General features: G+C 31.1%; 6 protein-coding genes across 9 annotated transcripts; 4 read left to right on the top strand and 2 right to left on the bottom strand.

Annotated features, from left to right (window-relative positions):
- Positions 1-862: 862 nt before the first annotated feature.
- On the top strand, positions 863-21,101 carry LOC135137865 (adiponectin receptor protein). 2 transcript variants are annotated; one of them, XM_064067622.1, is made up of 4 exons: positions 863-997; positions 1,243-1,510; positions 12,109-12,366; positions 19,820-21,101. In XM_064067622.1, the coding sequence occupies exons 2-4, from the start codon at positions 1,267-1,269 to the stop codon at positions 20,494-20,496; spliced, it is 1,179 nt and encodes a 392-aa protein (XP_063923692.1). In that variant the 5' UTR covers positions 863-997; positions 1,243-1,266; the 3' UTR covers positions 20,497-21,101. The 2 variants fall into 2 exon arrangements, with proteins under 2 accessions (XP_063923692.1, XP_063923693.1); XM_064067623.1 differs by having other exon boundaries at positions 864-997; positions 1,243-1,504.
- A 7,286-nt stretch (positions 21,102-28,387) lies between these two features.
- Positions 28,388-29,275, bottom strand: LOC135138463 (zinc finger protein 711-like). Its single transcript, XM_064068436.1, has one exon. It carries the CDS (start codon positions 29,273-29,275, stop codon positions 28,388-28,390), a length of 888 nt encoding a protein of 295 aa, XP_063924506.1.
- A 6,932-nt stretch (positions 29,276-36,207) lies between these two features.
- Positions 36,208-37,800, top strand: LOC135138294 (zinc finger protein 142-like). The gene is made up of 2 exons (XM_064068239.1): positions 36,208-36,445; positions 36,503-37,800. Exon 2 carries the CDS (start codon positions 36,513-36,515, stop codon positions 37,731-37,733), a length of 1,221 nt encoding a protein of 406 aa, XP_063924309.1. The 5' UTR covers positions 36,208-36,445; positions 36,503-36,512; the 3' UTR covers positions 37,734-37,800.
- Positions 37,801-37,853: 53 nt separating this feature from the next.
- Positions 37,854-39,284, bottom strand: LOC135138293 (zinc finger Y-chromosomal protein-like). Of its 3 annotated transcripts, none has more exons than XM_064068237.1 (2): positions 39,203-39,284; positions 37,854-39,141 (listed from the first exon to the last, which is right to left on the bottom strand). In XM_064068237.1, the coding sequence occupies exon 2, from the start codon at positions 39,129-39,131 to the stop codon at positions 37,854-37,856; it is 1,278 nt and encodes a 425-aa protein (XP_063924307.1). In that variant the 5' UTR covers positions 39,132-39,141; positions 39,203-39,284. The 3 variants fall into 3 exon arrangements, with proteins under 3 accessions (XP_063924307.1, XP_063924306.1, XP_063924308.1); XM_064068236.1 differs by having other exon boundaries at positions 39,197-39,277; XM_064068238.1 differs by having other exon boundaries at positions 39,188-39,249.
- Positions 39,285-39,542: 258 nt separating this feature from the next.
- Positions 39,543-40,412, top strand: LOC135138462 (zinc finger X-chromosomal protein-like). The gene has a single exon (XM_064068435.1). It carries the CDS (start codon positions 39,543-39,545, stop codon positions 40,410-40,412), a length of 870 nt encoding a protein of 289 aa, XP_063924505.1.
- Positions 40,413-57,404: 16,992 nt separating this feature from the next.
- LOC135138707 (lipoamide acyltransferase component of branched-chain alpha-keto acid dehydrogenase complex, mitochondrial) lies at positions 57,405-59,322 on the top strand. Its single transcript, XM_064068690.1, has 6 exons — positions 57,405-57,778; positions 57,843-58,250; positions 58,305-58,484; positions 58,536-58,931; positions 58,989-59,060; positions 59,118-59,322. Exons 1-6 carry the CDS (start codon positions 57,731-57,733, stop codon positions 59,283-59,285), a joined length of 1,272 nt encoding a protein of 423 aa, XP_063924760.1. The 5' UTR covers positions 57,405-57,730; the 3' UTR covers positions 59,286-59,322.
- The last annotated feature ends 1,894 nt before the right edge of the window (positions 59,323-61,216 follow it).

Here is a 61,216-nt window from a genome sequence, read left to right as displayed (position 1 = left end):
AGCATAAGAATTAGAGACATAAATAAACACTTGAGGTTCAGATTTATATTACCTAGTGCTGAATGACATTTTATCTCGTTAGTTAAGTGCTTTAAATATGTTTTACATTGTCCGGACGGCGCCGGGGTTGAGGGGGCGTTATTTATGCCGCTGATTTTGACTTTACAGAGGTTAGCATTAAACTAAAATCGTAAAATCAAATTTTATACTTTTTTTAAAGAGCTAGCAGAGTGCGCTAAAGGGTACCCATCGGCTTAGACTAGGACCGCTGCCTACAGAAGCTGGATCAGCTCGAATGCTGGAGTTAAATGGCAAACGTTTAATTCGGAGCAAAATGACAAAGCTTATTACATTAGTTAAAGTATTAAATAAAAATTTAATTAGATGTTTGAGCTTTACTACCTATGCTTAGTTGATTGATATTTTTAACTTCAAAATTGTATTTTAAATGTGCGTATAGGCAACCAACAATACCCGCGTGTGTTAGGATTAAACGCTTCACACAATTATTTCCAGACACTGGCACATGCCAATAATAAACCAGGAAGTGGATGAACGCGTTTTTACATTTTTGTCATTTGGAACAGATTATTTTGGATTTAAATTGCTGGGTCATAATTGGGGCGCCTATAATTATATTATTATAATAAGAACAACTGATGTTTCCGTTTTTTCAGTAGTGAAACACTGCAAAACTTCAAGAGTAAGAATTTTTCGCAAATCTACGCAGACTACAACTTCTTCTTTACTAAACAATAAACTTATTAAACTAATTTTCGTTAACAAATTACGTCAAAGTTAAAACATCTAACAACAAATTTAAAACTCCCTCTCATCGTTTTTCTCCCCAGGCAAAAATCCCTAACAGCGCAATGAACCAAAGAAAGCCACAGCTGATTTCCGCGAGCTGTCAAATGCAAAATTAATAAAATTCCAGTGGGTATTTTCAAAAAAAACACAAGATAAAGTGTTCGGCGAGGTAACAGACTCCAATCGGGTAAGCCCTGCGTCGCTCCCGAGCACCCCCGCCCAGATTCCCCGAAATCGTTAAATACCGTTAGTCGCACACAAAAACCCATCAACACCAACAGAACGTCTCCGGTGCTTACGCAACTGCCCGTTGCGCGCTTTCGACCCGTTAGCGCAAAGTTTGGCGAACCATCCGATGCTCACGTTGACCTTTGGACCAGCTTCTCAGACACGTGTGGCGAGTTATCAATCTAACGTTCAGTTGTGTTCCAGCTGTGATTGAGTCAAGATTGGAAAATGTCGCACTACAGTGACGCGGAGGACTCAATGGACATAGGCGATCTGGGGGTGAGGAAGCGGAAGGCGTGGGATCCGGAAACCGAGTCCATCACTTCAGAGATAAAGGAGTTGCTGGACGAGGATGTCAACTCGCTGGTGGAGGAGGACTGTGTGGGGTGCCCCCTGCCCTCGACACCCGAGGACGAGAATATGCTGGATTCGGAGATGAGTGATGTGCTGAAAGCGGCTGTTCTAGGTACAGGTAGAGTAGTGTAGATTTTTTTTTATTATTATTATTTTTCGGTTTTGTTAAGTTGAACTGGAGTCAATTCACTGGTGAATTTTTATCACCAACAGACTGCGTTTTTAAATATGTGTTTTTTTTTTTTGTTTGCTGATTATGTAGAAAAGTGAAACTATTTTATTTGATAGTGATGGAGTTATGCATCAGTGCTTTCACGTTAATTCATAAGTAATTTTTATGTTTTGTCACCGGGGGGTTTCAACTATACATGAAAACACAAAATTTCGCCATTGATTTATTTTCAAGTTCCGACATACGTCGCAATCCATGTTTCCTCAAAAAACAAAGTGTTATCTGTTTATACTGATTTGCAGAGATAATGAGAAGACCAAATAACACTAATAATAAAATTTGCTTTATGTTTATCGTTGAATATTTTTTTGTAAGTAATTTTGTTAATGTGACAACGTTGCACGTGCTGTATAAAAAAAGGAAACATGACAAGGACAAACAATGCTATAATATGCATGATAACATTGGCAAAAAAGGTTATACCTTGTATTTATGCGTCTGTTTCAGTATTTTAAATTTTAAAATGTGTGCACATTTCATAGAATTATTTATGGTGACAATACTCACGGTTTCACGCAATTACTAAAATGAAAATTTTAACCTAAGGGGAAATAGATTTATTGCTCCACAAAGATTTAGAGGATAAACGGGAGGAGCTTTGTTATGAATTTTTAAAAAAGGCGTGAACCGCAGAAAAAATAGTATGCATAAACATGAGTAAAGTGTCTTTATTGCACCCGGGGGGAAATTCTTACTCGGGCGAAATGTGTTTTTACAGCCCTGATTACGTAATGTTCCGTTTTTATAGTGTTTAAAACCTTGCAATAAAAAACACCAATTATTGGTTATATTGGAAATTTTAAAAATTTGATAATTTGACAGTTATGTGACCGTAACTGTCAAACTAAACCAGGAACGCGTTGGTGTTGCCAACATCATTATTTTAAAAAAAATTGCACGGCCTACTAGACGAGTTTTTTTCAATCATGTGGCATTTTAGTCCAATTTAGGCATGTTAACGATTTAGCAAAAATCCGACATTAAATTAGCAAAAGGAAAGTTAATTAATATCGACCGCTACAACTGCACTATTTTTTGCGTGTGGCAAAAAAAAATATTTGCATTTTTAACGTTACCTCGGCATCCTACTTTCAGTTATATAAGAACGGACGTCAATTCCTGAAACCTAAAAATCTGAGCCAAACCTTTAAAAACAGCGACATCTTTTCTAACGTTACGATCAAGAATCGACGTGAAAATATGTGAACGACCCTATAAAAGTTATAAAAATGCACAAAAAATGTTTATTTGATAAAAAAACACATAAAGTTTTACGAATTAAAAATAATTATACTTTTCAAGTATTTTGAAAGCTGTTATCAGGACAAACGTTTAATTACAGGACGTATGACAGACATAAATTCCGCTTTTATGATTTTTGCCAACATAAACGTGCAATTTGCAAAATTGGAGCTCGTTCGAGACATGACCGTGTTATTTCTTGTATAATTTTCGTTTAATTACATGACGTGTATTATTTCGCTTTTAGTACACAGTAAGGGATTTCTCGTGTCGTGGGAATAAAATCGTTAATGGATAATGTCGTATAAATCTCTTCTCGGCTAATCGGGGTAATGGCAAAGTAAATATGTACAGTATTAGAGGGCGGATTAATCGCTGAAATTACCTTAAAGTAGGAATGGGATATAATCTGAGCTATGTAGGGTGAACAGGGGAGAATTAATTTTTTAATTATTGGTTTTTTTGTTCGCTTGAACGCGACTGGATAATTAAATTAGTGCTTGTTTGATTAAGGCAAGAAATGGGTCGTCGTCGCTTGAAGACGTTAACGTACTTTATTATCAGCTTACGGTATATAAAGAAGGTGCTTATTTTAAAATTAACGTTGTTGTGGGCTTTATCCACGATAAATACGCGCATGTGCACTACTCTTGTGTACTAATGAAATTAAAATTTTAATGCAGCGGAATTTTTAAAATATCGGGGAATTTTGTTGTGGTTGGTACAACAAACGTCAGATTACAACATTTAACGGATAATTTTTCATAATAATAAATTATTATTAACAATGTGTGAAGCGAAATACGCGAAATTAATGAATAAATCTTGTTTTTCGTACGAAATACAGAGTGATCAACAAGTACTGTTTCAGTTGGTAGCAATGAATGTTTCTGGAAATTGGTAGACCTGGCACTCTACCCAACTGCCTGTTGTCGAACTGACGTGATTGACAGTGACATTTAATATACGTCAAAATTTATCATTGATTATATTAAAATGTCATAACCAAACTTTCTTGAGCGCTTAAAAGTGACATTGCAGCAAGCATTGAATCAGGTTTGGCAATAGCAGCGCAAGAAAATTCTCTCAGAACTAGTTAATTCTATTATTGTCAACTCAAACAGTTCTTGTTGATCACGCTGTAGTTTATTAAAAAAGAAGCTTCATAAGACATTATTTTAGAGCACGAATGGTCAAGTTAGAAAACGAGTTTTCTAAAGGCTGAATACCCTAAAATTCCTGATGACGCGTTTATTTGATAGTATTTTTTTCTAGTTCTGGCCTTTTTTTATATTTAAATAAAATTTGTAATTTTTAAAATACCAGGGAATTTTGTTGTGGTTGGTACCTCAAATGTCAGATTACAACATTTGAGCTTGAATTTTTCACAATAATAAATTATTATTAACAATGTGTGAAGCTGAAGACAATCTTTCAACCCCCGAAATACGGGAAATCGGTGAATAAATCTTGTTCTTGGTACGAAATACAGCATGATCATCAAGTGCTGTTTCAGTTGGTAGCAATGAATTTTTCTAGAAATTGGTAGACCTGTCACTACCCAACTTCCTGTTGTCGAACTGACATGGTTGACAGTGACTTTTAATATACGTCAAAATTTATCATTGATTATATTAAAATGTCATAACCAAACTTTATTGAGCGCTTAAAAGTGACATTGCAGCAAGCGTTGAATCACGTTTGACAACAGCAGCGCAAGAAAATTCTCTCAGAACTGGTTAATTCTATTATTGTCAATTCAGACAGTACTTGTTGATCACGCTGTAGTTTATTAAAAAAGAAGGTTCATAAGACATTATTTTAGAGCACGCATGGTCAAGTTAGAAAACGAGTTTTCTAAAGGCTGAATGCCCTAAAATACCTTATGACGCATTTATTTGATACTATTTTTTCTAGTTCTGGTCTTTTTTTTTAGTTTAAATAAAAATTGTAATTTTTAAAATATCAGGGAATTTTGTTTTGGTTGGTACCACAAATGTCAGATTACAGCATTTGAGGTTTAATTTTTCACAATAATAAATTATTATTAACAATGTGTGAAGCTGAAGACAATCTTTCAACCCCCGAAATACGGGAAATCGGTGAATAAATCTTGTTCTTGGTACGAAATACAGCGTGATCATCAAGTGCTGTTTCAGTTGGTAGCAATGAATTTTTCTAGAAATTGGTAGACCTGTCACTCTACCCAACTACCTGTTGTCGAACTGACATGGTTGACAGTGACATTTAATATACGTCAAAATTTATCATTGATTATATTAAAATGTCATAACCAAACTTTCTTGAGCGCTTAAAAGTGACATTGCAGCAAGCGTTGAATCAGGTTTGACAATAGCAGCGCAAGAAAATTCTCTCAGAACTGGTTAATTCTATTATTGACAATTCAACCAGTACTTGTTGATCACGCTGTAGTTTATTAAAAAAGAAGGTCCATAAGACATTATTTTAGAGCACGAATGGTCAAGTTAGAAAACGAGTTTTCTAAAGGCTAAATGCCTTAAAATGCCTTATGACGCTTTGATTTGATACTATTTTTTCTAGTTCTGGCCTTTTTTGTTATATTTAAATAAAAACTGGAATTTCTAAAATATCAGGGAATTTTGTTGTGGTTGGTACCACAAATGTCAGATTACAACATTTGAGATTTAATTTTTCACAATAATAAATTATTATTAACAATGTGTGAAGCTGAAGACAATCTTTCATCCTCCGAAATACGGGAAATCGGTGAATAAATCTTGTTCTTCGTACGAAATACAGCGTGATCAACAAGTACTATCTCAGTTGGTGGCAATGAATGTTTCTGGAAATTGGTAGACCTGTCACTCTACCCAACTTCCTGTTGTCGAACTGACGTGGTTGACAGTGACATTTACTATACGTCAAAATTGTTCATTGATTATATTAAAATGTCATAACCAAACTTTCTTGAGCGCTTAAAAGTGACATTGCACCAAGCGTTGAATCAGGTTTGGCAATAGCAGCGCAATAAAATTCTCTCGGAACTGGTTAATTCTATTATTGTCAATTCAAACAGTACTTGTGTATCACGCTGTAGTTCATTAAAAAAGAAGGTTCATAAGACATTATTTTAGAGTACGAATGCTCAAGTTAGAAAACGAGTTTTCTAAAGGATGAATGCCCTTAAATGCCTTATGACACTTTGATTTGACACTATTTTTTCTAGTTCTGGCATTTTTTTATGCTTAAATAAAATTTGTAATTTTTAAAATACAAGGGAATTTTGTTGTGGTTGGTACCTCAAATGTCAGATTACAACATTTGAGCTTGAATTTTTCACAATAATAAATTATTATTAACAATGTGTGAAGCTGAAGACAATCTTTCAACCCCCGAAATACGGGAAATCGGTGAATAAATCTTGTTCTTGGTACGAAATACAGCATGATCATCAAGTGCTGTTTCAGTTGGTAGCAATGAATGTTTCTGGAAATTGGTAGACCTGTCACTCTACCCAACTTCCTGTTGTCGAACTGACGTGGTTGACAGTGACATATAATATACGTCAAAATTTATCATTGATTATATTAAAATGTCATAACCTAACTTTCTTGAGCGCTTAAAAGTAACATTGCAGCAAGCATTGAATCAGGTTTGACAATAGCAACGCAAGAAAATTCTCTCAGAACTGGTTAATTCTATTATTGTCAATTCAAACAGTACTTGTTGATCACGCTATAGTATATTAAAAAATAGGGTTCATTAGACATTATTTTAGAGCACGAATGCTTAAGTTAGAAAACGAGTTTTCTAAACGATGAATGCCCTAAAATACCTTATGACGCTTTGATTTGATACTATTTTTTCTAGTTCTGGCCTTGTTTTATATTTAAATAAAGTTTGTAATTTTTAAAATACCAGGGAATTTTGTTGTGGTTGGTACCTCAAATCTCAGATTACAACATTTGAGGTTTAATTTTTCACAAAAATAAATTATTATTAACAATGTGTGAAGCTGAAGACAATCTTTCGATCACAGAAATACGGGAAATCGGTGAATAAATCTTGTTCTTGGTCCGAAATACAGTTTGATCAACAAGTACTGTTTCATTTGGTAGCAATGAATTTTTCTGGAAATTGGTAGAACTGTCACTCTACCCAACTGCCTGTTGTCGAACTGACATGGTTGACAGTGACTTTTAATATACGTCAAAATTTATCATTGATTATATTAAAATGTCATAACCAAACTTTCTTGAGCGCTTAAAAGTGACATTGCAGCAAACGTTGAATCAGGTTTGACAATAGCAGCGCAAGAAAATTCTCTCAGAACTGGTTAATTCTATTATTGTCAATTCAAACAGTACTTGTTGATCACGCTGTGGTTTATTAAAAAAGAAGGTTCATAAGACATTATTTAAGAGCACGAATGCTAAAGTTAGAAAACGAGTTTTCTAAAGAATGAATGTCCTAAAATTTCATATGACGCGTTTATTTGATACTATTTTTTATAGTTCTGGCCTTTTTTTATATTTAAATAAAAACTGGAATTTTTAAAATATTGGGGAATTTTGTTGTGGTTGGTACCACAAATGTCAGATTACAACATTTGAGCTTTAATTTTTCACGATAATAAATTGTTATTAACAATGTGTGAAGCTGAAGACAATCTTTCAACCCCCGAAATACGGGAAATCGGTGAATAAATCTTGTTCTTGGTACGAAATACAGCGTGATCATCAAGTGCTGTTTCAGTTGGTAGCAATGAATTTTTCTAGAAATTGGTAGACCTGTCACTCTACCCAACTTCCTGTTGTCGAACTGACATGGTTGACAGTGACATTTAATATACGTCAAAATTTATCCTTGATTATATTAAAATGTCATAACCAAACTTTCTTGAGCGCTTAAAAGTGACATTGCAGCAAGCGTTGAATCAGGTTTGACAATAGCAGCGCAAGAAAATTCTCTCAGAACTGGTTAATTCTATTATTGTCAATTCAAACAGTACTTGTTGATCACGCTATAGTATATTAAAAAATAGGGTTCATTAGACATTATTTTAGAGCACGAATGCTTAAGTTAGAAAACGAGTTTTCTAAACGATGAATGCCCTAAAATACCTTATGACGCTTTGATTTGATACTATTTTTTCTAGTTCTGGCCTTGTTTTATATTTAAATAAAATTTGTAATTTTTAAAATACCAGGGAATTTTGTTGTGGTTGGTACCTCAAATCTCAGATTACAACATTTGAGGTTTAATTTTTCACAAAAATAAATTATTATTAATAATGTGTGAAGCTGAAGACAATCTTTCAACCCCCGAAATACGGGAAATCGGTGAATAAATCTTGTTCTTGGTACGAAATACAGCGTGATCATCAAGTGCTGTTTCAGTTGGTAGCAATGAATTTTTCTAGAAATTGGTAGACCTGTCACTCTACCCAACTTCCTGTTGTCGAACTGACATGGTTGACAGTGACTTTTAATATACGTCAAAATTTATCATTGATTATATTAAAATGTCATAACCAAACTTTCTTGAGCGCTTAAAAGTGACATTGCAGCAAGCGTTGAATCACGTTTGACAACAGCAGCGCAAGAAAATTCTCTCAGAACTGGTTAATTCTATTATTGTCAATTCAGACAGTACTTGTTGATCACGCTGTAGTTTATTAAAAAAGAAGGTTCATAAGACATTATTTTAGAGCACGCATGGTCAAGTTAGAAAACGAGTTTTCTAAAGGCTGAATGCCCTAAAATACCTTATGACGCATTTATTTGATACTATTTTTTCTAGTTCTGGTCTTTTTTTTTAGTTTAAATAAAAATTGTAATTTTTAAAATATCAGGGAATTTTGTTTTGGTTGGTACCACAAATGTCAGATTACAGCATTTGAGGTTTAATTTTTCACAATAATAAATTATTATTAACAATGTGTGAAGCTGAAGACAATCTTTCAACCCCCGAAATACGGGAAATCGGTGAATAAATCTTGTTCTTGGTACGAAATACAGCGTGATCATCAAGTGCTGTTTCAGTTGGTAGCAATGAATTTTTCTAGAAATTGGTAGACCTGTCACTCTACCCAACTTCCTGTTGTCGAACTGACATGGTTGACAGTGACTTTTAATATACGTCAAAATTTATCATTGATTATATTAAAATGTCATAACCAAACTTTCTTGAGCGCTTAAAAGTGACATTGCAGCAAGCGTTGAATCAGGTTTGACAATAGCAGCGCAAGAAAATTCTCTCAGAACTGGTTAATTCTATTATTGTCAACTCAAACAGAACTTGTTGATCACGCTGTAGTTTATTAAAAAAGAAGGTTCATAAGACATTATTTTAGAGCACGAATGCTGAAGTTTGAAAACGAGTTTTCTAAAGGATGAATGCCCTAAAATTCCCTATGACGCGTTTATTTGATGGTATTTTTTCTAGTTCTGGCCTTTTTTTATGTTTAAATAAAATTTGTAATTTTTAAAATACCAGGAAATTTTGTTGTGGTTGGTACCTCAAATGTCAGATTACAACATTTGAGTTTTAATTTTTCACAATAATAAATTATTATTAACAATGTGTGAACCTGAAGACAATCTTTCAACCCCCGAAATACGGGAAATTGGTGAATAAATCTTGTTCTTCGTACGAAATACAGCGTGATCAACAAGTACTGTTTCAGTTGGTAGCAATGATTTTTTCTGGAAATTGGTAGACCTGCCACTATACCCAACTGCCTGTTGTCGAACTGACGTGGTTGACAGTGACATTTAATATACGTCAAAATTTATCATTGATTATATTAAAATGTCATAACCAAACTTTCTTGAGCGCTTAAAAGTGACATAGCACCAAGCGTTGAATCAGGTTTGGCAATAGAAGCGCAACAAAATTATCTCAGAACTGAATTCATTGTGACACGTGTATTTGATATTATTTTTTCAACTTTTGGCATTTTTTTCTGTTTAAATAAAAAATGTATTTTTAATAATTTTGTTTTTTTTTTTTTTGTTGTGGTTGGTACCACAAATGTCAGATTATAACGTTTGAAGTTTAAATGTTCGCAATAATAAATGATTTTATTACCGATGTGTGAAGCAAGACAATCTTACGCCCGCGGAATTACAGGAAATTGTCGAAAATAGCATCCATAATTTATTGCCGAATAAATCTCGTTCTGTGTAGGAAATTAGTATATTAAAAAAAAACAAGTTTCATAAGACATTATTTTAAAGTACAAATCCTAAAATTAGTAAACGAATTGTCAGACGAGTTTTCTTAGGGATGGGTGCGCTAAAATGTCTTATGTTGCGTATATTTCACACTAATTTTTCTACTGTGAACCTTTTTTTCTTGTGTTATTAAAACTGAAATTTTAAAAATTTTGGGGAATTTTGTCGTAGTTGGTACTACAAATGTCAGACTACAACTTTTGATTAAATTATTATTAACAATGTGTGAACCAGAAGACAATCTTACACCTTCCGTAATAGGGGAAATTGCCTAATAAATCTTGTTCTGTCTACGATCTTAATATGTTAAAAAACAAGGTTCATAAGACATTGTTTTAGATCACGCATCTCAGAATTAGAACGAGTTGTCAAACTAATTTTCTAAGGGATGAATGTGCTAAAATGTCTTATGACGCGTGTAATTGACACTATTTTTTCTACTTCGTACCTTGTTTAACATTTTTAAATAAAAATTGGATTTTTAAAATTTTGGGGAATTTTGTCGTGGTTCATACCACACGTCAAACTGCAACATTTGATTAAATTGTTATTAACAATGTATGAATCTGAAGACAATCTTACAGCTTTCGAAATAGGAGAAATTCCCTAATAAATCTAAACTAAATACATTAATATATTATAAAACAAGATTCACAAGACGTTATTTGAGGGCACGAATCTCAAAATTAGAAAACGAATTGTGAAACGAGTTTTCTGTGGGATAAATGCGCAAAAATGTCTTATGGCGCGTGTATTTGATACTATTTTTTCTACTTCGGACCTTTTTTTTAACATTTTTAGAAAAAATTGAGATTTTTACAATTTTGAAAAATTTTGTGGTTGGTACCACAAATGTCAGATTACAATATTTGAAGTTTAAAATACGGGAAATTCGTGAATAAATCTTGTTCTTCGTACGAAATACAGCGTCATCAACAAGTGATGTTTCAGTTGGCCACAATGATTTTTTCTGGAAATTGGTAGACTTGTCACTACCCAACTTGCTGTTGTCAAACTGACGTCGTTGACAGTGACGTTTAATTTGCGTCAAAATTGATCATTGATTATATTAAAATGTCATAACCAAACTTTCTTGAGCGCTTAGAAGTGACATAGCATCAAGCATTTGAATCAGGTTTGGCCATAGAAGCTCAAGAAAATTCTATCAGAACTGAATTCCTTATGACGCTTGTATTTGATACTATTTTTCCTACTTCTGGCCTTTTTTTGTATGTTTAAATAAAAATAGGATTTTTAGAAATTTTGGGATATTTTTTTGTTGTGGTTGGTACCACAAATGTCAGATTATAACATTTGAAGTTTAAATGTTCGCAATAATAAATGATTTTATTAACGATGTGTGAAGCAAGACAATCTTACGCCCGCGGAATTACAGGAAATTGTCGAAAATAGCATCTATAATTTATTGCCGAATAAATCTCGTTCTGTGTACGAAATTAGTATATTTGAAAAAACAAGTTTCATAAGACATTATTTTAAAGTACATATCCCAAAATTAGTAAACGAATTGTCAGACGAGTTTCCTATGACGCGTGTATTTGACACTATTTTTTGTACTTCGTACTTTGTTTTCCATTTTTAAATAAAAATTGGAATTTTTTAAATTTTGGGGAATTTTGTGGCGGTTGGTACGATAAATGTCATTTGAGGTTTAAAATTTCACAATAATAAATTATTATTAACAATGTGTGAAACTGAAGACAATCTTAACTCCCTCGAATTACGAGGAATTACTAAAAGAATAATCCAGAATAGTAAATCTCGTTCAACACGGAAAATATTATATTATCGAAAAAGTTTTGTGTTCAACCGGAACATAACCTAACCAAACTAAGTGCACAAATGCACTCAATTCAATCAAAACTCAATAAATCCTTTATTTATTTGTATAGATGTGACCCCTTTTCTCTAAACCAACTGCGACTCCAGTCAACTCCCCCAATTTTTCCCCCAACTTCCCTAATTAAGAAAACTAGAGACTGTTTTCCTTGCACCTTGCAGGTGACGAGCTGGACATCACAGCTTTGGCCCACAATGCGGCCTCGCAGGCCGAGCACGTCGTCCGAAAAATGATCCAAGCCGGTTGGTCGGTCTGCCATTTCCGTAACTTGCCGGCATGGCTGCAGGACAACGATTTCCTCATATTCGGGCACCGGCCGCCACTGCCCAGCTTTCGGGCCTGTTTCAAGAGTATTTTCAGAATACACACCGAAACGGCGAACATATGGACGCATTTACTCGGATGCGTGGCTTTCATAGGTAGGTGTAGATGTTAAATGTGTGTCACTTGTGCACAGCACGAGCGATAAGTCGATAAGTAGCGTGTTTGTTGGACCTCAGTTGTGGACTTGTCACTTTGTAATTGGCGATAAGGGAGCGCTATTGCAGGAATTAGCCTTATCGAAATTTTTGTCGCCGCTGATAATTTAGTTTACAAGGGACCAGTTTGAGTGATAAAGTCAACATAACACGGATTTGCGAAAACGGGAGATTAGAGATGAGGGTTCGGACTTTGGACTTTTGAGATTAAAAATTTAATGGGATATCCCGGGCTGTCGGGTGACCCTCGGGTTCAGGGATCGGTTGAAAATAACTCCAAATACTAGCGTGGTGTTTTAAAATCTAATGCTAAGGTAGAGGAAATTTCAATGAATTTAAAAAATTATTTGCTTTGTATCCAAGTTGTGAAAACGTGACAGATGTGGGTCAGAATCGTTTTCTTTATCAGTAAAGTATATCAAAAAAATGCAAATGATAGTATCTGTGATAACTGTGGTTGTGGGTATGTATTATGTTGCTGCTCACAATCGTACAGACAATAGAAACCTTTGGTGCTATAAATAGATGATTAAGTAAACCATGAAACAATGCGAATATTGAATAGATTCAATTGGTGATTCTGTTGACGAATAGAAAATTAAATATTTGAGATAGCTTGACTTTAATTAACTTAAATTGTTTACGGGTTTCTAAAGCGGAAGTGGTTCGATAAAGAAAATGCAAAGTTAATACATACACGCTACAATATTAGTCGGAGTTGCTTTTCATGTACTTGTTATCGCCGAATGAACGATCCATGAGTCCAATTAGTACCGCAGTCCACGTCTACAGCTGTCATATTATCTAGTCCAATGAAATCTGTATTTCCCACATTGAAATAATAAAATCGTATTTTTTTTTTAATTTGAATTTAATTGACCTTTTGTTGCTTTTTAAGTTCTAAAAGTAGCACAAAAATAAGCGCCAATAGATCTTTGTATCTGGTCCAAATTAACAACTTATTTGCGGTTCTGCCACTCCGTTCACATAATAATCAAGATACTTTTGTGTATCCGGGAAGATTCGGCAAAAATAGAGATAAATCTATGTGTTTTGTATCTATTTATTTTAGGTACGGAACAGACCTTTTAAAAAAATTGTGGACTATTATGATCATGAGTTATTTTTTCGTAAACTTAAAGTGCATGGCTATAAAGTTCGTGCTTCGAATCTTATCTTGATATATAATAATTCCTGATATTGAAACAAAAGAATCACTTGATTACATTTTTATTCAAGAGATAAATTTACGCCTTACCGAAAAACGATAATTGAAAACCGTATTCTTCAAACTAAAGATCAATAATCCAACCTCAGAAACAAAGGTTAATTATAACTGATTTTCCGGTGAAATATCTCCTCCAAAAAAAAAACAAATTTTAACACGCATGACAGATATTTATAGAAGAAAACAATTCGTTGATTAAAAATCGATTTAAAAAATTTCAATTTATTGCTATAACAAAACAGTTGATGTCTATATACTTAAATCAGACATTTTCCAATATTTCGCAATATTTCTCGGTATGTTGTAGAATCCAATTTTGCTCCGGTGAATGACGAATTTCATGTTTTTTAGATGTTTCATAACCTCCAGAGTATGTGGGTGGTTTTATTAGATGATCAAGTTGGCCTTTTTTGGAAACATTGTGAAGTATGTCCACAATTAAGCTAAAATTTAATCGATGACGGCTGACAACGCGGAAATTTCAGTTATATAAAACAGTATGGATTAATAAAACACATGCGTTTTCGTCTATCTAAAAAGTAACGTCAACTTGATGACTTTTTAATTGAACATCTGTTATTTTCAGAATTTTAAGCTCTTTGATGACGGCATCTCAAAATATTGCAATCTTGTATTTAATCGCAAATTTTGTGGCCCTTTTTTCTCATTTTTAATAGTATTTTTACCCTTTTCTTCGGTTTTTCCGCATTTTTTACTTCTTTAACTTCGTTTTTTTGCGCCTTTTTTTATGCATTTTTTATCGCTGCTCTTATTATTATATAACAATTAATTTAACTTTGAAATCGCCAAAAACGTTTGTTTATTGGCTCCAAAAATTTGATGACGTCATTACATGCTTTTGCCGGATGTCCTTTTTCCACCTTTTTTTGTCTCTCTCTCTTTTTAAAGTGGCATTTTTGTCTTTCTTCGATTTTGCGTCTTTTTTAGCTTTTTTGTCACATTTTATCCACTGTTTTAATGACCTTTTTCGTTTTTTTCCGGTCACCTTTTCCTTTTTTGTCTCTTTGTTTTTTGTCTTTATTTATCGCCTTTTTTTGTCCCTTCTTTGTCGTCTTTATGTCTTTTTTCTTTTTTGTACTTCTATACCTGTGGTTTATTAATGATGTAATATTATTAAACATCCAGATTTTTGAAAAAAAAATTAAAATCGTAACATTTTACAATGTAACTTTGAAACTCCAAAACCGATTGCTCTGAAATCTTACAAACATTTTAAAATTATCGAGAGCATGGTAAATCGTTAATCAGAATTTATTTATTTATCCCCACCAAAAACTCGATAACGTTATCGCAAAATTTTGCTTCGTAAATCGACACTTGACATATTTTTTACTTCCAAAGCGTAAGTTAAATAAATATTGCAATCGAGTTCATTGAACGACTGGCTACTTTTATATTTTCTCGACGTTTCATGCCCTCTAGAGTACGAAAAAATAGGTCTCCCGTTTCAGTCCGTCGTCTATCGGATTTTTATTAAACAGTTAATCTCCGATCATCCACATCAACAATAGGATGACGTCATATCCAAAATTTACATTAGTACATATTTAAATTTTATAAAATAGATTATTGCACATGTGGTTTATGAATCCGTGTTGAATTTCATACAAATTTCTTCAAATATAGAAAAAACTGATGACGTCATATTACAATTTTTTAAAATTTTATAGAATGACATCTGCACGTGTGATTTATGAATTCGTGTCAAATTTTTACCCTACAGATCCAAATTTTTGGAAAAAAATTCAAAATTGTATTTTACAATTTAACTTTGACATTGAAAAATCGAACGTTTTAAGGTTTTAGCAAAAATGATAAAAAAAAGTGAGCGTTCTTGAAATTGTATAAAATAAAATGCTCCTGCATGTGATTTATGAATCTGTGTTGAGTTTTTAAACTTGACGTCCATATTTTTGGGAAAAAAATCAAAATTGTATAACATTTTTCAATTTAAGTTTGAAACATATTTTAAGTTTCTTATTGTCGAAATAAGTCTACACCTAGAAATAAAAAAACAAAATGTAACCCCGCCCACCCGCCCCATCTCACTTGTGATGATTTTTTTTTATTTGTCGTGAGCCAAAGGGGCGGAGCTTAACTGCAAAATCTTTATTTCTCTACAAGAAATTAAAAACAAGCTTTTGAGTATTGTGTTGTTCAAAGAATACTATGTATATTAAGGAAAAAATAAAACCAAAGATTAGACCCCACCCATACCCGCCCCAATCTCAATTCTCAATTGTGATGAATTTTTAATTCGTTGTCCGATCGGGACGCGGAGCTTAATTGCAAGATCCATATTTGTCTACAAAAATTTACCATTTTAAACATGTTTTAAGTTGTTTTGAATAGACGACTACGCATGTTAAGAGAAAAACACAAAATATAAGCCCCGCCCACCCAACCCGCCCTATCTCAATTGTGATGATCTTTTTTTTCTAATCGTCGAGAGCCATAGGAGCGACATTTAATTGCAAAATCCGTATTATTTTTCTAGAAGAAACTACCAAGTAATACATGTTTTTGAGTATCGTATTATTTAAAGCACACCGTGTACATATATTAAGAAAAAATTAAAGCCAAACATTAAGCCCCACCCATAACCTGCCCTGTTCTAAATAGTAATGAAGTTTTCATTCGTTAGCAGACATAGGGGCGGAGCCTATTTGCAAAATCCATGTTTCCTTAAAAAAATTTACCATTTTAAACATGTTTTAAGTTTCTAAGAATACAAAAATCACAAATGAGATGGGGTGGGTGGGCGGAGTTTATATTTTGCCTTTTTTTCTTAATATACATGGTATATTAAGAAAAAAACAACACGAAACTCAAAATCATGTTTTTAATTTCGTGTAAAGAAATAAGTATTTGCAGTTAAGCGTCGCCCTCTTAGTTCTCGGTGAATAAAAAAAATCATCACAATTGAGACAGGGCGGGTGGGCGGGCAGACATTTTGCCTTTTTGTTTTAATATGTGTACACTCCTTTTCACAACAAGAAACTTAAAACATGTTCAAAGTGGAAAATTTATGTAAGGAAATATCGATTTTGCAACTAGGCTCCGCCCCATTTTCTTGCAAAAATGTACTATTTTAACCATCTTTTAAGTTTCTTGTTGTGAAAAGATGGCTATGTATATTAAGAAAAATGGCAAAATATAAGCCCCACACACCCACCCTATCGCAATTCTGATGATTTTTTTATTCGCCGTGAACCGAGAGGCGGAGCGTAATTGCAAAATCGATATTTTCCTATGCAAATTTACCATTTTAAACATGTTTTAAGTTTCTTGTTGTGGAAAAATGACTATACATATTAAGAAAAAAAAGGCAAAATATAAGCCCCGCCCACCCGCCCTCTCTCAATTGTGATGATTTTTTTTATTCGTCGTGAGCGAATGGGGCGGAGCTTAACTGCAAAACCCTTATTTCTTTACGAGAAATTAAAAACATGTTTTTGAGTATCGTGGTGTTCAAAGAATACTATGTATATGTAGATATTAAGAAAAAACTAGAGCCAAAGATTAAGCCCCACCCATAACCTGCCCTGTTCTAAATAGTAATGAAGTTTTCATTCGTTAACAGACCTAGGGGCGGAGCCTAATTGCAAAATCCATGTTTCCTTACAAATTTTAAACATGTTTTAAGTTTCTAAGAATACAAAAAAATCACAAATCAGATGGGGTGGGTGGGCGAGTTTTATATTTTGCCTTTTTTTCGTAATACACATAGTATTCTTTGAACAACATGTTACTTGAAAACATGTTTTTAATTTCTTGTAAAGAAATAAGAATTTGCAGTCAAGCTCCGCCCTCTTGGTTCTCGGCGAATAAAAAAAGTCGTCACAATTGAGACAGGGCGGGTGGGCGGGCAGACATTTTGCCTTTTTGTTTTAATATGTGTAGACTGCTTTTCGCAACAAGAAACTTAAAACATGTTTAAAATGGAAAATTTGTATAAGGAAATATCGATTTTGCAATTAGGCTCCGCCCCATTTCCTTGCAAAAATGTACTATTTTAACCAGCTTTTAAGTTACTTGTTGTGAAAAATGGCTATGTATATTAAGAAAAAACAAGCAAAATATGAGCTCCGCCCGCCCACCCTATCGCAATTCTGATGATTTTTTATTCGCCGTGAACCGAGAGGCGGAGCGTAATTGCAAAATCGATATTTCTCTATACAAATTTACCATTTTAAACATGTTTTAAGTTTCTTGTTGTGGAAAAATGACTATACATATTAAGAAAAAAGGCAAAATATAAGCCCCGCCCACCCGCCCTATCTCAATTGTGATGATTTTTTTATTCGTCGTGAACGAAGGGGGCGGAGCTTAACTACAAAGTCCTTATTTCTGTACGAGAAATTAAAAACATGTTTTTGAGTATCGTGTTATTCAAAGAATACTATGTATATCTATATATTAAGAAAAAATAAAGCTAAAGATTAGGCCCCACCCATACCCGCCCCCATCGCAATTCACAATTGTGATGAATTTCTAATTCGTTGTCAGATCGAGAGGCGGAGTTTAATTGCAAGATCCATATTTGTCTACAAGAATTTACCGTTTCAAACATGTTTTAAGGTCCTTGTTCTGAAAAGACGACTACGCATGTTAAGAGAAAAAGACAAAATATAAGCCCCGCCCACCCGCCCTATCTCAGTTGTAATGATTTTTTTTATCATCGAAAGCCAAAGGAGCGGAATTTAATCGCAAAATCCTTGTTATTTCTCGACAAGAAATTACTGTGTAACACATGTTTTTGAGTATCGTGTTATTCAAAGAACACCGTGTACATATATTAAGAAAAAATTAAAGCCAAAGATTAAGCCCCACCCATAACCTGCTCCGATCTAAATAGTAATGAAGTTTTCATTCGTTAGCAGACCTAGGGGCGGAGCCTAATTGCAAAATCCATGTTTTCTTACAAAAATTTACCATTTTAAACATGTTTTAAGTGTCTAAGAATAAAAAAAATCACAATTGAGATGGGGTGGGTGGGCGGGGTTTATATTTTGCCTTTTTTTCTTAATATACATAGTATTGTTTGAACAACACGAAACTCAAAATCATGTTTTTAATTTCGTGTAAAGAAATAAGTATTTGCAGTTAAGCGTCGCCCTCTTGGTTCTCGGCGAATAAAAAAAAATCATCACAATTGAGACAGGGGGGGTGGGCGGGCAGACATTTTGCCCTTTTGTTTTAATATGTGTAGACTGCTTTTCACAACAAGAAACTTAAAACATGTTTAAATTGGAAAATTTGTATAAGAAAATATCGATTTTGCAATTAGGTTCCGCCCCATTTCCTTGCAAAAATGTACTGTTTTAACCATTTTTAAGTTTCTTGTTGTGAAAAGATGACTATGTATATTAAGAAAAAAAAAAGCACAATATGAACCCCGCCCGCCCACCCTATCGCAATTCTGATGATTTTTTTCATTCGTTGTCAGACCGAGGGGCGGAGCCTAATTGCAAAATTGATACTTTCCCACAAAACTTTACCATTTTAAACATGTTTTAACCTTTCTTGTTGTGAAAAGAAGACTACACATATTAAGAAAAAAGGCCAAAATATAAGCCCTTGTAGTTGTAATTCCTAATCTTTTTTTGAGACGAATAGCAATAAATCATGTTGATTTAAACGTCAAGAACTATCTTTAACAATGCATAAGTACTGACAGAAAGCTACAGTGTAGAAAATGATGGCAGCTATTTAAAATCATAAACAGTCGAATTAAGCATGTACTGAGAAACTGAGAATAACTACGTTTTTGCCTTTAGATCCTATACCTAAACAATTTTTGGTCGATATTTATGCTTGTTGCTTATGACTTGATCTAACCTAAGCTGACTTGACTTAACTCGCGTTTATGGTTAATCTAAAAATTAGTTTCCTTAGATTGTGCTTTAGGAACGCGGCAAGTTCTACCTAAATAACTTCAGAACAATATCGTGATTGTATTTACTTGTGTGTGTTTCTTTTTGAGTCATCGCGTTTCCAATTTATCCATACTTAGAATCACTGAATAATTAATTACCACGAAGATATTAACCTCTAATTTTAGGAACACGTAAATCCGCTTCGCCCTCTTAAAATATTCATAAACCCCCCGATCAACGTTATTGATAATCGATCTTCTTCCAGCAATCGCGGTTTTCTTCTTGATGCGACCAACAATCGAGATCGAACTACAGGAGAAGATCGTCTTCGGCGCGTTCTTCGCCGGAGCGATAATCTGCCTCGGCATGTCCTTCATGTTCCACACCGTCAACTGTCACTCTCAGTTCATCGGCAAGCTCTTCTCCAAACTGGACTACTGCGGCATCGCCATGCTGATAATGGGCTCGTTCGTACCGTGGGTATATTACGGCTTCTACTGCCACTTCCGGCCCAAGGTGGTCTACCTGTCCGTGGTATGCGCGCTGGGCATCACCAGCATCATGGTCAGCCTGTGGGACAAGTTCTCGGAGTCGGGATGGAGGCCGTTCCGGGCGGCCGTCTTCATGACGTTCGGGCTGAGCGGCATCGTCCCGGCGATCCACTACGGGATCGTCGAGGGCTGGTTCAACAAGGTCTCGCAGAAGTCGCTCGGGTGGCTCATCCTGATGGGGCTGCTGTACATCATGGGGGCCATGCTGTACGCGCTGAGGGTGCCCGAGCGCTGGTTCCCCGGCAAGTTCGACATCTGGCTGCACTCGCACCAGATTTTCCACGTTTTCGTGCTGGGGGGCGCCTTCGTGCACTACCACGGCATTTCGGAGATGGCCATGTACAGGGTTACGATAGGGCAGTGCGAGATGCCTGATATACCCATCTATTAACCAAAGAGCTTCGAATACTGTTTCCTTTCCTTCAATAAAATCCATGCAAATCAAATGATTTGTGCTTTATGTTATGTGATTCGTTGTTAATTGTTGCGTGTAAGATACAGCACAAGTCACTGGACGGTGCGAACAAGACTCGACACTTTTACTTCTTTTCGTTTCTAGGTGTAAACGGAAGCTTTTCGAGGAGGCTTTAGTATACATGTCTAAAATATTACGATAACGATAATAAAATATATATTTTGCTAAGATCATCAAAATTTTTGAGAAGGGTATATCGTGTAAGTGTACTATTATATCAATATTGTAAAAAAGAACGGAGGTTAGATATATTTTTGGGTGTTTTATCTGTACTTAACTTCGAAAGTGGAGCGGGAGGAGGTTTCTTTCTGTTTTTTCCTGCAGATACTACACGATAAAATTCTTTCTGGTAGTTATTAGTTTCCACTTGTTTGTTGTGTTGGTGGCCGATGTCGATTCTTTTGTGATAATTTAAAGTAGTTCATATATTTATATTTTAGTAAATTTGTTGTAGATAATTGTTTTTAAAAATATAAAGAGAATGTAATGTTAAACATGGAAATATATCATGTGGTGACCAAGCGTTCTTTACATCAACCCAGATTTCATCCTTTTTAACTCCCAGAACATTTTAATGTGTGTGTCACAATGACTTCCATTTTTAGCATAGAATGTTCAATCTAACAGGCCTGACCTGTTGGGATTATTATACTTGGTTCGTCCCCACAAAGGAAAGATTCAAGACCTACATCATTTGTGCAGATGGCGCGACCGCCAGCTCGACAAAGAACCGCGCACTCCGCTTCCCCCACGTGTTAAACATCAAAGAATTCTTGTCTGAGATTAAGACTGGATATCAGACAATTTATATGATGGAAGCATTAATCAACAAAATATTTACAAAACAAAAAACTAGCAATGATTTATAAAAACAAGAACTGGTGTGAAATAAAACTTGTGCCATTGTTACCCATTCCCCCAAACAAACACAAAAAAATATAGGCATTCTGGGGATTCAAAATGGCGTCATTCAAAAAAATGCATCAAAAATATGTTTCCCTGAAATGTGATCAATCCTGTGGCTCTGTGAAAATAATAAATCAAAGGAATAAAACGCACGTCCCACATGATCCACAATGTTGTTAATTTGTTCAATAAGATTTTACAGTTCAAACATGTTCTCGGTTTGAAAATACTGTTTCAACATGATCGTTACCAGAACAAAGAATTTACCTGATGTTAAATTATGCCACACTTTATCAACGATTCAAACAAAGAATTTACATTATGTTAAATTATGCCACGCTTTATCAACGATTCAAACAAAACACATGAAAAATAATCAACACAAAATGTACCAGACGTTGCGAGGAAAGCTCCTCGGTGATGTAATTTTCAACGTTACGAGAAAATATATCTCGGTGATGTGATGATAATATGATGATAATAACTGCCTAAGGGGAGAAATTTTTAATCCCCCAGTACCTCAGTTCACGATATTGTGAATTCTATCGTACTTTCACGGTCCTTTTCCCAGGGTGGGATAACGTTAGATTAATTTTGACTGTCGTAAATGAACTATTAGCAATCTTGTGTGAAAAATTAAGAAGTGTTATAATGTAACACTTAAGTATAAGCCCAGAAACGTTATTCATAATTAGATAAAGAAAGAACGAGTCCTGACTAAGTGAATTTCATGAAATCTCCTAGCATGTGCTTATCTCAACAAATTCCTGACTGTTAAATTGCGTTAGAACTAGTTAACGATTAAACTCCTAACACGAACTATGAATTTACAAACAATAAAACAAATTTGCACCATGTGTAACAAATGCGCCATTTTAACACGTTTTTCTTGACCCTTCGTATGCTAAAAAAAATAAATACCTAAAATTGTCTCCTCATCAAACTTTTCAAAATACAAAAAGTAATTGTTCCAATTACTGTCAATATCTTCGACCAACAATAACTGTAGAGAATTGCCATACTGCGTACTAAAGCATCCGGAACCAAAGTCAATCAAAGAGAGAGTGCCACACTGTTTGCGTACCCATGGTGTATTATTTTGGGAGCCCATGGAGATTTTTTTTTGTAAACCACTTAAAACAATATTGGGGACGTTGGTGCTCTATTTTTGGAAAAATCTGACTTGAGTTAATTTTGGAACCCAGTTTTTTTGTTTTTTTTTTTTTTAATTTAAAACAATCTTGGGGTTCTAGGTATTCCTGCTTGGAAAGAATTTGAAAGTGCTTAGGGGCCTCTAGTGTTTTTTCTTACAAAAATATAATTACATTTCTTAGAGGATAAGTCATTTGCTAAAATCAGTTTTATCTTAGCAGGTATTAGCCCCACCCACCCACCCTCTCTTTTCTTAGAGGATATGTTATTTGCCAAAATTAGTTTTATCTTATCAGGTACTAGCCCCGCCCACCCACCCTCTCTTTTCTTAGAGGGTATCTCATTTTCCAAAATCAGTCTTATGTTAGCAATTACTAGCGTCCTTTATTTTCTTAGAGGATATGTCATTTACCAAAGTCAGTCTTATCTTATCAAGTACCAGCCCCAACCACCCACCTTCCCTCTATTTTCTTAGAAGGTATATCATTCACCACTAACAGACTTATCTTAGCGAATGCCAGCGCTACCCACCTACCCTTTATTTTTTTAAAGAGTATGTCATTTACCAAAATTAGTCTTACAAGTACTACCACCTCCGGCCCGCCCTCTATTTTCTTAATTTGTCACAATCAGTCTTATCTTAGCTCGTACCAGCTAAGATAACACTGACTTTGGCAGATGCCATACCCTTTAAGAAAGGAGAGGGTGGGTGGGCGGGACTAGTACCAGCTAAGATAACACTGACTTTGGCAGATGACATACCCTTTAAGAAAAGAGAGTGGGTGGGCGGGGCTAGTAGCTGATAAAATAAGAGCGATTTTGGCAAATGACCTACTCTCTAAGAAAAGACAAGGTGAGAAGTGGGCGGAGCGAGTACCTGTTAAGATAAGACTGATTTTGGCAAATGAGACATGACTTAAATGACGTATCCGAAAAAATTTAACTAAATTATTATAAGAAAAGACAGTAGAGGCTCCAAAGCACTTTCAAATTTTTTCCAAACAGAACCGCAAGATGTTAAAAGTGCCAAAATCAGTTTTATCTTATCAAATACTAGCCCCGCCCCCCCACCCTTTATTTTCTTGGAAGGTATTTGATTTGCCAAAATCAATCTTATCTTAGTAACTACTAGCCCCACCCACCCCCCTCTTTTCATTCTAACGACTAATTTTATTTCTGTTCAATATAAGATCATCCATTTCATTTAGACTGGATAAAATCAATCACTAAAATAGAGACAGGGCGGGTGGGCGCGGCTAATTATGATCTGTTGAGTGGGAGTGGAAAAAGGAGGCGAAAAAAGTAAAAAAAGCGTCAATCGTATTTTTTTTTTTTTGTTATACTATTTACTACAAAATTTATTTCTTATTTCACATATCTGACGTGACTTGACCTAACGTGACCTGACCTGTCCTGATTTTTCTATTATCTCAAATAAACAAATTTTAAACATTTCTCTGAATCTACAAGAAAATTTTAATGCCTTCAACTAGTTTTCGAAAATGGTTGAAAAATGGTCCAAAAATGTTAAATGTGCCAAAATCAGTTTTATCTTATCAAATACTAGCCCCGCCCACCCACCCTCTATTTTCTTGGAAGGTATGTGATTTGCCAAAATCAGTTTTATCTTAGCAAGTATTTGTTTTAAATTTTTCAAAAAAAACGGAGTCCCAAAATCGACTCAAAAACAGGTCAGGTTAGAATTTTCCAAAAAACAGAACACCAAAGTCCTCCAAAATTATTTTAAACAATTTACAAAAAAAAACTTTATGGCTTCCCAAAACAATAATACACCATGGGTACCCAAACACTGCGGCAGTCAAGACTTTTTAGTATTCGTTTAAAAAATAAAACACTGAAAGCTCAAATAGGTTTTTTCAGGTTCATCCAGCAACAAAACACCAGATTTCTTTAAATTTTGTGTGAAAATAAAACCCCAGGGATCTAAAATTAACTGCGAACATTTTAAACGTAAGGTTTTGAAAAATGACAATTTTTGATACCCCGTGACTTTCATAAAATTTCCTAGTAAGTATTTATCTAAATAAATCTAATATCTGTTAAATTGTGTAAGCACCAGTTGACGATTAAAATCCTAACCTGAAGTGTGAATTTAAAACAATGAATAAAATTTACATGTGTTAGCGTCGGTCAAAAATTCACATGTTTTCCGATTAGAAAGCCGCAAGAATTAGAAAAATTAGAGAAACTGTGCCGTCGTCATCGTTATGATTAATTTCGATAAACAAAGCCTTTCTTCTTATTATTAATGCCAAACCAACTAACCAACCAGGCTAACTCACCACGTGGTTACACTCACAACAAACACACCAAAAGTGACGCTTTCACCTCCCTCTACTAAGTCCCTGCCAACCCTCGAACTAAAATCCCCATCAAGATCCTTTCCCTCAAAATGGATCAAAGTTTAAAGATAGGCTTAACTGCATTTATCTTACTGCAAACATCGAATAATGCGAATTTTTGAAGATTTCTAAAAATTTCGGTATTTCAATGGACGATTATGGAAAAACGGTTGTATTTATCAAAGAAACGAGGCCGGAAGTGAGTTCTACAGCTCAAAATCTACAAGAAAATGTATTTATTCAAGTTTCGAAAATGTCAAAAATTGGCCGAAATTTGAAGAAGGGGGGACCATTGGAAAAATTTCACTAAACTATTAGCAATCTTGTATAAAAAATCAAGAAGTATTATAATGTAACACATAAATATAAGCATCCAAAAACGCTATTCATAATTAGATAAAGAAAGAACGAGTCCTGACTAAGTGAATTTCATGAAATCTCCTAGCATGTGCTTATCTCAACAAATTCCTGGCTGTTAAATTGCGTTAGAACTAGTTAACGATTAAATTCCTACCATGAACTGTGAATTTACAAACAATAAAACAAATTTACACCATGTGTACAAATGTATCATTTTAACACGTTTTCCTTGGCCCTTTGTATGTTAGAAAAGACAAATATCTAAAATTGTCTCCTCATTAAACTTTTCAAAATGCAAAAAGTAATTGTTCCAATCACTGTCAATATCTTCGACCAACAATAACTGTTGTGGAGAATTGCCACACTGCGTACTAAAGCATCAGGAACCGAAGTTAATCAAAGAGAGAGTGCCGCAGTGTTTGTGTACCCATGATGTTGTAGTTTGGGAACCCATGGAGATTTTTTTTGTAAACCATTTAAAACAATGTTAGGGACGTTGGTGCTCTATTTTTGGAAAATTCTGACCTAAGTTACTTTTGGAACAGTTTTTTTTTTTTTTTTATTTAAAACAATCTTGAGATTCTAGGTATTCCTGTTTAGAAAGAATTGGAAAGTGCCTAGGGGTCTCTAGTGTCTTTTCTTATAAAAATTTAATTAAATTTCTTAGAGGATACGTCATTTGCTAAAATCAGTCTTATCTTAGCAGGTATTAGCCCCACCCACCCACCCTCTCTTTTCTTAGAGGATATGTTATTTGCCAAAATTAGTTTTATCTTAGCATATACGAGCCCCGCCCACCCACCCTCTCTTTTCTTAGAGGGTATTTCATTTACCAAAATCAGTCTCATCTTATCAAGTACCAACCTCGCCCACCCGCCCTCTGTTTTCTTAGAAGGTATAACATTTACCACAAACAGTCTTATCTTAGCGAATGTTAGCGCTACCCACCTACCCTTTATTTTTTTAATGAGTATGTCATTTACCAAAATCAGTCTTACAAGTACTACTCCCCCGCCCACCCTCTATTTTCTTAATTTGTCACAATCAGTCTTATCTTAGCAAGTACTAGCTAAGATAAAACTGATTTTGGCAAATGACATACCCATTAAGGAAAGAGAGGGTGGGTGGGCGGGGCTAGTACCAGCTAAGATAACACTGACTTTGGCGGGTAACATACCCTGTAAGAAAAGAGAGGGTGGGTGGGCGGGGCTAGTACCAGCTAAGATAACACTAACTTTTGCAGATGACATACCCTTTAAGAAAAGAGAGGGCGGGTGGGCGGGGCTCGTACCGGCTAAGATAACTCTGACTTTGGCAGATGAAATACCCTTTAAGAACTTTATAAGCTAGTAGCTGATAAAGTAAGAGCGATTTTGGCAAATGACCTACTCTCTAAGAAAAGACAAGGTGAGAAGTGGGCGAGAAGAGTACCTGTTAAGATAAGACTGATTTTGACAAATGAGACATGACTTAAATGACGTATCCGAAAAAATTTAATTAAATTATTATAAGAAAAGACACTAGAGGCTCCAAAACAGTTTCAAATTCCTTCCAAACAGGAATACCTAGAACCGCAAGATTCCGAAAATCGCTCAAAAACAGGTCAGGTCAGAATGTTCCAAAAAACAGAACACCAAAGTCCTCCAAAATTATTTTAAACAATTTACAAAAAAAATGGGTTCCCAAAATAATAATACACCATGGGTGCCCAAATACTGCGGCACTCAAGACTTTTTCGAATTCGTAAAAACTAAAACACTGAAAGCTCAAAAGGTTTTTTCAGGTTCATCCAGCAACAAAACACCAGATTTCTTTAAATTTTGTGTGAAAATAAAACCCTAGGGATTTAAAATTAACTGCGAACATTTTAAACGTAAGGTTTTGAAAACTGACAATTTTTGATACCCCGTGACTTTCATAAAATCTCCTAGCAAGTATTTATCTAAATAAGTCTAATGTTTGTTAAATTGTGTTAGTACCAGTTAACGATTAAAATCCTAACCTGAACTATGAATTTACAAACATTGGATAAAATTTACACGTGTTAGCGTCGGTCAAAGATTCATATGTTTTTCGATTAGAAAGCCACAACTATATCTTTGTACATGCTAACTAAAATGGTAATTAATCATGGGATAATGAATGCGTTGTTTAGTTTAACATAGTAGCAAAAGAACCAATTTTAAAATCATTATATTTCCACCAAACTGTGCATTTGAATAATTTGAATTTTTCACGTAATTTAAAACTAAGACGCGTGCTTAATTTTACTAATTTTTCATACTTTTAGCCCATTACTTACCACTAAAACTTATGTTAATCACGAAAAATGTGGTTCCTGAGAGAATAAACTTATTTTTATGCAAAAGTATCGATGACCTTAACTCTATACTTATTATTTTGTATAATATTTAATTGACGTTTATTAAAGGGGAGTTGACCTTTAGTCGTTCAAAGTTCATACAAGGTCACGAGAGAATTATATTTCGCAACTTGTTAATGTGTTGATATAAAATTCTCGATCATTTCAATTGGAAGATTCGTATTTACATTTTAAATGAGTTCAATGGAACGAAATCCAGTGATTGGAACAATTACTTTTAAAAAGTAATTCATTACTGAATTAATAATTTAACCTTGAATAACTTTTGTCTCCAAATAAAGAAACTTTTTTTTTGCTGGTTCTCAAAATATGTTACCTCTATTAATCATGCCTGAGTTAAATTCACCTAGTGATTTCTTCATTTCACTAGAATTTTACCAACCTTACAGATTAAGGAATCAAATGAGTGTTAGGCAACACACAATACACATCAAGTGTGGTATGTTCTGATCCATTACTCAATTGTGCTCCATTAGTCATTATTTTAATGTTGCACAAGTAAAAAAAATCATATGTACCACATGAGGAAAGTCTCGTTTATTTTTGTAAACATTAAAAACAATATAAAACAACAATTCAAACTCTGTCTTTATTGAAACAAAATTTGCTCGTCATGACATTTTAACATATTTTTGTTTTTCAATTATTTTGTCTGATCATGTTTTCGACTAACGTGGCGCTTTAAATCTTGTCTGCGCTTCGTTTTGTGCGGGCACACTTTACACTCGTACCATTTATCTGAATGCTGCGAACTCACGTGATTAGTTAAATACGACTTTAAATAAGTTTTGTACGGACACTGTGGGCATTCATAGCACTTAATATCCTGTCCATTTGAATGGTGTATAATAATGTGTTGCTTTAGCAAGTGTTGTCGCTTGGTTTTGTACGGACACTCTTGGCACTTGAACCATTTAACATCTTTATCATCCAAATGCTGCATCATAATATGTTTTTTTAAATGTTCTTGTTGCTTACTTCTAAATGAACACTCTTCACACTTATACCAAAGAATCTCATCATCTTTCAAGTGCTTGGAAATTTTGTGGTTATTCAGGGATCGTTTATATTTTGACTTAAAATCACACTGGTCACACTCAAACCGTTTCAGAAGAATCTTCGTAATTCGCTTCACGCGTTTCTTTTTTCTCCCCATACACTCCATGGTGTGTTGACGCCACTTCATCAAAAAATGTGTTTCAAACTTGCACTTTGGACACATATAGTTTTTGAAAATATATTCCACATTGGACAATTGCTGCTTTTGTCTTTTAACACGATGACTTTCTTCGATGTGTTGTTTGAAATGAAGCGTCAATTCGGTCTGGAAATCACAATTTGAGCAATAGTAGGTTTCAATGTTGCTGGTTTCGCAGTTGAATGGAGTTATTGATGAGCGGTGACGCTTCATGTGGTTCACCATTAGAAAAACTGATGTTGTCAAGTATGGACAAACTTTGCATTTGTGGACGTTCTTGAGGAGAGATGTGGCATGGGGGGCAAGCTTCTTGGAGTCTTCAAAATCCAACATTTTAGCTTTAGTTTAAATTCGCTTGGTTTGGAATTTGGTATTAGGATCTAGGGTGACGTTTTTGCGATTTCTTACCCAAAACTTAAAACACTGAAATTTCACATAACCTCAAAATTTGTTGCCATAGATGTTTGTGTTAGTGCGAGTTGTCGCACAAATAATCATTTGTTCCATAAAATCGTGACGAAACATTATTTTAAACGATATTTTTGCAGCTTTAAAAAAATTTGAGGTTAGTTTCGTAAAGGACTGTTTTTGTTTCGTGAAAATGACAGATGTCATTCTGCTCATGATTCTGCTTTAAATGCCAAAAGGTCAGTGGCGTTACTAGGAAAATTTTAAATAGGGGCTACTATTGAATTTATTTACATAATATAAAAAAATATTGAAGTTAATTATTTTTTATCTCGAAATTTGTCAGTTAAATAGTTTTAATATAAACTCTGCTGTTGCAGCATGTTCCAAATTATTACCAGTGCAAAAATTATTATTCTTTAAATAATCACTCAAATTACAAAATATTTTCTCTACTAAAATTGCTATTTGGAACGCGTTCTCTGAAGCATAATGTAAAGCACCCGTTTTATATTCTTTTAATGCCACAAATTTTGCATAATTTTCGTTACAATTCTTCTTAGAGACCAAAGCAACAATACATTTTTGCAAAAATTTTGATTTTTTATCAAGCTTTTAACAACGTAACCTGTGCAACTGTACAAAGCATTTTTTTTTTCTCAGAGAAAGTTCTTTTTTTTCAAATTCCAATTTCTAGGTAAAGCTAAATTTTTCTTTTCCTTTAGGAACATCGTTTTCTTTTATGTTATTATTGTTAGTATAACTACAAAAACAACCAAAGTGTTGTTTTGTTGGTTTCGTAACTTGAGTTACTTAAAACGTCCAAATATTGAGAAACTGATAAAAGTTTTAAGTCATATTTAAATTGAATGGACGGAGGTACCGGATGTCTTGACCAAATTTTCGAAAATACATTTTCTAAACAATCTTGAGAAAATCTCGATGTTAAGAAATATCAGTATTTTTTTTCGTTCAAAAACAAGTTTTGCAGGTCTAAAATTGATGTTGTAGTCAGTATAAAACCTGTTTGAATAGGCTTCCAAATTGCTTATTGAATTCTATAGTTTCCCTATAGACAGCCATATTAAACTTGCTCAAGGCCAAATTGGTTGATTTTTTTTTTCGATTACTCAATTTTTCAATTTTTTAATTTCTCAATTTTTGGACATTTCAGTTTACTTATTTTTACTTTGGATTTTCAATTTTTCGATCTTACGATTTTGCAGGCTTTTGATTTTTCAATTTTTCGATTTTTTTAAGGTTTCGATATTTCGACTTCACTTTTTTGATTTTTCGATTACTCAATTTTTCGATTCTTTAGGTTCTCAGTTTTGGGATTTTTCAATATTTCTGTTCTTCGACTTTTCCATTTTTGACTTCTGGATTTTCCGATGTGTCGACTTTTAACTTTTTCGATTTTTAAATTTTAGATTTCTCAATTTTTTGGTATTTTAATTTTTCAATATTTAAAATTTTAGATTTTTCGATTTCTTGATTTTTCATTTCAGCTCTTCCATATTTCAATTTTTCAAATGTTTCGATTTCTTAATCTTTCGATTTTTCGACTCCCGGATTTATATTTTCTGTTTTTCAATTGTCGTTTTTTCAAATTTTCGATTTTTCAATTTTTCAAATTTGACATTTAAACTGTCAATTTTTCGATTTTTCAATTAATCGATGTTTTGATTTTCCTATTTCTTGACTTTCGAGGGTTTCGATATTCCTGTTCTTCAATTCTTTAATTATTCGATTTTTCATTTTTTAGTTTTTTTAAGGTTTCGATTTTTTGGCTTCACTTTTTGGAATTTTTCAATATTTCCATTCTTCGACTTTTCGATTTTTGACTCCTGGACTTTTCGATGTGTCCATTATTTTCCTTTCTATATTTTTCAATTTTAGATTTTTTAATTTTTTAAATTTTGGATTTTTCGATTCCTCGATTTTTCAGTTCAGTTCTTCGATATTTGAATTTTTCAAGTTTTCGAATTTTTCAAATGCTTCGATGTTTTTTTGATTTTTCAACTTTCCGGTTTTAGATTTTCAGTTTTTCAATTGTCATTTTGTCAAATTTTCGATTTTTTAATTTTTCAAATTTGACTTTCATAAACACTCAATTTTTCGATTTTTCAATTAATCGATGTTTTGATTTTCCCATTTGTTGACCTTCGAGTGTTTCGATTTTCCTGTTCTCCAATTTTTTATTTTTTGATTTTTCGATTTTTCGATTTTTTAAGGTTTCTATTTTTCGACTTCACTTTTTGATTTTTCGATTTTTCAGTTTTTAGATATTTCAGTTTTAGGATTTTTCAATATTTCAATTCTTCGGCTTTTCTATTTTTGACTTCTGGGTCTTTCGGTGTGTCTACCTTTCTACTTTTTCGATTTTTCAATTTTTGGATTTTTAAATTTTAGATTTTTTAATCTTTTGATGTTTTAATTTTTCAGTATTTCTTAATCTTTCTATTTTTCGACTTCCTGGTTTTAGATGTTTGTTTTTCAATTTTTCGATTTGTTAATTTTTCATTCCCGATTTATCGAAATTTGATTGTTCAGGTTTTCGATTTACCAGTTTTTCAATTTTTTGTTTTGGCCTATTTCGGTTTCTCAGTTTTTCCAGTTTTCCATTTTTTCGTTTTTTGATTTTTCCGCTTTTCCAATTTGCAACTTTTAACTTTTTGTTTCTCGATTTCTCGTTCTTTGGATCTTTCACTCTCTCAATTTTTCAATTTTTCGAATTATTAAGTTTTTTGGTTTCTCGATTTACCGAGATTTGGATTTTTCGATATTTTGATTGTCAATTTCTCAATTTATAAATTGTTCAATTTTTAACTTTTCGATTTTTCGATTTTGACCTATTTCGGTTTTTCAATTGTTCGACTTTTCGACTCCACGATTTTTTGATCTTTTGAGTTTTCGATTTTCCAGTTTTTCAATGTTTCGATTTTTCAGTTATCCGATTTTTTTAATTTGGGAGTTTCGATTTCTCGATTTTTCGTTATTCGATTTTTAAATTTTACATTTTTTCGTTTTTCAGTTCTTCGATATTTCGATTTTCCGAATTTTCCATTATTTTAATTGTTTATCTTTTTTCTCACTGTTAATATCATACAGTGTATCGAAAACAACCACAAAAATTGTCACTAAAAACATTAAAAAAAAATTCATTCAAAATAAAACACAGTGTTTCCAAAACGATATTTCAGTTTTCGGATTTTTCAGTTTACTTATTTTTACTTTGATCTTACGATTTTGCAGGCTTTTGATTTTTTAATTTTTCGATTTTTTTAATGTTTCGATATTTCGACTTCACTTTTTTGATTTTTCGATTTCTCAATTTTTCGATTCTTTAGATTCTCAGTTTTGGGATTTTTCAATATTTCTGTTCTTCGACTTTTCCATTTTTGACTTCTGGATTTTCCGATGTGTCGACTTTTTACTTTTTCGATTTTTAAATTTTAGATTTCTCAATTTTTTGGTATTTTAATTTTTCAATATTTAAAATTTTGGATTTTTCGATTTCTTGATTTTTCATTTCAGCTCTTCCATATTTCAATTTTTCAAATGTTTCGATTTCTTAATCTTTCGATTTTTCGACTCCCGGTTTTATATTTTCTATTTTTCAATTGTCGTTTTTTCAAATTTTCGATTTTTCAATTTTTCGAATTTGACATTTAAACTGCCAATTTTTCGATTTTTCAATTAATCGATGTTTTGATTTTCCTACTTCTTGACTTTCGAGGGTTTCGATATTCCTGTTCTTCAATTCTTTAATTATTCGATTTTTCATTTTTAAGTTTTTTTAAGGTTTCGAGTTTTTGACTTCACTTTTTGGATTTTTCGATTGCTCAATTTTTCGACTTTTTAGATTCTGAGTTTTTGAATATTTCAGTTTTCGGATTTTTCAGGTCTTCCATTTTTCAGTTTTTCGATATCTATCTCAGTTTTGGAATTTTTCAATATTTCCATTCTTCGACTTTTCGATTTTTGACTCCTGGGCTTTTCGATGTGTCCATTATTTTCCTTTTTCGATTTTTCAATTTTAGATTTTTTAATTTTTTAAATTTTGGATTTTTCAGTTCAGTTCTTCGATATTTGAATTTTTCAAATGTTTCGATGTTTTTTTGATTTTTCAACTTCCCGGTTTTAGATTTTCAGTTTTTCAATTGTCATTTTCTCAAATTTTCGATTTTTTAATTTTTCAAATTTGACTTTCATAAACTCTATTTCGGTTTTTCAATTGTTCGACTTTTCGACTCCACGATTTTTTGATCTTTTGAGTTTTCGATTTTCCAGTTTTTCAATGTTTCGATTTTTCAGTTATCCGATTTTTTAAATTTGAGAGTTTCGATTTATCGGTTTTTCGTTATTCGATTTTTAAATTTTACATTTTTTCGTTTTTCAATTCTTCGATATTTCGATTTTTCAATGTTTCGATTTTTCGATTATTAGATTTCTCGATTTTTCGAATTTTCCACTTTTTTTTTCTCACTGTTAATATCATACAGTGTATCGAAAACAACCACAAAAATTGTCACTAAAAACATTAAAAAAAAATTCATTCAAAATAAAACACAGTGTTTCCAAAACGATATTTCAGTTTTCGGATTTTTCAGTTTGTCTTTCATTTTTCAATTTTCCGATATCTCAGGATTTTTCAATGTTTCGATTTTTGACTCCTGGATTTTTTAATTTTTTAAATTTTAGAGTTTTCGATTTCTCGATTTTTTTCTTCTTTGTACAGTTCTTCGATATTTGAATTTTGCAAGTTTTCGAATTTTTCAACTGTTTCGATTTCTTAATCTTTCGATTTTTCGACTTTTCGGTTTTAGATTTTCTGTTTTTCAATTGTCGTTTTTTCAAATTTTCGATTTTTCAGTTTTTCAAATTTGACATTTAAACTGTTAATTTTTCGGTTTTTCAGTTAATCAATGTTTTGATTTTCCCATTTCTTGACTTTCGAGGGTTTCGATATTGCTGTTCTTCAATCCTTTAATTTTTCGATTTTTCATTTTTTAGTTTTTTTAAGGTTTCGATTTTTCGACTTCACTTTCTGGATTTTTCGATTGCTCAATTTTTCGACTTTTTAGGTTCTCAGTGTTCGGATTTTTTAGATTTTCCATTTCTCACTTTTTCTTTCATTTTTTAGTTTTTCGATATCTCAGTTTTGGGATTTTTCAATGTTTCGGTGCTTGGATTTTTCAATTTTTGACTCCTGGATTTTTCGATAAGTCGATTATTTTACTTTCTCGATTTTTCAATTTTAGATTTTTTAATTTTTTAAATTTTAGATTTTTCGACTTCCCGGTTTTAGATTTTCTGTTTTTCAATTGTCACTTTGTCAAATTTTCGATTTTTTAATTTTTCAAATTTGACTTTGATAAACTCTCAATTTTTCGATTTTTCAATTAATCGATGTTTTGATTTTCTCATTTCTTGACCTTCGAGTGTTTCGATTTTCCTGTTCTTCAATTCTTTATTTTTGGATTTTTCAGGTTTTTGATTTTTCGATTTTTCGATTTTTTAAGGTTTCTATTTTTCGACTTCACTTTTTTGATTTTTCGATTTTCAGTTTTTAGATATTTCAGTTTTGGGATTTTTCAATATTTCAATTCTTCGGCTCTTTTATTTTTGACTTCTGGATTTTTAGATGTGTCTACCTTTTTACTTTTTAGATTTTTCAATCCTTTGATATTTTAATTTTTCAATATTTCATAATCTTTCGATTTTTCGACTTCCTGGTTTTAGATGTTCTGTTTTTCAATTTTTCGATTTGTTAATTTTTCATTCCCGATTTATCGAAATTTTATTGTTCAGGTTTTCGATTTATCAGTTTTTCAATTTTTATTTTGGCCTATTTCGGTTTCTCAGTTTTTCCAGTTTTCCATTTTTTCGTTTTTTGATTTTTCCGCTTTTCCAATTTTTCAACTTTTAACTTTTTGTCGATTTCTCTATTTTTCGATTTTTCGACTTCATCACTTTTCGATTTCTCGTTCTTTTGATCTTTCAATCTCTCAATTTTTCAATTTTTCGAATTTTTAAGTTTTTTGATTTCTCGATTTATCGAGATTTGGATTTTTCGATATTTTGATTGTCAAGTTTTCAATTTGTAAATTGTTGAATTTTTAACTTTTTGTTATCCGATTTTTTAAATTTGGGAGTTTCGATTTCTCGATTTTTTGTTATTCGGTTTTTAAATTTTAGATTTTTGAATTTTACATTTTTTCAATTTTCTGATGTTTCGTTTTACGATTTTTTAAGGTTTCGATTTTACGATTATTAGATTTCTCGATTTTTCGAATTTTCGATTATTTTAATTTTTCATTTTTTTCTCACTGTTGATATCATACAGTGTATCTAAAACAACCACAAAAATTGTCACTAAAAACATTTAAAAATTCATATAAAATAGAACACAGTGTTTCCAAAACATTTTCCCGAAAAAACGATTTCAACAATATTTTTAGTTTAAGACGTTTTGCTAGTATAAATTATAAAACGCGAATAAAGAATTAATTCTTAGTTAAACAAAATATGTAAAATCATCTAAATATGCACCAAAAATATTCACTTAGTCGTTATAAAAACCAACCAAACAACTATTTCCAGCAGAAATTATAGTCCAAACCAACCAAATCGGTTCTGAACGCTTAGAGTCGACATTGGCCTAAGCGCGCTCTGGTCTGTAGATCGAACAAGTTCTCAGACGACGAGTTGTAGTGAAACAAGTTTTTTTATTGGCATGGACTATTTAAATTTGGCGCTTGTCTTTGGCGTTTGAGGACTCCAATGTCAATAAGACTGGTTTTGCAAAATCAGCCTGTGTGTCCTGTGTCGCATCTGTATTAATCTATGGTTCTAGTCCGTTACGGGCCTTTTAAAAACTGACACTGACGTTACTGTATGGTTTACTGCGATTACAGCGTGGTGACGAGAAAAACATTTTCAATTAAAATTTCCCATAAACTTGGAAAGATGTCACCATTTCCGCTTTATCACACAACAGAAAATCAATTCTGCAGTAAAATTTACATTTTGAGGTTATGCTGTCCAGAGCATCATTTAAAAATTAAAACAACCCAAACAACCTCATAAACGGTAAGAAAAAACTGTGTTTAATTTAGAGCACACCAAAAACACTAATTTTAACCGTAGCCAAACCAAAATGTCGAGTTTGGAATACTGTGAAACCCCGACAGAACACTCCAAGTCTTCCTTAAGAAAAGTCCAACATTGTAAAGTTTGCCCGTACTTTACAACATCATTATTGTTAATGATACACCACCTCAGATGCCACCCTTCATCATCGACGCTTTTCAACTGCGAAAATAGCAACATTGAAAGTTACAACTGCCCAACCTGCAATTTTCAAACCAAATTAACACTTATTTTTAAACAACATGTAGAAGGGCACCACGGAATTAAAAGAGAAGAATCATTGAGTGAAGAATACACAGTTCAGAAATATTTTTGTGACAAGTGTGGTTTTAACACGAATTTTTCAATCAAGTGGCTTCAGCATACCTCAGTATGTGTGGACTATAAAGCGAATTGTGTAAAAGAAGACGAAAAAATTAAACAGACCTGGTACAACTGCAACGACTGTAAATTCAAATCAAAATATAAGAAAAATCTGACACAACACAGATACTCAAAACACTTAAAAGACGACAAAATCTCGTGGTATAAGTGCTTAAACTGTTCATACAAGTCTAAACGAAAATGGTGTTTAAAAATCCACGTAAACGCACACCATGTGGACGAAAAGGACATCACATGGTACAAGTGCACACAATGCCAATTCAAAACTAAGTACAAATCTGCTTTAAAAGTACATGTAAACATTCGCCACTTAAATAAGCTAGATTTTAAATGGTACGAGTGTGAAAAGTGTCCATACAAAACTAGAAAGATTTCCCATTTGAAAAGACACACGATTTTGCGCCATTTAGACAACCAGGACGTCGAATGGTGTGAGTGCAAAAAATGCCCATATAGAGGTAAATCCAAAGAGAACTTGAAACGTCACATAAAAACGCGCCACATGGTTAAGCAAAACATCACGCTGTATGAATGCAAAAAGTGCCCATATAAAGCTAAACAAAAGTCGCATTTACAATGCCACTTTAACGCCCACCATTTGGAGGAAAAAGATATTAAATGGTACGAGTGTGACAAGTGCCCGTATAAAGCTAAACAAAAAGTAAATTTAAAATGCCACGTCAGGAAATACCACTTGGAGATTAAATGTGAACATGTAACAGTCCACCATTTGGATGAACACAATATCAAGTGGTACAAATGCAAAATGTGTTCGTATAAAGCTATTAGAAAGTCTGATTTGAACAAACACAAGATAATTGTCCACCACGCAGAAAAAAGTTAAACGACGTCATTGAAAAGGCATCCAGGCAAGTACGACTTTCATTTAAAGATATTTTTCTAAGTGTAACACAAGAAAAATAAAATTGTTTTAAATTAAAAGCGTTTTTTAATTAGGTATAATTTATTCATTGATTTGATGCACATTGACGTGTCTATTAAAAGACGATTTATGTTTAGATCTGAACGGACACCTTTCACACTCGAACCATTTAACATCTTCATCCCCCAAATGCCACACAATCATGTGCTTCTTCAAATTAAATTTCTTCTTAGCTTTAAAGTTGCACTTTTCACACTGAAACCACTTAATCTCGTTTTCGTCCAAGTGGTACGCGGTTATGTGACTTTTTAAATTCCCCTTCTGCTTAGCTTTAAACGAGCACTTGGCACATTCGTACCACTTAATCTCGCGCCCGTCTGAGTGTTTCGCGGTCGTGTGATCCTTCAAAGTTGCTTTAAGTTTTGCTTTATACGGGCACTTTTCACATTCGTACCATTTAATATCTTTATCGTCGAAATGTCGCGCGATTATATGCTTTTGCAAATACGATTTGTTTTTACCTTTATAGTCACATCTGTCGCATTTAAACCATTTAATCTCTGTTTCGTCTAAATGTGACACGTTTATGTGCACTTTCAAGCCGGATTTTTTTTTGGATTTGTAGAGGCATTTGTCACATTTGTACCATTTAATGTAGCGTTCATCTAAATGATAAGCATTGAAGTGGCTTTTTAGGTGGTGTTTTTGTTTGGTTTTGTAGGGGCACTCTGCACATTCGTACCATTTAATATCGTGCTCGGTGGTATGTCGAGCCACTACGTGGTTTTTTAAGTTTCCTTTGAGTTTGGCTCTGAATGGGCATTTTTCGCATTCAAACCACTTAATGTTTTGAATGTCCATATGCTGGTTGTATATGTGGGTTTTTAAGTGACCTTTTTGTTTAGCTTTGTATGGGCATTGGGCACAGTGGTACCACACTACTGAGTTTCCATCAGGGTGTTTCAAAATTTTGTGTTTGTTTAAAGACTGTTTTCTTTTGTATTTGCGACCACATGGACACTTATACAGCGGAAACAACTTTCTCATTTGACGATTTTCCAAACACTCTACAGTGTGTTGTAACCATTTGAGTGAAAAGTATGTTTCAAAAAAGCATTTGTCACAAACGTACTTCTGTGTGGTGTATTCTTTTTGTTCTTTTTTTATAGCGTGGTGTTCTTTGAAAAAAAGGGTTAGTTTTGTCTGGAAATTGCAGTCTTTGCACTTGTAGCTTTCCACCTTGCTATTTTCACAGTTGAAACGTAGCGGAGATGAGCTGTGACTTCTAAAGTGGTTTATCAAGCCATAATTTGAGGTTATGTTCGAGGGAGAGTTTTCTGGATATTCCAGGACCGACATGTTGATTCACCTAATTTCATTTATTATTAGAATGGCTATAGTGTGAAAGTACTTACTAAGTTTACTTTTACCCTTTTAGCTGCTATTTTGGTGAAAAATTATTTCAAAATCTATTGTGACAATATAACCTCAAAAATTAACCAGAGAAACGATAATTCGAAGTTAAAGACTAGTCAGAGTATTGTGTGTTGCCTACCACGAAATTTTGTTGTAGTGAACTGTATTTTTATAACCTCCACATAATTTTTATCCTGAACTGTGCTTCCTACCGTAAAATTTGCAACAAAACGCATCAATAATCAGTTAAAAATTGATAATCTTTGACTAGAAAACAAGCAGAAGGTTAATTTTGAGGTTATGTTTACATCAACAACTTCCAAAAATGTTTGAAGACAACCAAAGTGTGTAATCATGGACCACATCAGACGTCACTGTCCCTCTTTAAAACTCTTCAACTGTGAAACTACAACTATTGAAGTTTATTATTGCAAGGACTGTGATTTCCAGGCAGACCTAACCCTTCTTTTAAAGCAACACATCGAGGCTTGCCACACCATTAAAAAACACAAACACGATTTGCATAGCATTAAAAGTTACATTTGTGCAACGTGTAGCTTCGAAACTCACTTTTCTCTCAAGTGGCTTCAACACGCCATAAAAGAAGACAGTGCTCGATTAAAAACTGCCGAAGACTCCACACAGAAACTTTGTACGTGGCACAAATGCGACCAGTGTGACTACAAATCCAAGTATAAACACTCCTTAAAAATACACAAAACGGTAAAACACTTAGATGATGATGAAATCCCGTGGTTTTACTGCCCCAAATGTTCATACAAAGCTAAACATAAATCCTACTTGAGAAGTCACCTAAATTTTCAGCATACGGACGAGGAGAACATTAAATGGTTCGAGTGCAATCAATGTCCGTACAAAGCTAAGAAGAAGTCGAATTTGAAAAAGCACGTGAGTGTGTACCATTTGGAAGGGCAGAGTATTAAATGGCATGAGTGTGATCACTGTGAGTACAAAACTAAGCATAAAACGGATTTGAAAAGTCACATAAATGCGCGGCATTTGGGTGAGGACGATATTACGTGGTACAAGTGCAAAGAGTGCGCTTATAAAGCTAAGAAGAGTTTTAATTTAAAAGTGCACATGAATGCGTATCATGTGGCGGGGCAGGATATTAAGTGGTTTGAGTGTAAAAAGTGTTCATATAAGGCTAAGCAGAACTCGAATTTGAAAAGGCATATAAAGGCGCATCATTCGGATGATTAGTGAAGTTTTATTTGTTGTTTAATGTTGTAATTAAATTAATAAAATACAAAATGCGTTTTTTATATTGTGGTGTCCTGTTTCGAATTAAATTTAGCACCAGAGGAAAATTATTCAGTAATGCATGCTTTCTTGGTTTTATGGGGATCTTTCGCTGGGGAAAATTCACCGAAAAGTCGATTTTTTAAATTCTACTTTATTTAAAAATCAAATCTTTTGTTATATTTTTATTTTTGATTTTTAAGAACTAAATCCTAACTTTTCGGTTACTATAATTCGTTTTTAGCGCAAAATAAAAAAAAAATTCATCTTTTTGACTTTTCAGTTTCTCTAACTTAATGTTTTGATTTTTAAAATTATAGATATTTAAATTTTTCGTGTTTTCGGTTTTTTGATTTTTTTTTTTTTCGATTTTTCAGGTTCTCTGTTGTTAATTTTTCGATTTTTTAATTTTTGGTTTCTCTAATTTCTCCATTTTTGAGTTTCTCGATTTTAATTTCCTGATTTTTCAATTTTTATATACATATTTAAATTTTCCACTTTTTCATTTTTTCTTTAAAACTTTTCAGTTTACAATTTTATGACTTTTCAGATTTTCAGTTATTTTTTACGACTTTTCAGTTTTGATTTTTAAAATTTTTAGCTTTTTCAGTTTTTCGAGTTTTCAGTATTTGATTTATTATTTTTTAGTTAATTTTTCAATTTTTAGTTTCTTCTATTTTTTAGATTGTCGATTTTTCGATTTTTCAGATTTTCGGTGTTGCTCTTTTCGATTTTTCGGTTTCTCGATTTAAAATTTTTCAGTTTTTCAGTTTTTCGATTTTTCATCATTTCGACTTTTCAGTTCCCCGAATTTTAATTTTTAGATTTTTCAACTTTTCACGTTTTCAGTTTTATGATTTTTTCATTTTTTCGATTATTTAAGTTCTCTATTATAATTTTTTTTTTAGTTTTTCATGTTTTCAGTTTTGTCATTTTTTCGATTTTTTCGACAAGATTTTGATTTTTCAGTTTTTCGTGTTTCCGGTTTTTGGAATTCTTTGTTTTTTCGATTTTCAGTTCGCAATTTTTAATGTTTCAATTTTTAGATATTTTAATTTTTCGTTTTTCAATTTTTGGATGCTGAATTTTTTGATCTTGCAATTTTTCAGTTTATTTGAAATTTTAATTTTTTATTTGTGCAATTTTTCAAACTTTCGTTTCCCGATTTTTAATTTTTCGGTTTTTCACTTCTTCGTTTCTTTCATTTTTCGACTTTTTCTATTGTTAATTTTTGGATTTTAAATTTTAGTTTCTTCTGTTTTTCAGTTTCACGATTTTAATTTTCTTTATTTTCTCCATGGATTTTCCAATTTTTAGATGATTAGCAATCGATTTTGTAATATTTCAACTTTTCAAGTTTCAGTTTCTTCAGTTTCTCAACCTGTAATTTTTCAATTTTCCATCTTTCCGATTTTGCTTTTTTCGACTTCTCAGTTTCTCGATTTTTAATTTTTCGTGTTTTCAGTTTCAAGTTTTTCATTTGATCGATTTCAAATTTTTAATTTTCAATTATTTCGATTTTTCATCTTTTCGACGTTTCAGTTTCCGGAATTTTAATTTTTAGATTTTTCAATTTTTCATGTTTTTACTTTTGTGATTTTTCAGGTTCTCTATTATTAATTTTTTCAATTTTTTGTGTTTTCAGTTTTGTGATTTTTTTTCATTTTTTCAATTTTTCATGTTTTCGGTTTTTGGAATTTTTTGATTTTTCGATTTTCAATTTCGCAGTTTTTCGTGTTTCAATTTTCAGATATTTGAATTTTCCGTTTTTCAGTTTAAAATTTTTCGTTTCATCGACTTCAATTTTACGATTTGGAATTTTTTTATTTTCCAATTTTTCAGTTCTTGAGAATTCAATTTTCCGTTTCTTCAATTTCTCAAGGTTGCTAATGACCTAGCTGCCGATGCGACCAATTAATCTAGAAATAAGAAAAATCTCGACCTGCGATATTTCAATTTTTCACATTTCAGATTGTATAAGTATAACTTTTTCACTTCTAAGTTTCTCGATTTTTAATTTTTCGTTATTTCAATTTTTAGATATTTCAATTTTTCAAATTCACATTTTGAATTTTTCAGTTACATATTCGATATTTTAAGTTTTCGATTTTTCAATAAATTTACCATTTTCGACATGTTTTAAGTTTCGTGTTGTCGAAATAAGTCTGCACATACTAAGAAAAAAAAGACAAAATGTAAACCCAATGTAAATCATCACAAATGAGATGGGGTGGGTGGGCGGGGTGTATATTTTGACTTTTTTTCTTAATATACATAATATTTTTTGAACAACACAACTTAAACTTCGGACTCGCTTGTTACCTAACTACAGGATATTTCACAACAAATCTCTGACTGTTAAGTTTGTGTTAGAACCAGTTAACGATTAAAATCCTAACATGAACTGCGAATTTACAAACAATGAATCAAATTTACAGGTGTTAGTATCGGCCGAAAATTCACTTTTGTCAATTTTTCGATTTTTTAGAATATCAGTTTTTGGATATTTTAGTTTTGGGATTTTTCAGTTTTTCGATTCCAATTTTTTGGAATTTTAGTTTTTAAATATTTAAAATTTTAGATTTTTCGATTTTTCATTTCAGCTCTTCGATATTTCAGTTTTCCAAGTTTTCGAATTTTTCAAATGTTTTGATTTCTTAATCAATCGATTTTTCGACTTCCCGGTTTTAGATTTTCTATTTTTCAATTGTCGTTTTTTCAAATTTTCGATTTTTCAATTTTCCAAATTTGACATTTATGAACTGTCATTTTTCGATTTTTCAATTAATCCCATTTCTTGACTTTCGAGGGTTTCGATATCACTTTTTGGAATTTTCTATTGCTCAATTTTTCGACTTTTTAGGTTCTCAGTTTTTGGATATTTCAGTTTTCGGATTTTTCAGGTTTTCCATTTTTCAGTTTTTCTTTCATTTTTCAGTTTTTCGATATTTCAGTTGGGATTTTTCAATATTTCGATTCTTCGTCCTTTCGATTTTTGGCTTCTGGAGTTTTCGATGTGTCGATTTTTTTACTTTTTCGATTTTTCAATTTTTCGATTGCTTAATTTTTCGATTTTTCGACTTCCGGTTTTAGATTTTCTGTTTTCAATTGTCGTTTTAAATTTTTCGATTTTTCAATGTCTTGATTTCCCGATTTAGTTTCCCATTTTTAGTTTTTCTTTCATTTTTCTGTTTTTCGATATTTCAGTTTCGGGATTTTTCAATATTTCGATTCTTCGACTTTTCGATTTTTGACTCCTGGATTTTTCGATGTGTCGATTTTTTTTATTTTTAAAATTTTAGATTTTTCGTTTTCTCGATTTTTCATTTCAGTTTTTCGATATTTCAATTTTTCAAGTTTTCGAATTTTTCAAATGTTTCGACTTAATCTTTTGATTTTTCAACTTCCTAGTTTTAGGTTTTCTGTTTTGCAATTGTCATTTTGTCAAATTTTCGATTTCTTAATTTTTCAAATTTGACTTTTATAAACCCTCAATTTTTCGATTTTTCAATCAATCGATGTTCTGATTTTCCCATTTCTTGATCTTCGAGTGTTTCGATTTTCCTGTTCTTCAATTTTTTAATTTTTCAGGTTTTTGATTTTCCAATTTTTCGATTTTTTAAGGTTTCTATTTTTCGACTTCATTTTTTTGATTTTTCGATTTTTCAGTTTATAAATATTTCAGTTTTAGGATTTTTCAATAGTTCAATTATTCGGCTTCTCTATTTTTGATTTCTGGATTTTTCGATGTGTCTACCTTTTTACTTTTTCGATTTTTCAATTTTTAGATTTTTAAATTTTATATTTTTCAATCTTTTGATATTTTAAGTTTTCAATATTTCTTAATTTTTCAATTTTTCGACTTCCTGGTTTTAGATGTTCTGTTTTTTCAATTTTTCGATTTGTTAATATTTCACTCCCGATTTATTGAGATTTGATTGTTCAGGTTTTCGATTTATTAGTTTTTCAATTTTTTATTTTGGTCTATTTCGGTTTCTTAGTTTTTCCATTGTTCAATTTTTTCGTTTTTTGATTTTTCCGCTTTTCCAATTTTTCAACTTTTAACTTTTTGTTTATCAATTTCTCTATTTTTCGATTTTTCGACTTCATCACTTTTCGATTTCTCGTTCTTTTGATCTTTCAATTTTTGAATTTTTCGAATTTTTAAGTTTTTTGATTTCTCGATTAATCAAGATTTGGATTTTTCGATATTTTTATTGTCAATTTCTCTATTTATAAATTGTTCAATTTTTAACTTTTCGATTTTTCGATTTTGGCCTATTTCGGTTTCTCAGTTGTTCGACTTTTCGACATTTTTTCGAAAAAATCCACTGGGTTAATACGATTTCATATCGAAAATCTAAAACATTAAAAAATCGAAAAATTGAAAAATTAAAAAATCTAAAACTTAAAAATTGAAAAATCGATTTACTTTTTCAGTTTTTCAATTCAAGATTTTTAAATTTTAGATTTTTTAATTTTTCGATTTTTCGACTTCGTTTTTTTGATTTTTCGACTTTTCAATTTTCGATCCTTTGGCTTTGGGATTTTTCAATATGTCCATTCGATTTTTCGATTTTTCAATTTTTAAATTTTAGATTTCTTGATTTTTCGATTTTTCGACTTCGATTTTTTGACTTTTCAATTTTCGATCCTTTGGCTTTGCGATTTTTCAATATGTCCATTCGATTTTTCGATTTTTCAATTTTTAAATTTTAGATTTCTTGATTTTTCGATTTTTCGACTTCGATTTTTTGACTTTTCAATTTTCGATCATTTGGCTTTGGGATTTTTCAATATGTCCATTCGATTTTTCGATTTTTCAATTTTTAAATTTTAGATTTCTTGATTTTTCGATTTTTCGACTTCGATTTTTTGACTTTTCAATTTTCGATCCTTTGGCTTTGCGATTTTTCAATATGTCCATTTTTTGAGTTTTGGATTTTTCAATTTTTTGATGTTTTAGATTTCGATATTTCAATTTTGGGACTTTTCACTATTTGGCTTCAATTATTCCATTTTTTTTTAATTAAAAAAATTGAATAATCGAAAAGTTGAAAAACTGAAATATTGAAAAATTAAAAAGGTAAAAAATTGAGAAATCGAAAAACCGGATCGAAATATAGAACAATCAGAAAGTCAAAGGCCCAAAAGTTGAAAATTAAAAAATCCAAAAAATGAAAAATCGAAAAAGTAAATCTGTTTTTCAGTTTTTGAGTTTTAGATTTTTAATTTTTCAATTTTTCGATTTTTTGATGCATCTGATTTTCGATATTTCAGTTTTGGAGTTTTTCACTATTTGGCTTCTATTTTTCAATTTTTTTAATCGAAAAATTGATAAATCGAAATATTGAAAAATCAGAAAGGTAAAAAAATGAAAAATCGAAAAATCGTAAATGTAAATCGATTTTTCAATTTTTGAAGTTTTAGATTTTTTAATTTTTCAATTTCTCGATATTTCAGTTTTGGAATTTTTCACAATTTGGCTTCAATTTTTCTCTTTTTTTATTCGAAAAATTGAAAAATAGAGAAAAGTTAAAAAATCGAAATAATGAAAAATCAAAGAGGTAAAAAATTGGAAAATCCAATGGAAAGGTTGAAAAATCCCGAAGCTCAAGACTCGAAAATTGAAAAATGGAAGAAAATTGAAAACTCGAAAAATCAAAAAGTAGAAGTCGAAAATCGAAAAGCTAAAAAATGTAAAAATTGAAAATAGAAAAAGTAAATCGATTTTTCATTTTTTGAGTTTTGGATTTTTCAATTTTTGGATTTTTGGATGTTTTAGATTTCGATATTTCAATTTTGGGACTTTTCACTATTTGGCTTCAATTTTTCCATTTTTTTTTTTAATTAAAAAAATTGAATAATCGAAAAGTTGAAAAATTGAAATATTGAAAAATCAAAAAGGTAAAAAATTGAGAAATCGAAAAACCGGATCGAAATATAGAACAATCAGAAACTCAAAGGCCCAAAAATTGAAAAATTAAAAAATCCAAAAAATGAAAAATCGAAAAAGTAAATCTGTTTCTCAGTTTTTGAGTTTTAGATTTTTAATTTTTCAATTTTTCGATTTTTTGATGCACCTGATTTTCGATATTTCAGTTTTGGAGTTTTTCACTATTTGGCTTCTATTTTTCAATTTTTTTAATCGAAAAATTGAAAAATCGAAATATTGAAAAATCAAAAAGGTAAAAAATTGAAAAATCGAAAAATCGTAAATGTAAATCGATTTTTCAATTTTTGAAGTTTTAGATTTTTTAATTTTTCAATTTCTCGATATTTCAGTTTTGGGATTTTTCACAATTTGGCTTCAATTTTTCTCTTTTTTTATTCGAAAAATTGAAAAATAGAGAAAAGTTAAAAAATCGAAATAATGAAAAATCAAAGAGGTATAAAATTGGAAAATCCAATGGAAAGGTTGAAAAATCCCGAAGCTCAAGACTCGAAAATTGAAAAATGGAAGAAAATTGAAAACTCGAAAAATCAAAAAGTAGAAGTCGAAAATCGAAAAGCTAAAAAACGTAAAAATTGAAAATAATAATAATAATAATAATAATACGTTTATTCATTCCAACAGACGTTAGTCTATGGTGGACATGTATACACAAAAAGACATTAAATTCAGCTTAAACTAAACTTACAATTTAAAAAAAAATCTAAAAAAAAAAAAAAAATTAAATCTAACATCAGAACAAATATTATGTACATATATTATTGTGCATATCGTGCTAATAACTTTTTTTTGAAAGATGCTTTATTAAAATTAGCGTGAAAAATATCAATGCTATCGTCTAAAGTACAGTTATTATAAAGTCTAAAACATGTAATTAAGGGGCTATTAAAGTGATGATAAGAATTTGGAATTTGATAGTAAAAAGTGGATGGATTTCTGCACAATAAACGAGGAACACAAAAGTTAATATTATTTAGTAACGCTGGACAGAATATATCACCACGCACCAACTTCTGCAAAAATACAAAACAAGCAATATTTCGTCTATACTCGAGAAAATTTTCATTCACTATATTAAGAAGAGCTCTCTGGTTACAATGACTAACAGGATAACAGTTGAACATTTTAAAATACAGATACTTAGCAAATTTCCTGTTAACGTTTTCTATAATATTAATATAAATTTGGTGATGAGGTCTCCAAATTATCGAACAGTATTCTAACTTTGACCTAACTAGACTATAATAAAGCTGTTTAATACATAAAATATTATTAAATTCTTTAGTATTTCTACAGATGAAGCCAAGTGTTTTGATAGCTGAATTTGTTATATCAATGATATGAGGAACAAATGACAATGCAGAGTCTACAATTATGCCTAAATCGCGTATTTGATTACAGTTTTCTAGCAAAGTTCCATTAATATTGTAATAAAAATTAAAATTAGTGTCTTTCCTGGAGAATGTAATTTTTCTACATTTTTTTTTATTAAGGCTTAACTTATTCTGTTCACACCACAGCGCTAATTTATCTACATTATCTTGTAAAACTAAACAATCTCTGTTCGTTTTTATTACTTTAGCTATTTTTAAATCATCGGCATATATAAACGCTCTACAACTAATAACATTTAGGACATCATTGAAGAAAACAGTAAATAACAGCGGGCCTAGGTTTGAGCCTTGAGTAACTCCGCTGTTAACAGGAAATAATGTTGACTGGACTCCATGAATTTCAACAAATTGTTCCCTACCAAACAGGACATTTCTAAAAATCATTACTAGCTGATGACATATTCCTAATGTATCAAGTTTTTTTAACAATATGCAATGATCTACTCTATCAAAAGCTTTGGATAAATCAGTGTATATGGCATCAACTTGAAAGCGATTATCTAAAGCCAAGGATACGTATTCGGTGAATTCACATAAATTGGTGAGAGTGGATCTTCCTTTTATAAATCCATGCTGTTCTAAGGCAATTGTTGAAATACAGTGGGTATATAGGAAGTCTGACATAATACATTCAAATAATTTAGCATAGTTCGATATAAGTGCTATCGGTCTGTAATTTACAATGTTAGCTTTGTCACCAGCTTTAAACACAGGAAATACACGAGAGACTTTCCACATTTGTGGATAAATAGACGACTTTAAAATTAAATTGTATATATGACATAAAGGTTTTAACAAATACTGAAGACAATCAATCACTAAAAATGCCGGTATATCATCTGGACCACAAACGAAATTTGGTTTAATTTTTTTCGCAGCTTTTAAAATATCACAGTCATTAATCACAGGCAGGTTGAATATGAGATTGTTATCACAGACAGAATTATCACAGATGGAATTATCACAAATAGGATTATCACTTACTAAAGAGCATCGGCAGCTTCCGCAGTATTCACAGTTAATTTTATTACAACTTGATGCAACACAGGGTTTATGGTTGTCATTGGTGTAAACACTTGCAAATTGTGATGCAAATGCGTTCACTATGTCTTGCGGATTAGATATTATAACACCATCACCAGCTGTCATGCAACTGGGAACACAAGTAGTTTTCCTCCTTTTATTTACGAATGACCAAAACTTCTTTGGGTCATTATGAAGTGAATTTTCAGCCTCACTGATGAAGACTTTATAAGCTTGCCGAATATTACGTCGTATGTCGCATTTTAGAATTCTTATTCTATCCAAGTAAGTTAACAATTTACTTTTCCTATAGAGATTCCATAGCCTGTGTTTTTCTTTAATGCTGGATATAATCGTTTTTGTGAACCAGGGAGGGTAATATGTCTTCGCTGATGACGAACACTTCGGAACATAAACATTTAATAATTTAAGATTGATATCATAAAAAGTAGAACATGCTGTCTCAACATCCACTGTGTCTAAAACTTCTGACCAGTCAGTTTCAATAAAGGCATTATACAATCTTACTAAATCTGCTTTACGAAAATTAAATTTTACTGTGTTCGATGTTCTTGGAAATGGATTACTTGATTGGTCTTTGATAAATAAATTGATGTCCAAGCAAGGGTGGTGAGCATCTTCACGAACTAATGGAAAATTGCTATTTTTATTTTTGAAAATAGAAAAAGTAAATCGATTTTTCATTTTTTGAGTTTTGGATTTTTCAATTTTTCGATTTTTTTGATGTTTTAGATTTCGATATTTCAATTTTAGGACTTTTCACTATTTGGCTTCAATTTTTCCATTTTTTTTTTAATTAAAAAAATTGAATAATCGAAAAGTTGAAAAATTGAAATATTGAAAAATCAAAAAGGTAAAAAATTGGGAAATCGAAAAACCGGATCGAAATATAGAACAATCAGAAACTCAAAGGCCCAAGAATTGAAAAATTTAAAAATCCAAAAAATGAAAAATCGAAAAATTAAATCTGTTTTTCAGTTTTTGAGTTTTAGATTTTTAATTTTTCAATTTTTCGATTTTTTGATGCATCTGATTTTCGATATTTCAGTTTTGGAGTTTTTCACTATTTGGCTTCTATTTTTAAATTTTTTTAATCGAAAAATTGAAAACTCGAAATATTGAAAAATCAAAACGGTAAAAAATTGAAAAATCGAAAAATCGTAAATGTAAATCGATTTTTCAATTTTTGAAGTTTTAGATTTTTTAATTTTTCAATTTCTCGACATTTCAGTTTTGGGATTTTTCACAATTTGGCTTCAATTTTTCTCTTTTTTTATTCGAAAAATTGAAAAATAGAGAAAAGTTAAAAAACCGAAATAATGAAAAATCAAAGAGGTAAAAAATTGGAAAATCCAATGGAAAGGTTGAAAAATCCCGATGCTCAAGACTCGAAAATTGAAAAATGGAAGAAAATTGAAAACTCGAAAAATCAAAAAGTAGAAGAATCGAAAAGCTAAAAAATGTAAAAATTGAAAATAGAAAAAGTAAATCGATTTTTAATTTTTTGAGTTTTCGAATTTTCAATTTTTCGATTTTTTGATGTTTTAGATTTCGATATTTCAATTTTGGGACTTTCCACTATTTGGCTTCAATTTTTCCATTTTTTTTTTTAATTAAAAAAATTGAATAATCGAAAAGTTGAAAAATTGAAATATTGAGAAATCAAAAAGGTAAAAAATTGAAAAATCGAAAAATCGTAAATGTAAATCGATTTTTCAATTTTTGAAGTTTTAGAATTTTTAATTTTTCAATTTCTCGATATTTCAGTTTTGGGATTTTTCACAATTTGGCTTCAATTTTTCTCTTTTTTTATTCGAAAAATTGAAAAATAGAGAAAAGTTAAAAAACCGAAATAATGAAAAATCAAAGAGGTAAAAAATTGGAAAATCCAATGGAAAGGTTGAAAAATCCCGAAGCTCAAGACTCGAAAATTGAAAAATGGAAGAAAATTGAAAACTCGAAAAATCAAAAAGTAGAAGTCGAAAATCGAAAACTAAAAAATGTAAAAATTGAAAATAGAAAAAGTAAATCGATTTTTAATTTTTTGAGTTTTCGAATTTTCAATTTTTCGATTTTTTGATGTTTTAGATTTCGATATTTCAATTTTGGGACTTTCCACTATTTGGCTTCAATTTTTCCATTTTTTTTTTTAATTAAAAAAATTGAATAATCGAAAAGTTGAAAAATTGAAATATTGAGAAATCAAAAAGGTAAAAAATTGAAAAATCGAAAAATCGTAAATGTAAATCGATTTTTCAATTTTTGAAGTTTTAGAATTTTTAATTTTTCAATTTCTCGATATTTCAGTTTTGGGATTTTTCACAATTTGGCTTCAATTTTTCTCTTTTTTTATTCTAAAAATTGAAAAATAGAGAAAAGTTAAAAAATCGAAATAATGAAAAATCAAAGAGGTAAAAAATTGGAAAATCCAATGGAAAGGTTGAAAAATCCCGAAGCTCAAGACTCGAAAATTGAAAAATGGAAGAAAATTGAAAACTCGAAAAATCAAAAAGTAGAAGTCGAAAACCGAAAAGCTAACAAATGTAAAAAATTGAAAATAGAAAAAGTAAATCGATTTTTCATTTTTTGAGTTTTGGATTTTTCAATTTTTCGATTTTTTGATGTTTTAGATTTCGATATTTCAATTTTGGGACTTTTCACTACTTGGCTTCAATTTTTCCATTTTTTTTTTAATTAAAAAAAATGAATAATCGAAAAGTTGAAAAATTGAAATATTGAAAAATCAAAGAGGTAAAAAATTGGGAAATCGAAAAACCGGATCGAAATATAGAACAATCAGAAAGTCAAAAGCCCAAAAATTGAAAAATTAAAAAACTCAAAAACTGAAAAACAGATTTACTTTTTCGATTTTTCATTTTTTGGATTTTTTAATTTTTCAATTTTTCGATTTTTTGATGCATCTGATCTTCGATATTTCAGTTTTGGAGTTTTTCACTATTTGGCTTCTATTTTTAAATTTATTTAATCGAAAAATTGAAAAATCGAAATATTGAAAAATCAAAAAGGTAAAAAATTGAAAAATCGAAAAATCGTAAATGTAAATCGATTTTTCAATTTTTGAAGTTTTAGATTTTTTAATTTTTCAATTTCTCGATATTTCAGTTTTGGGGTTTTTCACAATTTGGCTTCAATTTTTCTCCCTTTTTATTCGAAAAATTGAAAAATAGAGAAAAGTTAAAAAATCGAAATAATGAAAAATCAAAGAGGTAAAAAATTGGAAAATCCAATGGAAAGGTTGAAAAATCCCGAAGCTCAAGACTCGAAAATTGAAAAATGGAAGAAAATTGAAAACTCGAAAAATCAAAAAGTAGAAGTCGAAAATCGAAAAGCTAAAAAATGTAAAAATTGAAAATAGAAAAAGTAAATCGATTTTTCATTTTTTGAGTTTTGGATTTTTCAATTTTTCGATTTTTTGATGTTTTAGATTTCGATATTTCAATTTTGGGACTTTTCGCTATTTGGCTTCAATTTTTCCATTTTTTTTTAATTAAAAAAATTGAATAATCGAAAAGTTGAAAAATTGAAATATTGAAAAATCAAAAAGGTAAAAAATTGAGAAATCGAAAAACCGGATCGAAATATAGAACAATCAGAAAGTCAAAGGCCCAAAAATTGAAAAATTAAAAAATCCAAAAAATGAAAAATCGAAAAAGTAAATCTGTTTTTCAGTTTTTGAGTTTTAGATTTTTAATTTTTCAATTTTTCGATTTTTTGATGCACCTGATTGTCGATATTTCAGTTTTGGAGTTTTTCACTATTTGGCTTCTATTTTTCAATTTTTTTAATCGAAAAATTGAAAAATCGAAATATTGAAAAATCAAAAAGGTAAAAAATTGAAAAATCGAAAAATCGTAAATGTAAATCGATTTTTCAATTTTTGAAGTTTTAGATTTTTTAATTTTTCAATTTCTCGATATTTCAGTTTTGGGATTTTTCACAATTTGGCTTCAATTTTCCCCTTTTTTTATTCGAAAAATTGAAAAATAGAGAAAAGTTAAAAAATCGAAATAATGAAAAATCAAAGAGGTAAAAAATTGGAAAATCCAATGGAAAGGTTGAAAAATCCCGAAGCTCAAGACTCGAAAATTGAAAAATGGAAGAAAATTGAAAACTCGAAAAATCAAAAAGTAGAAGTGGAAAATCGAAAAGCTAAAAAATGTAAAAATTGAAAATAGTAAAAGTAAATCGATTTTTCATTTTTTGAGTTTTGAATTTTTCAATTTTTCGATTTTTTGATGTTTTAGAATTCGATATTTCAATTTTGGGACTTTTCACCATTTGGCTTCAATTTTTCCATTTTTTTTTTCAATTAAAAAAATTGAATAATCGAAAAGTTGAAAAATTGAAATATTGAAAAATCAAAAAGATAAAAAATTGAGAAATCGAAAAACCGGATCGAAATATAGAACAATCAGAAAGTCAAAGGCCCAAAAATTGAAAAATTAAAAAATCCAAAAAATGAAAAATCGAAAAGTAAATCTGTTTTTCAGTTTTTGAGTTTTAGATTTTTAATTTTTCAATTTTTCGATTTTTTGATGCACCTGATTTTCGATATTTCAGTTTTGGACTTTTTCACTATTTGGCTTCTATTTTTCAATTTTTTTAATCGAAAAATTGAAAAATCAAAAAGGTAAAAAATTGAAAAATCGAAAAATCGTAAACGTAAATCGATTTTTCAATTTTTGAAGTTTTAGATTTTTTAATTTTTCAATTTCTCGATATTTCAGTTTTGGGATTTTTCACAATTTGGCTTCAATTTTTCTCTTTTTTATTCGAAAAATTGAAAAATAGAGAAAAGTTAAAAAATCGAAATAATGAAAAATCAAAGAGGTAAAAAATTGGAAAATCCAATGGAAAGGTTGAAAAATACCGAACCTTAAGACTCGAAAATTGAAAAATGGAAGAAAATTGTAAACTCGAAAAATCAAAAAGTAGAAGTCGAAAATCGAAAAGCTAAAAAATGTAAAAATTGAAAATAGAAAAAGTAAATCGATTTTTCATTTTTTGAGTTTTGGATTTTTCAATTTTTCGATTTTTTGATGTTTTAGATTTCGATATTTTAATTTTGGGACTTTTCACTATTTGGCTTCAATTTTTCCTTTTTTTTTTTTAATTAAAAAAATTGAATATCGAAAAGTTGAAAAATTGAAATATTGAAAAATCAAAAAGGTAAAAAATTGAGAAATCGAAAAACCGGATCGAAATATAGAACAATCAGAAAGTCAAAGGCCCAAAAATTGAAAAATTAAAAAATCCAAAAAATGAAAAGTCGAAAAAGTAAATCTGTTTTTCAGTTTTTGAGTTTTAAATTTTTAATTTTTCAATTTTTCGATTTTTTGATGCATCTGATTTTCGATATTTCAGTTTTGGAGTTTTTCACTATTTGGCTTCTATTTTTCAATTTTTTTAATCAAAAAATTGAAAAATCGAAATATTGAAAAATCAAAAAGGTAAAAAATGAAAAATCGAAAAATCGTAAATGTAAATCGATTTTTCAATTTTTGAAGTTTTAGATTTTTTAATTTTTCAATTTCTCGATATTTCAGTTTTGGGATTTTTCACAATTTGGCTTCAATTTTTCTCTTTTTTTATTCGAAAAATTGAAAAATAGGGAAAAGTTAAAAAATCGAAATAATGAAAAATCAAAGAAGTAAAAAATTGGAAAATCCAATGGAAAGGTTGAAAAATCTCAAGACTCGAAAATTGAAAAATGGAAGAAAATTGAAAACTCGAAAAATCAAAAAGTAGAAGTCGAAAATCGAAAAGCTAAAAAATGTAAAAATTGAAAATAGAAAAAGTAAATCGATTTTTCATTTTTTGAGTTTTGGATTTTTCAATTTTTCGATTTTTGATGTTTTAGATTTCGATATTTTAATTTTGGGACTTTTCACTATTTGGCTTCAATTTTTCCATTTTTTTTTAATTAAAAAAATTGAATAATCGAAAAGTTGAAAAATTGAAATATTGAAAAATCAAAAAGGTAAAAAATTGAGAAATCGAAAAACCGGATCGAAATATAGAACAATCAGAAGCTCAAAGGCCCAAAAATTGAAAAATTAAAAAATCCAAAAAATGAAAAATCGAAAAAGTAAATCTGTTTTTCAGTTTTTGAGTTTTAGATTTTTAATTTTTCAATTTTTCGATTTTTTGATGCATCTGATTTTCGATATTTCAGTTTTGGAGTTTTTCACTATTTGGCTTCTATTTTTCAATTTTTTTAATCGAAAAATTGAAAAATCGAAATATTGAAAAATCAAAAAGGGAAAAAAATGAAAAATCGAAAAATCGTAAATGTAAATCGATTTTTCAATTTTTGAAGTTTTAGATTTTTTAATTTTTCAATTTCTCGATATTTCAGTTTTGGGATTTTTCACAATTTGGCTTCAATTTTTCTCTTTTTTTATTCGAAAAATTGAAAAATAGAGAAAAGTTAAAAAATCGAAATAATGAAAAATCAAAGAGGTAAAAAATTGGAAAATCCAATGGAAAGGTTGAAAAATCCCGAAGCTCAAGACTCGAAAATTGAAAAATGGAAGAAAATTGAAAACTCGAAAAATCAAAAAGTAGAAGTCGAAAATCGAAAAGCTAAAAAATGTAAAAATTGAAAATAGAAAAAGTAAATCGATTTTTCATTTTTTGAGTTTTGGATTTTTCAGTTTTTCGATTTTTGATGTTTTAGATTTCGATATTTTAATTTTGGGACTTTTCACTATTTGGCTTCAATTTTTCCATTTTTTTTTAATTAAAAAAATTGAATAATCGAAAAGTTGAAAAATTGAAATATTGAAAAATCAAAAAGGTAAAAAATTGAGAAATCGAAAAACCGGATCGAAATATAGAACAATCAGAAGCTCAAAGGCCCAAAAATTGAAAAATTAAAAAATCCAAAAAATGAAAAATCGAAAAAGTAAATCTGTTTTTCAGTTTTTGAGTTTTAGATTTTTAATTTTTCAATTTTTCGATTTTTTGATGCATCTGATTTTCGATATTTCAGTTTTGGAGTTTTTCACTATTTGGCTTCTATTTTTCAATTTTTTTAATCGAAAAATTGAAAAATCGAAATATTGAAAAATCAAAAAGGGAAAAAAATGAAAAATCGAAAAATCGTAAATGTAAATCGATTTTTCAATTTTTGAAGTTTTAGATTTTTTAATTTTTCAATTTCTCGATATTTCAGTTTTGGGATTTTTCACAATTTGGCTTCAATTTTTCTCTTTTTTTATTCGAAAAATTGAAAAATAGAGAAAAGTTAAAAAATCGAAATAATGAAAAATCAAAGAGGTAAAAAATTGGAAAATCCAATGGAAAGGTTGAAAAATCCCGAAGCTCAAGACTCGAAAATTGAAAAATGGAAGAAAATTGAAAACTCGAAAAATCAAAAAGTAGAAGTCGAAAATCGAAAAGCTAAAAAATGTAAAAATTGAAAATAGAAAAAGTAAATCGATTTTTCATTTTTTGAGTTTTGGATTTTTCAATTTTTCGATTTTTTGATGTTTTAGATTTCGATATTTCAATTTTGGGACTTTTCACTATTTGGCTTCAATTATTCCATTTTTTTTTAATTAAAAAAAATGAATAATCGAAAAGTTGAAAAATTGAAATATTGAAAAATCAAAAAGGTAAAAAATTGAAAAATCGAAAAACCGGATCGAAATATAGAACAATCAGAAACTCAAAGGCCCAAAAATTGAAAAATTAAAAAATCCAAAAAATGAAAAATCGAAAAAGTAAATCTGTTTTTCAGTTTTTGAGTTTTAGATTTTTAATTTTTCAATTTTTCGATTTTTTGATGCATCTGATTTTCGATATTTCAGTTTTGGAATTTTTCACTATTTGGCTTCTATTTTTCAATTTTTTTAATCGAAATATTGAAAAATCAAAAAGGTAAAAAAATGAAAAATCGAAAAATCGTAAATGTAAATCGATTTTTCAATTTTTGAAGTTTTAGATTTTTTAATTTTTCAATTTTTCGAATAAAAAAAGGGAAAAATTGAAGCCAAATTGTGCAGAATCCCAAAACTGAAATATCGAAAAATCGAAAAATTAAAAAATCTAAAACTTCAAAAATTGAAAAATCCATTTACATTTACGATTTTTAAATTTTTCAATTTTTAAATTTTAGATTTTTAAGTTTTTCCATTTTTTGACTTCGATTTTTGGATTTTTCGACTTTTGCTTTGGGATTTTTCAATATTTCGTTTCTGAATTTTAACACTTTTGATTTTTAAATATTTCCATTTTCAATTTTTCGAATAAAAAAATTGAAAAATTGACCAAATAGTGAAAAGTCCCAATATTGAAATATCGAAAACCTGAAACATCAAAAAATTGAAAAATTAAAAACTGAAAAATCAATTTACTTTTTCAATTTTTCATTTTTCGCATTTTTAAGTTTTAGAGGTTTTTGATTTTTTAATTTTTCGACTTTAATTATTTAAATTTGACACTTGCCTTTGGCAGTTGAGGACTCGAATGTCAATAAGGGTGGTTTTGCAAAATCAGCCTGTATGTCGCATCTATATTAATCTATGGTAATAAGTAGTAAAGTGAATCGAATTTTGAATATTTATTTACTCGTAACCTTCAAAGTAAGTTGACCTTAAGATAAGGTTATTTGATTTAATAGAGCCGGTGCTACATGTTACACACTATATTTGCTTTTTCATCGATAAAAGTGGGTTCTAGTGAAAAAACACGAACAATCAAATCAACTTGAAAGTTTGAAGCGCCAAATTCAAATCTTTCAAAGATAGATAATAATTACAGATATGCCCCAGTATTTAAACGACGAACATTACGTCGCTCAGTACGATTAGCGTCAAGATAACAGTTCATAATCGTCGTTGTAGTTGGAAACAACAAGAAACATGCTTGTAAAGATTACCCAATTGTGTGGCGTGAGTTCAAAGTTTATGGCAAGTATACGTGTATATTTAATCGAGATTAATGCATTTTTATTAATATAATTAATTATTCCAGAATGCAAAGAATTTTTACACGTATGCTAAACACGCTGCACAAGTTTCGTTTAAGTTGTCTGACATTGGAGAAGGTATAAGGGAAGTGCTGGTAAAAGAATGGTTTGTGAAAGTTGGTGATAAAGTGTCTCAGTTTGACGAGATCTGTGAAGTTCAAAGTGACAAAGCGTCTGTTACTATTACAAGTAAATATGATGGAGTTATAAAGAAGTTACATTATAAAATCGACGAAACTGCCTTGGTGGGAAAGCCACTTGTGGATATTGAAACCGAAAATGGGGAAGAAATTAACAAAAGTACAAAAACGGCGAAAAATGAACAAGTCGTAATAGAAGAAAATCCGAATGAAACTATTAACAATACATCATTATGTATTCCTTCGGTTAGAAGACTTGCCAAGGAACATATGGTATGTAGTGCGCTGGCGCGAAATTCAAACAACATACCAACTGACAAATTCTAGCTTGATTTATCTGGTATTCAAGGTAGTGGTAAAAATGGAAGAATTCTTAAAGAAGACGTACTCAAGCACCTCGCACAGACTACTCAAGACGAAACTCCTGTTGTAACTACCGCACAAGACAGGATAGAACCAATGACAGGTTTCCAGAAAGCAATGTTTAAAACAATGACTAATTCCCTGGTAAAAACAACAAAATTCAGTCATTACCTACATTACAATGATTTATTTTAGAAAATACCCCATTTCGTGTACGGTGATGAAATAATAGTCACCGAGTTATCTCGTTTAAGACAAAATCTCAAACAAAATCAGGATCATAAAAACCTGAAACTATCGTTTTTGCCCTTTTTTATAAAAGCGGCATCGAATGCGTTGCAGCGACTTCCAATTTTAAATGCCATGTTAGACGAAAAATCTGAAAACGTGATATACAAAAGCGAACACAATATAGGAGTGGCAATGGATACTAAAGCTGGACTAGCGGTACCGGTGATCAAAAATGTTGAGAGATTAAACATATTGGAAATTAATTCAGAACTGACTAGGCTAATTCAGAGTGGGCGTGATGGTGTTTTTTCGGCACAAGATCTGGCAGGGGGGACTTTTACAATCTCAAATATAGGCGCTGTAAGACACGTGACTTATATTTTTTGAAGGTTGCATTTTTTTCTTTTTTTTTTGTAGATTGGAGGAACTTATATGCACCCGGTCATTATGCCACCGCAAGTGGCCATCATCGCTTTAGGAGCATCACAAGTATAAATAATATACTGTCTTTGTTTTTGAAAATGTCCCCGATTTTTTGTGTTTTAGGTTCTCCCTAGATTCGACGAAACTAATAACATTGTTCCTGTAGAAGTTATGACGATAAGCGGAAGTGCGGACCACCGGATAGTTGATGGTGCCACAATGGCACGATTTGTGCAGACTTTGAAGAAACAAATACAGGATCCTAAATTGCTGCTTTTAAATTTATTCTAAGTGGATGACACGACTCAATAAATTTTATGCGAAAGTGTTTCAGTTGGTATCAACAAATTTTGTTTGAAATTGGTAGAACTGTCACCCCCGTACTATTTGTTGCCAAAACTAACAGGGTTGACAGTGACATTTAATTTAAATCAAAATTTGTTGTTGATTATTATTATTAAAAAGTCATAACCTAGCTTTCTTACCATTACGACAGAATCCAAACAACTTCTCTAAAGTGGAATTTATAACCTTTCTGTTGACGTTTCCGTTGCAATTGCTGTTCTCGCTGACGTTGCTTTTAAAGCTGAAAACATAGGCATGTTTTAAGTTTCTAACAATTAAAAAATCGTCACACGTTTGTTTTATTCTCCGATATTTTAAACATGTTTTGAGTTTCTTGTACTGAAAAGACGACAACGTATATTAACAAAAAAGGCAAAACATAAGCCCCCCCCACCCACCCTATCTCAATTGTGATGATTTTTTTTTAATCGTCGAGAGCCAAAAAAGCGGAATTTAAATGCAAAATCCTTGTTATTTCTCTACAAAAAATGAAGAAAAAATTAACCACCCATACCTGTTCTGATCTAAATAGTAATGAGGTTTTCATTCATTCCCAGACCTAGGGGCGGAGCCTAAATGCAAAATCCATATTTCCTTGCAAAAATTTACTTAATTAAATGTGTTTTAAGTTTCCAAGCAAAAAAAATCATCACAATTGAGACGGGGTGGGTGGGCGGGGTTTATATTTTGCCTTTTTATCTTAATAAACATTGAATTGTTTGAACAACACGATACTCCATGTTTGTAATTTTTTGTAAAGAAATAAGTATTTGCAGTTAAGCTCCGCCCCCTTGCTTCACTCCGAATAAAAAAAAATCTTTAAAATGAAAAATTTGTATAAGGAAATATCGATTTTAGAATTAGGCTCGGCCCCATTTTCTTGCAAAAACGTACCATTTTAACCATCTTTTAAGTTTCTTGTTGTGAAAAGATGGCTATGTATATTAAGAAAAATAAAAAGCAAAATATGAGCCCCGCCCGCCCACCCTATCGCAATTCTGATGATTTTTTATTCGCCGTGAACCGAGAGGCGGAGCGTAATTGCAAAATCGATATTTCCCTATACAAATTTATTATTTTAAACATGTTTTAAGTTTCTTGTTGTGGAAAGATAACTATACATATTAAGAAAAAGGCAAAATATAAGCCCCGCCCACCCGCCCTCTCTCAATTGTGATGATTTTATTTTATTCGTCGTGAGCGATTGGGGCGGAGCTTAACTGCAAAACCCTTATTTCTGTACGAGAAATTAAAAACATGTTTTTGAGTATCGTGTTATTCAAAGAATACTATGTATATTAGGGTGATTCAAAAAAAAAAAATAATTTTTTTTTTCGTGTCAAAGAGGTTCAAAAGTTTCTTTTCAACGTAAAAAAATACCAGTTAAAAGTTGAGCTCTTAATGTTAATATTAAGACCGTCCGCATCGCGTTTTTCTATTTCCCATAAGAATAACATGGGAAAATTTTTGTTTGCACCTTCTGATTTTTATTGCTAGCCCGTCGTGTGTCGTGAAAAAATTCAATCACATCTTAATATATATAAATCTCGTGTCACAATGTTGGTCCTCAATGGACTCCTAAACCACTTAACCGATTATAATAAAATTCGCACACCATGTGCAGTTCGATCCAACTTGAGAGATATGATAGTTTAAATCTCAAATTATAGTCGCAATTTTAATTTATTGCTAATTATTTGTCTGCTATTATTTGACAGTCACAATTATCTGTTAACTCCAAATGATTCTAACAGATGTCGATACCTTTCGACTGGGTTTCTAATATTTAAACGATTAAATTATTATTGTCAGTCAAATGTCACCGAAAAAATCTAACCTCAACAACGCGAGCAGCAAAGGGTCACGACGCAAACGTG

The sequence above is a fragment of the Zophobas morio genome, unplaced genomic scaffold, assembly GCF_036711695.1.
Source record: "Zophobas morio isolate AGI-343-1 ecotype UQ-CSIRO unplaced genomic scaffold, CSIRO_AGI_Zmor_V1 ptg000030l, whole genome shotgun sequence".
Classification (NCBI taxonomy): Eukaryota; Metazoa; Arthropoda; class Insecta; order Coleoptera; family Tenebrionidae; genus Zophobas; species Zophobas morio.
The sequence above is the reverse complement of the archived record's forward strand: the minus strand, read 5'-3'. Positions and strand labels throughout refer to the sequence as shown.

What these genes read in the sequence shown, in the direction of transcription:
- LOC135138294 (XM_064068239.1), top strand. Translation starts at nt 36,513, where the DNA reads ATGTCGAGTTTGGAATACTGTGAAACCCCGACAGAACACTCCAAGTCT.
- LOC135137865 (XM_064067622.1), top strand. Translation starts at nt 1,267, where the DNA reads ATGTCGCACTACAGTGACGCGGAGGACTCAATGGACATAGGCGATCTG. An exon ending in AGCGGCTGTTCTAGGTACAG is followed by an intron (nt 1,511 to 12,108) that starts GTAGAGTAGTGT and finishes TGCACCTTGCAG; the next exon opens with GTGACGAGCTGGACATCACA. An exon ending in CGGATGCGTGGCTTTCATAG is followed by an intron (nt 12,367 to 19,819) that starts GTAGGTGTAGAT and finishes ATCTTCTTCCAG; the next exon opens with CAATCGCGGTTTTCTTCTTG.
- LOC135138293 (XM_064068237.1), bottom strand. Translation starts at nt 39,131, where the DNA reads ATGTCGGTCCTGGAATATCCAGAAAACTCTCCCTCGAACATAACCTCA.
- LOC135138462 (XM_064068435.1), top strand. Translation starts at nt 39,543, where the DNA reads ATGGACCACATCAGACGTCACTGTCCCTCTTTAAAACTCTTCAACTGT.
- LOC135138463 (XM_064068436.1), bottom strand. Translation starts at nt 29,275, where the DNA reads ATGTTGGATTTTGAAGACTCCAAGAAGCTTGCCCCCCATGCCACATCT.
- LOC135138707 (XM_064068690.1), top strand. Translation starts at nt 57,731, where the DNA reads ATGCTTGTAAAGATTACCCAATTGTGTGGCGTGAGTTCAAAGTTTATG. An exon ending in AAACAATGACTAATTCCCTG is followed by an intron (nt 58,485 to 58,535) that starts GTAAAAACAACA and finishes GATTTATTTTAG; the next exon opens with AAAATACCCCATTTCGTGTA. An exon ending in CAATCTCAAATATAGGCGCT is followed by an intron (nt 58,932 to 58,988) that starts GTAAGACACGTG and finishes TTTTTTTTGTAG; the next exon opens with ATTGGAGGAACTTATATGCA.